The sequence below is a fragment of the Tachyglossus aculeatus genome, chromosome 26 (assembly GCF_015852505.1).
Source record: "Tachyglossus aculeatus isolate mTacAcu1 chromosome 26, mTacAcu1.pri, whole genome shotgun sequence".
Lineage (NCBI taxonomy): Eukaryota > Metazoa > Chordata > Mammalia > Monotremata > Tachyglossidae > Tachyglossus > Tachyglossus aculeatus.
Genome location: NC_052091.1, coordinates 21,518,931 through 21,590,268, shown reverse-complemented (window position 1 = coordinate 21,590,268; position 71,338 = coordinate 21,518,931). Strand labels below are relative to the sequence as shown.

The window sequence follows — 71,338 nt, the reverse complement described above, 5'->3', positions numbered from 1 at the left end:
GCTGAGGAGGTGGGCCAGGACCAGGCATAGGAGGAACTGTATCATGAGGAGGAAGAGGGTTAAGACCAGGCTGAAGGCGAGAACCAAGACAAAGCAGATGATGAGGGCCTGGGTCAGGTGGAGGAGCCAGATGGGGTAGGAGGTCCAGGACCAGGCAGTGGAGAATGGCCAAGTCCAGGTGGGTGAGGAGGGTCAGAACCATGTGGTGGAGGAGGGCGAGGCCCAGGCCAAGAAGCAGAGAGTAAAGATTAGACAGAGGAGGTCGGGAAAAGATCATTGGGAGGAGGAGAGCCAGGAGCAGGTGGAGGAGGAGGCCCAGAACCAGACGGAAGAGGGTGGGCCAGGACCAGGCAGAAGAAGAAGAGGATCAGCAGAAGTCGGAGTTCCACGATCTGGAGCAGAAGGAAGGCCAGGATAAGGCAGACGAAGAGGACCTGGATGGAGGGAGGAGGAGGGCCAAAACTAGGAAGAGGAGGAGGCGAGATAGATTTACGAAGGCGGCAATTACCAGGTGGAGGTCCCAGGAGATCCAGGATCTGGCCGAGGATGAAGGCCAGGACAAGGCGGAGCTGGAGGTCCAGTGTTTGGTGGAGGAGGATTACCAGTACCAGGAAGAGTTGGAGGGCCAGGAAAAGAACGAGAAGGAGACCAAGACAAAGAGAAGGAGGAGGCGCAGGATCTAGCTGAGGAGGAGGGCGAGGACCAGGCAGAGGAGGAACTGGATCATGAGGAGGAAGAAGGTTAAGTCCACGCTGAAGGCTGGAAACAAGACCATGCAGACGATGAGGGCAAGTGCCCGGTGGAAGGGCCAGATGGGGCAGGGGGCCAGGACCAGGCAGAGGAGGAAGGTCAAGACCAAGTGGATGAGGAGGGTCAGGACCATGTGGAGGAGGAGTGCCAGGCCCAGGCGAAGGAGGGGAATGAAGATCAGACTGAAAAGGTGGGAAAAAGATCATTGGGAGGAGGAAAGCCAGGAGCTGGTGGAGGAGGAGGCCCAGGACCGGACAGATGGGGGTGGGCCAGGACCAGGCAGAAGAAGAAGAAGAGGATCAGCAGAAGGAGGAGGGATAGGATATGGGGGAGAAGGAAGGCCAGGGTGAGGTAGAGGAAAAGGACGTGGAACGAAGGAGGAGGAGGGCCAAAACTAGAAGGAGGAGGAGGTGACCTAGATGGAGGAGGAAGGCAAGTACTAGGTGGAGGTCCCAGGAGAGCCAGGCTCTGGCCGAGCATGAAGGGCAGGACAATGCGGAGCAGAAGGGCCAGTGTTTTCTTCAGGAGGATTACTAGTACCAGGAAGAGTTGGAGGGCCATGAAAAGAATAAGAAGGAGGCCAAGACCAAGACAAGGAGGAGGCGCAGGATCTAGCAGAGGAGGAGGGCTAGGACCAGGCAGAGGACAACTGGATCATGAAGAGGAAGAGGGTTAAAACCAGGCTGAAGGCGAGAACAAAGACCAAGCAGATCATGAGCGCCAGGGCCAGGTGGAGGAGCCAGATGGGGTAGGAGGGCCAGGACCAGGCAGTGGAGGATGGCCAACGCCAGGGGGGTGAGGAAGGTCAGGACCATGTGGAGGAAGAGTGCCAGGCCCAGGCGACGGAGGAGAGTAAAGATGAGAGAGAGGAGGTGGGAAAAATGTCAATGGGAGGAGGAGGGCCAGGACTAGCCGGAGAAGGAAGGCCAGTGTTTGGTGGAGGGGGATTACCAATACCAGGAAGAGTTGGAGGGCCAGGAAGAGAAAGAGAAGGACAGCCAAGACCTAGAGAAAGAGGAGGCGCAGGATCTAGCTGAGGAGGATGGCCAAGACCTGGCAGAGGAGGAACTGTATCATGAGGAGGAAGAGGGCTAAGACAAGGCTGAAGGCAAGAACCAAGACCAAGAAGAGGATGAGGGCCAGTGTCAGGGGGAGGAGCCAGATGGAGTAGGAGGGCCAGGACCAGGCAGTGGAGAATGGCCAAGACCAGGTGGGTGAGGAGGTGCAGGACCATGTAGTTGAGGAGGGCCAGGCCCAGGCGAAGGAGGAGAGTAAAGATGAGACAGAGGAGGTGGGGAAAAGATCATTGGGAGGAGGAGCGCCAGGAGCAGGTGGAGGAGGAGGCCTAGGACCAGACGGAATAGGGTGGGCCAGGACCAGGCAGAAGAAGAAGAAGAAGAGGATCAGCAGAAGTAGGAGGTCCACGATCTGGAGGAGAAGGAAGGCCAGGATGAGGCAGATGAAGAGGACCAGGATCGAGGGAGGAGGAGGGCCAAAACTAGGAGGAGGAGGAGGTAAGGTAGATTTACGAGGAAGGCAAGTACCAGGTGGAGGTCCCTGGAGATCCAGGATCTGGCCGAGGACGAAGGCCAGGACAAGGCGAAGCTGGTGGGCCATTGTTTGTTGTAGGAGGATTACCAGTACTAGGAAGAGTTACAGGGCCAGGAAAATAGTTAGAAGGAGGCCATGACCAAGAGAAGGCGGCGGCGCAGGATCTAGCTGAGGAGGTGGGAAAGGACCAGGCAGAGGAGGAACAGGATCATGAAGAGGAAGAAGGTGAAGACCAGGCTGAAGGTGAGAACCAAGACCAAGCAGAGGATGAGGGCCACTGCCCGGTGGAGGAGCCAGATGGGGTAGGAGGGCCAGGACCAGGCAGTGGAGAATGGTCAAGACCAGGTGGGTGAGGACGTTCAGAACGATGTGGAGGAGGTGTGCCAGGCCCAGGCGAAGGAGGGGAGTGAAGGTCAGACAGAGGAGGAGGGAAAAAGATCGTTTGGAGGAGGAGAGCTAGGAGCAGGTGGAGGAGGAGGCCCAGGACCAGACAGAATAGGGTGGGCCAGGACCAGGTAGAAGAAGAGGACGAGCATCAGCAGATGGAGGAGGGCCAGGATCTGGAGGAGGAGGAAGGCCAGGATGAGGCAGAGGAAGAGGACCTGGATCGAGGGAGGAGGATGGCCAAGACTAGAAGGAGGAGGAGGCGACCTAGATGGACGAGGAAGGCAAGTACCAGTTGGAGGTCCCAGGAGATCCAGGATCTGGCCGAGGATGAAGACCAGGAGTAACCGGAGTAGGAGGGTCAGTGTTTGGTAGAGAAGGATTACTAGTACCAGGAAGAGTTGGAGGGCCTGGAAAAGAACGAGAAGGATGGCCAAGACCAAGAGAAAGAGGAGGCGAGGACCTAGCAAAGGAGGAGGGCCAGGACCAGGCAGAGGAGGAAGAGGGTTAAGACCAGGATAAAGGCGAGAACCAAACCAAGCAGAGGATGAGGGCCAGGGTCAGGTGGAGGAGCCAGATGGGGTAGGAGGGCCAGGACCAGGCATTGGAGAATGGCCAAGCCCAGGTCTGTGAGGAGGGTCATGACCAGGTGGTAGAGGGGGGCCAGGCCCTAGCGACGAAGGAGAGTAAAGATGAGACAGAGGAGGTGTGGAAAAGATCATTGGGAGAAGGAGATCCAGGAGCAAGTGGAGGAGGAGGCCCAGGACCAGATGGAAGAGGATGAGCCAGGACCAGGCAGAAGAAAAAGAAGAGGATCAGCAGAAGTAGGAGGTCCACAATCTGGAGGAGAAGGAAGGCCAGGTTAAGGCAGACAAAGATTACCTGGATCAAGGGAGGAGGAGTGCCAAAACTAGGAGGAGGAGAAGGCGAGCTAGATGGACGAGGAAGGTAAGACCCAGGTGGAGGTCCCAGGAGATCCAGGATCAGGCCGAGGACAAAGGCCAGGACAAAGCGGAGCTGGAGGGCCAGTGTTTGGTGGAGGAGGATTACCAGTACGAGGAAGGGTTGGAGGGCAAGGAAAAGAACAAGAAGGAGGCCAAGAACAAGAGAAGGAGGAGGAGCAGGATTTAGCTGAGGAGGAGGGCCAGGACCAGGCAGAGGAAGAACTGGATCATGAGGAGGATGAAGGGTAAGACCAGGCTGAAGGTGAGAACCAAGACCAAGCAGAGGATGAGGGCCAGTGCGCGATGGAAGAGCCAGATGGGGTAGGAGGGTCAGGACCAGGCAGTGGGGGATGGCCAAGACCAGGTGGGTGAGGAGGGTCAGGAACATGTGGAGGAACAGTGCCAGGTCCAGGAGAAGGAGGAGAGTAAACATGAGACAGAGGAGGAGGCAAAAAGATCATTTGGAGGATTAGAGCTAGGAGCAGGTGGAGGAGGAGGCCGAGGACCAGACGGAAGGGGATGGGCCAGGACCAGGCAGAAGAAGAAGAGGATCAGCAGAAGGAGTGATAGGATATGGGGAGCAGGAATGCCAGGATGAGGCAGAGGCAGAGGACCAAGACCGAGGGAGGAGGAGGGCCAAGACTAGTTGGAAGAGGAGGCGGCCTAGATGGATGAGGAAGGCAAGTACCAGGTGGAGGTCAAAGGTGAGCCAGGATCTGGCCGAGGACAAAGGTCAGGACTAGCTGGAGAAGGAGGGCCAGTGTTTGGTGAAGGAGGATTACCAGTACCAGGAAGAGTTGAAGGGCCAGGAAAAAAACTAGAAGGAGGCCAAGACCAAGAGAAGGAGGAGGTGCAGGATCTAGCTGAGGAGGAGTGCCAGGACCAGGCAGAGAAGGAAAGGGATCATGAGGAGCAGGAGGGTTAAGACTAGGCTAAAGGCGAGAACCAAGACCAAGCAGACCATGAGGGCCAGTGCCAGGTGGAGGAGCCAGATGGGATAGGAGGACCAGGACCAGGCAAAGGAGCATGGCCAAGACCAGGTGGGTTTAGGAGGGTCAGGACCATGGGCAGGAGGGGTGCCAGGCTCAGGCAAAGGAGGAGAGTAAAGATGAGACAGCAGAGGTGGGAAAAATATCAATGGGAGGAGGAGGGCCAGGAGCAGGTGGAGGAGGATACCCAGGACCAGACAGATGGGGTGGGCCAGGACAAGGCAGAAGAAGAAGAAGAGGACCAGAAGAAGGAGGAGGGCCAGGATCTGGAGGAGAAGGAAGGCCAGGATGACGCAGAGGAAGAGGACCTGGATCGAGGGAGGAGGAGGGCAAAGACTAGGACGAAGAGGAGGCGGCCTAGATGGACGAGGAAGGCAAGTACCAGGTGGAGGTCAAAGATGAGCCAGGATCTGGCCAAGGACAAAGGCCAGGACTAGCCGGAGAAGGACGGCCGGTATTTGGTAGAGGAGGATTACCAGCACCAGGAAGAGTTGGAGGTTCTGAAAAGAACAAGAAGGAACTCAAGACCAATATAAGGAGGTGGCGCAGGATCTAGCAGAGGAGGGCCAGGACAAGGCAGAGGAGGAAATGGATCATGAGGAGGAAGAGGGTTAAGACCGGGCTGAAGGCGAGAACCAAGACCAAGCAGAGGATGAGGGCCAGTGACAGGTGGAGGGGCCAGATGTTGTAGGAGGGCCAGGACCAGGCAGCGGAGGATGGCCAAGACCAGGAGGGTGACGAGGGTCAGGACCATGCGGAGGATGAGTGCCAGGCACAGGCAAAAGAGGAGAGTGATGTTCAGACATTGGAGGAGGGAAACGGATCATTGGGAGGAGGAGAGCCAAGAGCAGGTGGAGGAGGAGGCCCAGGACCAGACGGAAGGGGCTGGGCCAGGACCAGGCAGAAGAAGAGGATCAGCTGAAGGGGGAGGGCCAGGATCTGGAGGAGATGGAATGCTATGATGAGGCAGAGGAAGAGGAACTGGACCGAGGGAGGAGGGGGGCCAAAACTAGGAGGAGAAAGAGGCGACCTAGATGGACAAGGAAGGCATGTAGCAGGTGGAGGTCCCAGGAGAGCCAGGATCTGGTCGAGGATGAAGGCCAGGAGTAGCCGGAGTAGGGGGGCCAGTGTTTGGTCGAGGAGGGTTACCAGTAACAGGAAGAGTTGGAGGGCCAAGAAAAGAACGAGAAGGAGGGCCAGGCAGAGGAGGAACTGGATCATGAGGAGGAAGAGGGTTCAGAACAGGCTGAAGGCGAGAACCAAGACCAAGCAGAGGATGAGGGACAGGGTCAAGTGGAGGAGGCAGATGGGGTAGGAGGGCTAGGACCAGGCAAATGAGAATGGCCAAGACCAGGTGGGTGAGGAGGGTCAGGACCATGTGGAGAAGGGGTGCCAGGCCTGGGCGAAGGAGGGGAGTGAAGATCAGACAGAGGAGGTGGGAAAAAGATCATTGGGAGGACGGGAGCCAGGAGCAGGTGGAAGAGGAGGCCCAGGACCAGACGGAAGGGGCTGGGCAAGGACCAGGTAGAAGAAGAAGAAGAAGAGGATCAGCAGAAGGAGGAGGGCCAGGATGAGGCGGAGGAAGAGGACCTGGATCGAGGGAGGAGGAGGGCAAAGACTAGGAGGAAGAGGAGGCCACGTAGATGGATGGGGAAGGCAAGAATCAGGTGGAGATCCCAGGAGAGCCATGATCTGGCCTAGGACAAAAGCCGGACTAGCCGGAGAAGGAAAGCCAGTGTTTGGTGGAGGAAGATTACCAGTACGAGGAAGAGTTGGAGGGCCGGGAATAGAACGAGAAGGAGGGCCAAGACCATCCTAAAAAAACCCTCGCTTGACCCCACCTCACCTTCTAGTTATAGTCCCTCCTACCATTCCTTTCCAAACTCCTGGAACGAGTTGTCTACACTTGCTGCCTAGAATTCCTCAATAACAACTCTCTCCTCGACCCCCTCCAGTCTGGCTTCCGTCCCCTACATTCCACGGAAACTGCCCTCTCAAAGGTCACCAATGACCTCCAGCTTGCCAAATCCAACGGCTCCTACTCTGTCCTAATCCTCCTCGACCTCTCAGCTGCCTTCGACACTGTGGACCACCCCCTTCTTCTCAACACGCTATCTGACGTTGGCTTCACAGACTCCGTCCTCTCCTGGTTCTCCTCTTACCTCTCCGGTCGTTCTTTCTCAGTCTCTTTTGCAGGCTCCTCCTCCCCCTCCCATTCTCTCACTGTGGGGGTTCCCCAAGGTTCAGTGTTTGGTCCCCTTCTGTTCTCGATCTACACGCACTCCCTTGGTGACCTCATTCGCTCCCACGGCTTCAACTATCATCTCTACGCTGATGACACCCAGATCTACATCTCTGCCCCTGCTCTCTCCCCCTCTCTCCAGGCTCGCATTTCCTCCTGCCTTCAGGACATCTCCATCTGGATGTCTGCCCGCCATCTCAAACTCAACATGTCCAAGACTGAACTCCTTGTCTTCCCTCCCAAACCCTGCCCTCTCCCTGACTTTCCCATCTCTGTTGACGGCACTACCATCCTTCCTGTCTCACAAGCCCGCAACCTTGGTGTCATCCTCGACTCCGCTCTCTCATTCACCCCTCACATCCAAGCCGTCACCAAAACCTGCCGGTCTCAGCTCCACAACATTGCCAAGATCCGCCTTTTCTTCTCCATCCCAACCGCTACCCTGCTCATTCAAGCTCTCATCCTATCCCGTTTGGACTACTGCATCAGCCTTCTCTCTGATCTCCCATCCTCGTGTCTCTCTCCACTTCAATCCATACTTCATGCTGCTGCCCAGATTATCTTTGTCCAGAAACGCTCTGGGCATGTTACTCCCCTCCTCAAAAATCTCCAGTGGCTACCAATCAATCTGCACATCAGGCAGAAACTCCTCACCCTCGGCTTCAAGGCTCTCCATCACCTCGCCCCCTCCTACCTCACCTCCCTTCTCTCCTTCTACAGCCCAGTCCACACCCTCCGTTCCTCCACCGCTCACCTCCTCACTGTACCTCGCTCTCGCCTGTCCCGCCATCGACCCCCGGCCCATGTCATCCCCCGGGCCTGGAATGCCCTCCCTCTGCCCATCTGCCAAGCAAGCTCTCTTCCTCCCTTCAAGGCCCTGCTGAGAGCTCACCTCTTCCAGGAGGCCTTCCCAGACTGAGCCCCTTCCTTCCTCCCCCCCTCGTCCCCCTCTCCATCCCCCCCATCTTACCTCCTTCCCTTCCCCACAGCACCTGTATATATGTATATATGTTTGTACATATTTTTTTACTCTATTTATTTATTTTATTTGTACATATCTATTCTATTTATTTTATTTTGTTAGTATGTTTGGTTTTGTTCTCTGTCTCCCCCTTTTAGACTGTGAGCCCACTGTTGGGTAGGGACTGTCTCTATATGTTGCCAATTTGTACTTCCCAAGCGCTTAGTACAGTGCTCTGCACATAGTAAGTGCTCAATAAATACGATTGATGATGATGATGAAGAGAAGGAGGAGGCGCAGGATCTAGCAGAGGAGGAGGGCCAGGACCAGGCATAGAAGGAACTGGATCATGAGGAATAAGAGTGCTCAATCAAGGCTGAAGGCGAGAACCAAAACCAAGCAGAGGATGAGGGCCAATGCCAGGTGAAGGTGCCAGATGGGATAGGAGGACCAGGACCAAGCAGTGGAGAATGGCAAAGACCAGGTGGGTGAGGAGGGTCAGGACCATGTGGAGGAGGAGGGCCAGGCCCAGGCAAAGGAGGGGAGTGAAGATCAGACAGAGGAGGTGGGAAAAGGTTCATTGCGAGGAGGAGAGCTAGGAGCAGTTGGAGCAGGAGGCCCAGGACCAGACGGAAGGGGCTGGGCCAGGAGTAGGCAGAAGAAGAAGAAGAGGATCAGCAGAAGGAGGAGGGCCAGGATCTGGAGGAGAAGGAAGGCCACGATTAGGCAGAGGAAGAGGACCTGGATCGAGGGAGGAGGAGTGAAAAGACTAGGAGGAAGTGTAGGCCATCTAGATGGACGAGGAATGCAAGTAGCAGGTGGAGGTCTCAGGAGAGCCAGGATCTGGCCGAGGATGAAGGCCAGGACAAGACGGAGCTGGAGGGCCAGTGTTTGGTTCAGGAGGATTACCAGTACAAGGAAGAGTTGGAGGGCCAGAACGAGAAGGAGGCCAAGACCAAGGGAAGAAGGAGGCGCCTGATCCAGCTGAGGAGGAGGGCCAGGACCAGGTAGAGCAGGCACTGGATCATGAGGAGGAAGAGGGTTGCGACTGGGCTGAAGGTGAGAACCAAGACCAAGCAGAAGATGAGGGCCAGGGTCAAGTGGAGGAGCCAGATGGGGTAGGAGGTCCAGGACCAGGCAGTGGAGGATGGGGAAAGACCAGGTGGGTGAGGAGAGTCAGTACCATGTGAAGGAGGAATGCCCGGCCTAGGCAAAGGCGTGGAGTGAAGATCAGACAGAGGAGGAGACAAAAAGGCCATTTGGAGGGGGAGATCTAGGAGCAGGTGGAGGAGGAGGCCCAGGACCAGATGGAAGGGGGTGGGCCAGGACCCGGTAGAAGAAGTAGAAGAGGATCAGGAGAATGAGGAGGGCCAGGATCTGGAGGGGGAGGAAGGCCAGGATGAGGCAGAGGAAGAGAACCTGGACATAAGGAGGAGGAGGAGGCGACCTAGATGGATGATGTAGGCAAGTACCAGGTGCAGGTCCCAGGAGAGTCAGGATCTGGGCGAAGACGAAGACCAGGACAAGGCGGAGCTGGAGGGCCAGTGTTTGTTTCCGGAGGATTACCAGTACTAGGAAGAGTTGGAGGTCCAGGAAAGGAACGGAAAGGAGGCCGAGACCAAGAGAAGGAGGTGGCGCAGGCTTTGGCTGAGGAGAAGGGCCAGGACCAGGCAGAGGAGGAACTGGACCATTAGGAGGAAGAGGGTTCAGATGGAGATGAAGGCGAGAACCAGGTCCAAGCAGAGGATGAGGGCCAGGGTCAGGTGGAGGAGCCAGATGGGGTAGGAGGGCCAGGACCAGGCAGTGGAGGATTGCCACGTCCAGGTGGGTGAGGAGGGTCAGGACCATGTGGAGGAGGTGTTCCAGACCCAGGTGAGGGAGGGGAGTGAAAGTCAGACAAAGGAGGTGGGAAAAAGATCATTGGGAGGAGGAGAGCCAGGAGCAGGTGGAGGAGGAGGCCCAGGACAAGACGGATGGGGGTAGGCCAGGACCAAGCAGAAGAAGAAGAGGTACAGCAGAAGGAGGAGGGCCAGGATCTGCAGGAGAACGAAGGCCAGGATGAGGCAGGGGAAGAGAACCTGGATCGAGGGAGGAGGAGGGCAAAGACTAGGAGGTAGAGCATGCCACCTAGATGGACGAGGAAGGCAATTATCAGGTGGAGGTCCCAGGAGAGCCAGGATCTGGCCGAGGACGAAGGCCAGGAGTAGCCGGTGTAGGAGGGCCAGTGTTTGGTGGAGGAGGATTACCAGTACCAGGAAGAGTTGGAGGGCAAGGACAAGAATGAGAAGGAGGGACAAGACCTAGAGAAGGAGGAGGCGCAGGACCTAGCAGAGGAGTAGGGCCAGCACCAGGCAGAGGAGGAATTGGATCATGAGAAGGAAGAGGGTTAAAACCAGGCTGAAGGCTAGAATCAAGACCAAGGCTGAGGATGAGGGCCACGGACAGGTGGAGGAGCCAGATGGGGTAGGAGGGCCAGGACCAGGCAGTGGAGAATGGCCATGACCAGGTGGGTGAGGAGTGTCAGGCCCATGTGGAGAAGGGGTGCCAGGCCCAGGCGAAGGAGGGGAGTGATCAGACAGAGGAGGTGGGAAAAAGTTCACTGGGAGGAGGGGAGCCAGGAGCAGGTGGAGGAGGAGGCCCAGGACCAGATGGAAGGGGGTGGGCAAGGACCAGGCCCACAAAGAAGAAGAAGAGGATCAGCAGAAGGAGGAGGGCCAGGATCTGGAGGAGAAGGAAGGCCAGGATGAGGCAGAGGAAGAGGGCCAAAACTAGGAGGAGAAAGAGGCGATTTAGATTGACGATCAAGGCATGTAGCAGGTGGAGGTCCCAGGAGAGCCAGGATCTGGCCAAGGACGAAGGCCAGGAGTAGCCGGAGTAGGAGGGCCAGTGTTTGGTCGAGGAGGATTACCAGTACCAGGAAGAGCTGGAGGTTGTGAAAAGAATGATAAGGAGGTCAGGAGAAAGGAGTTCAGAGAAATCCCTCTCTCTGATCATAATCTTCTCACCTGCCTCCTCTCACACTCCTTTCCCCTGTAAATCCATATGACTCCCTCACAGAGATTTCCGGTCTCTTGACCCCATCCATCTTTCTGAGCGCCTAATACCCCACCTCGCCACCCTCTCCTCTCTACCCAGTCTTGATGATCAGATTACTGCTCTCGACTCTACCCGTTCTACTCAGCTAGACTCACTCGCTCCCCTTTCCCTTCGCCACTCTCGTACAACTAACCCACAGCCCTGGATCACTGCCACTGCCCGCCTCCTTGGCTCTTATGCTCGAGCTGCCGAACGCTGCTGGCGAAAGTCTAAACACCATGCCAACCTCGTTCACTTTAAGTTTATCCTCTCCTGCCTTAACTCAGCCCTCTCCTCTGCCAGACAAAACTATTTCTCCTCCCTTATTGACAGCCATGCCCATCATCCCCGTCAGCTCTTCAGTACATTCCTCTTCCTTCGCAGGCACCCGGTTCCTCCCCCTCCTCCTTCTCTCACCCCCAACGATCTGGCCTCCTACTTCATTAATAAAATTAAATTAATAAGGTCCGACCTCCCCAAAGTCACTCCCCGCCCCCCTTCTCCAACCCCCCGGCTCTCAACACTCTCTGCTACTCTCCCATCTTTCCCAGCAGTATCCTCAGAGAAGCTCTCCTTCCTCCTCTCAAGGGCTACTCCGGCCACCTGTGCTTCTGACCCCATTCCCTCTCATCTCATGAAATCTCTCGTTCCGTCCCTTCTCCCCTCCTTAACTTCCATCTTCAACTGCTCAATCTCCACTGGTTTCTTCCCCTCTGCCTTCAAACATGCCCATGTCTCTCCCATCCTAAAAAAACCCTCTCTTGACCCCACCTCACCTTCTAGTTATCGCCCCATCTCCCTCCTACCATTCCTTTCCAAACTGCTTGAACGAGTCGTCTACACGCGCTGCCTCGAATTACTCAATACCAACTCTCTCCTTGACCCCCTGCAGTCTGGCTTCCGACCCCTACATACCATGGAAACCGCACTCTCAAAGGTCACCAATGACCTCCTGCTTGACAAACCCAACGGCTCATACTCTATCCTAATCGTCCTCGACCTCTCAGCTGCCTTCGACAATGTGGACCACCCCCTTCTGCACAACACGCTATCCAACCTTGGCTTCACAGACTCTGGCCTCTTCTGGTTCTCATATTATCTCTCTGGTCGTTCATTCTCAGTCTCTTTTGCAGGATCCTCCTCCGCCTCCCATCCCCTTACTGTGGGGGTACCCCAAGTTTCAGTTCTTGGTCCCCTTCTGTTCTCGATCTACACTCACTCCCTTGGTGACCTCATTCGCTCCCATGGCTTCAACTATCATCTCTACGCTGATGACACCCAGATCGACATCTCTGCCCCTGCTCTCTCCCCCTCCCTCCAGGCTCGCATCTCATCCTGTCTTCAGGACATCTCCATCTGGATGTCTGTCCGCCACCTCAAACTCAACATGTCCAAGACTGAACTCCTTGTCTTCCCTCCCAAACCCTGCCCTCTCCCTGACTTTCCCATCACTATTGACAGCACTACCATTCCTCCCCACTCACAAGCCCGCAACCTTGGTGTCATCCTCGACTCCGCTCTCTCATTCACCCCTCAAATCCAAGCCGTCACCAAAACCTGCCGGTCTCAGCCCCGCAACATTGCCAAGATCCGCCCTTTCCTTTCCATCCAAACCACTGCCCTGCTCGTTCAAGCTCTCATCCTAGCCTGTCTGGACTACTGCATCAGCCTCCTCTCTGATCTCCCAACATCGTGTCTCTCCCTACTTCAATCCATACTTCATGCTGCTGCCCAGATTGTCTTTGTCCAGAAACACTCTTGGCATGCTACTCCCCTCCTCAAAAATCTCCAGTGGCTACCAATCAATCTGCGCATCAGGCAGAAACTCCTCTCCCTCGGCTTCAAGGCTGTCCATCACCGCGCCCCCTCCTACCTCACCTCTCTTCTCACCTCCTACAGCCCAGCCTGCACCCTCCACTCCTCTGCCGCTAATCTCCTCCCCGTGCCTCGTTCTCATCTGTCCCGCTGTCGACCCCCGGCCCATGTCATCCCTCTGGCCTGGAATGCCCTCCCTCCCAACATTCGCCAAGCTAGCGCTCTTCCTCCCTTCAAGGCCCTACTGAGAGCTCACCTCTTCCAGGAGGCCTTCCCAGACCGAGCCCCCTCCTTCCTCTCCCCCTTGTCCCACTCTCCATCCCCGTCTTACCTCCTTCCCTCGCCACAGCACCTGTATATATGTATATATGTTTGAACATATTTATTACTCTATTTATTTTACTTGTACATATCTATTCTATTTATTTTAGTTTGTTAATATGTTTGGTTTTGTTCTCTGTCTCCCCCTTCTAAACTGTGAGAGCACTGTTGGGTTGGACTGTCTCTATATGTTGCCGACTTGTACTTCCCAACTGCTTAGTACAGTGCTCTGTAAATGGTAAGCGCTCAATACATAGGATTGATTGATTGATTGATTGATTCAAGATAAGGAGGCGACGCAGAATCTTGCAGAGGAGGAGGGCCAGGACCAGGCAGAGGAGGAATTGGATCATGAGGAGGAAGAGGGCTGAGACCAGGCTGAAGGCCAGAACCAAGACAAAGCAGAGGATGAGGGCCCGTGCCAGGTGGAGGGGCCAAATGGGGTAGGAGGGACAGGAACAGGCAGTGTTGGATGGCCAAGACTAGGTGGGTGAGGAGGGTCAGGACCATGTAGAGAAGGAGTGCGAGGCCCAGGTGAAGGAGGGGAGTGAAGATCAGATAGAGGAGGTGGGAAAAAGATCATTGGGAGGAGGGGAGCCAGGAGCAGGTGGAGGAGGAGGCCCAGGACCAGAAAGAAGGGCCTGGGCCAGGACCAGTCAAAAGAAGAAGACGAGGGTCAGCAGAAGGAGGAGGTCAATGATCTGGAGGAGGAGGAAGGCCAGGATGACGCAGAGGAAGAAGATCAGGACTGAGGGAGGAGGAGGGCCAAGACTAGGAGGAGGAGGAGGCGACCTAGATGGATGAGGAAGGCAAGTACCAGGTGGAGGTCCCAGGAGAGCCAGGATCTGGCCGAGGACAACGGCCAGGACTAGCCAGAGAAGGAGGGCCAGTGTTTGGTGGAGGAGGATTACCAGTACCAGGAAGAGTTGTAGGGCCTGGAAAAGAATGAGAAGGAGGGCCAGGAACAAGAGAAGGAGGAGGCGCAGGATCTAGCAGAGGAGGAGGGCCAGGACCAGGCAGAGGAGGAACTGGATCATGACGAGGAAGAGGGTTAGGACCAGGCTGAAGGCAAAAACCAAGACCAAGCAGAGGATGAGGGCCAGTGGAGGAGGCAGATGGGATAGGAGGGCCAGGACCACACAGTGGAGAATGTCCAAGGCCAGGTGGGTGAGGAGGGTCAGGACCATGTGGAGAAGGACTGCCAGACCCAGGCGAAGGAGGTGACTGAAGATCAGACAGAGGAGGTGAGAAAAAGATCATTGGGAGGAGGGGAGCCAGGAGCAGGTGGAGGAGGAGGCCCAGGACCAGACGGAAGGGGCTGGGCCAGGAGTAGGCAGAAGAAGAAGAAGAGGATCAGCAGAAGGAGGAGGGCCAGGATCTGGAGGAGAAGGAAGGCCACGATTAGGCAGAGGAAGAGGACCTGGATCGAGGGAGGAGGAGTGAAAAGACTAGGAGGAAGTGTAGGCCATCTAGATGGACGAGGAAGGCAAGTACCAGGTGGAGGTCCCAGGAGAGCCAGGATCTGGCTGAGGACGAAGGCCAGGACAAGACGGAGCTGGAGGGCCAGTGTTTGGTTCAGGAGGATTACCAGTACCAGGAAGAGATGGAGGGCCAGGAAAAGAACGAGAAGGAGGCCAAGACCAAGGGAAGAAGGAGGCACCCGATCCGGCTGAGGAGGAGGGCCAGGACCAGGTAGAGCAGGCACTGGATCATGAGGAGGAAGAGGGTTGAGACTGGGCTGAAGGCGAGAACCAAGACCAAGCAGAGGATGAGGGCCAGGGTCAAGTGGAGGATCCAGATGGAGTAGGAGGGCCAGGACCAAGCAGTGGAGGATGGGGCAAGACCAGGTGGGTGAGGAGTGTCAGTACCATGTGGAGGAGGAATGCCCGGCCTAGGCGAAGGCGTGGAGTGAAGATCAGAAAGAGGAGGAGACAAAAAGGCCATTTGGAGGGGGAGATCTAGGAGCAGGTGGAGAAGGAGGCCCAGGATCAGACGGAAGGGGGTCGGCCAGGACCCGGTAGAAGAAGAAGAAGAAGAGGATCAGGAGAAGGAGGAGGGTCAGGATCTGGAGGAGGAGGAAGGCCAGGATGAGGCAGAGGAAGAAAACCAGGACATAAGGAGGAGGAGGGCCAAGACTACGAGGAGGAGGAGGTGACCTAGATGGACGAGGTAGGCAAGTACCAGGTGTAGGTCCCAGGAGAGCCAGGATCTGGCCGAGGACGAAGGTCAGGAGTAGCCAGAGTAGGAGGGCCGGTGTTTGGTCGAGGAGGATTACCAGTACCAGGAAGAGTTGAAGGTTCTGAAAAGAATGATAAGGAGGTCAGGAGAAAGGAGTTCAGAGAAACCCCTCTCTCTGATCATCATCTTCTCACCTGCCTCCTCACTCACACTCCTTTCCCCTGTAAATCCATATTACTCCCTCACAGAGATCTCCGGTCTCTTGACCCCATCCATCTTTCTGAGCGCCTCACACCCTACCTCGCCACCCTCTCCTCTCTACCCAGTCTTGATGATCAGATTACTGCTCTCAACTCTACCCGTTCTACTCAGACTCACTCGCTCCCCTTTCCCTTCGCCGCTCTAGTACCACTAACCCACAGCCCTGGATCACTGCCACTGCCCGCCTCCTTCGCTCTTATGCTCAAGCTGCCGAACGTTGCTGGCGAAAGTCTAAACTCCATGCCAACCTCGTTCACTTTAAGTTTATCCTCTCCTGCCTTAACAGCCCTCTCCTCTGCCAGACAAAACTATTTCTCCTCTCTTATTGACAGCCATGCCCATCATCCCCGTCAGCTCTTCGGTACATTCCTCTCCCTTCGCAGGCCCCCGGTTCCTCCCCCCCCTCCTTCTCTCACCCCCAACGATCTGGCCTCCTACTTCATTAATAAAATTAAATTAATAAGGTCCGACCTCCCCAAAGTCACTCCCCGCCCCCCTTCTCCAACCCCTCAGCTCTCAACACTCTCTGCTACTCTCCCATCCTTCCCAGCAGTGTCCTCAGAGGAGCTCTTCTTCCTCCTCTCAAGGGCTACTCCGGCCACCTGTGCTTCTGACCCCATTCCCTCTCATCTCATGATATCTCTCACTCCGTCCCTTCTCCCCTCCTTAACTTCCATCTTCAACCGCTCACTCTCCACTGGTTCCTTCCCCTCTGCCTTCAAAGATGCCCATGTCTCTCCCATCCTAAAAAAACCCTCTCTTGACCCCACCTCACCTTCTAGTTATCACCCCATCTCCCTCCTACCATTCCTTTCCAAACTGCTTGAACGAGTCGTCTACACACGCTGCCTCGAATTCCTCAACACCAACTCTCTCCTCGACCCCCTGCAGTCTGCCTTCCGACCCCCACATTCCACGGAAATCGCCTTCTCAAAGGTCACCAATGACCTCCTGCTTGACAAATCCAACGGCTCATACTCTATCCTAATCCTCCTTGACCTCTCAGCTGCCTTCGACACTGTGGACCACCCCCTTCTCCTCAACACGCTATCCAACCTTGGCTTCACAGACTCTGTCCTCTCCTGGTTCTCCTCATCACTCTGGTCGTTCATTCTCAGTCTCTTTTGCAGGCTCCTCCGCCGCCTCCCATCCCCTTACTGTGGGGGTACCCCAAGGTTCAGTTCTTGGTCCCCTTCTGTTCTCGATCTACACTCACTCCCTTGGTGACCTCATTCGCTCCCACGGCTTCAACTATCATCTCTACGCTGATGACACCCAGATCTACATCTCTGCCCCTGCTCTCTCCCCCTCCCTCCAGGCTCACATCTCATCCTGCCTTCAGGACATCTCCATCTGGATGTCTGCCCGCCACCTAAAGCTCAACATGTCCAAGACTGAACTCCTTGTCTTCCCTCCCAAACCCTGCCCTCTCCCTGACTTTCCCATCACGGTTGACGGCACTACCATCCTTCCCGTCTCACAAGCCCACAAACTTGGTGTCATCCTCGACTCCGCTCTCTCATTCACCCTTCAAATCCAAGCCGTCACCAAAACCTGCCGGTTTAAGCTCCGCAACATTGCCAAGATCCGCCCTTTCCTCTCCATCCAAACCGCTGCCCTGGCTCGTTCAAGCTCTCATCCTAGCCCGTCTGGACTATTGCATCAGCCTCCTCTCTGATCTCCCATCATCGTGTCTCTCCCTTCTTCAATCCATACTTCATGCTGCTGCCCGGATTGTCTTTGTCCAGAAACGCTCTTGGCATTCTACTCCCCTCCTCAAAAATCTCCAGTGGCTACCAATCAATCTGTGCATCAGGCAGAAACTCCTCACCCTCGGCTTCAAGGCTCTCCATCACCTTGCCCCCTCCTACCTCACCTGCCCTTCTCACCTTCTACAGCCCAGCCCGCACCCTCCGCTCCTCTGCCGCTAATCTCCTCCCCGTGCCTCGTACTCGTCTGTCTCGCAGTCGACCCCCGGCCCACGTCATCCCCCTGGCCTGGAATGCCCTCCCTCCCAACATTCGCCAAGCTAGCTCTCTTCTTCCCTTCAAGGCCCTACTGAGAGCTCACCTCCTCCAGGAGGCCTTCCCACACCGAGCTCCCTCCTTCCTCCCCCACTTCACCACCTCTGCATCCCCCATCTTACCTCCTTCCCTTCGCCACAGCACCTGTATGTATATATATAAAATGTTTCATCGTGTTTATTACTCTATTTTACTTGTACATATCTATTCTATTTATTTTATTTTGTTAATATGTTTGGTTTTGTTCTCTGTCTCCCCCTTCTAAACTGTGAGAGCACTGTTGGGTTGGACTGTGTCTATATGTTGCCAACTTGTACTTCCCAACCGCTTAGTACAATGCTCTGCACATAGTAAGTGCTCAATAGGATTGATTGATTGACTGATTCAAGACCAAGATAAGGAGGAGGCGCAGAATCTTGCAGAGGAGAAGGTGCAGAATCTTGCAGAGGAGGCGGGCCAGGACGAGGCAGAGGAGGAATTGGATCATGAGGATGAAGGGGGCTGAGACCAGGCTGAAGACCAGAACCAAGACAAAGCAGAGGATAAGGGCCTGTGCCAGGTGGAGGGGCCAGATGGGGTAGGAGGGACAGGAACAGGCAGTGGAGGATGGCCAAGACTAGGTGGGTGAGGAAGGTCAGGACCATGTAGAGAAGGAGTTCGAGGCCCAGGAGAAGGAGGGGAGTGAAGATCAGATAGAGGAGGTGGGAAAAAGATCACTGGGAGGAGGGGAGCCAGGAGCAGGTGGAGGAGGAGGCCCAGGACCAGACGGAAGGGACTGGGCCAGGACCAGTCAAAAGAAGAAGACGAGGATCAGCAGAAGGAGGCGGTCAATGATCTGGAGGAGGAGGAAGGCCAGAATGAAGGAGAGGAAGAGGACCTGGACCGAGGGAGGAGGAGGGCCAAGACTAGGAGGAGGAGGAGGCGACCTAGATAGATGAGGAAGGCAAGTACCAGGTGGAGGTGCCAGGAGAGCCAGGATCTGGCCGAGGACAACGGCCAGGACTAGCCGGAGAAGGAGGGCCAGTGTTTGGTGGAGGAGGATTACCAGTACCAGGAAGAGTTGTAGGGCCTGGAAAAGAACGAGAAGGAGGGCCAGGAACAAGAGAAGGAGGAGGCGCAGGATCTAGCAGAGGAGGAGGGCCAGGACCAGGCAGAGGAGGAACTGGATCATGACAAGGAAGAGGGTTAGGACCAGGCTGAAGGCGAAAACCAAGACCAAGCAGAGGATGAGGGCCAGTGGAGGAGGCAGATGGGGTAGAAGGGTTAGGACCAGGCAGTGGAGAATGTCCAAGACCAGGTGGGTGAGGAGGGTCAGGACCATGTGGAGGAGGAGTGCCAGGCCTAGTCGAAGGAGGCGAGTGAAGATCAGACAGAGGAGGAGGCAAAAAGATCATTTGGAGGTGGAGAGCTAGGAGCAGGTGGAGGAGGAGGCCCAGGACCAGACAGAAGCGGGTGGGCCAGGAGCAGGCAGAAAAAGACGAAGAGGATCAGCAGAAGGTGGAGGGGCAGGATGTGGAGGCGAAGGAAGGCCAGGATGAGGCAGAGGAAGAGGACTGAGAGCTCACCTCCTCTAGGAGACCTTCCCAGACTGAGCCCCTGCCTTCCTCTCCCCCTCCTCCCCCTCTCCATCCCCTCCGCCTTACCTCCTTCCCTTCCCCACAGCACCTGTATATATGTATGTTTGTACGTATTTATTTATTTTACTTGTACATATTTTATTCTGTTAATATGTTTTGTTTTGTTCTCTCTCTCCCCCTTCTAGACTGTGAGTTCACTGTTGGGTAGGCACCGTCTCTATATGTAGCCACCTTGTACTTCCCAAGCACTTAGTACCGTGCTCTGCACACAGTAAGCACTCAATAAATACGATTGAATGAATGAATGAATGAAAGAGGACCTGGATCAAGGGAGGAGGAGGTCAAAGACTAGTAGGAAGAGGAGGTGACCTAGATGAATGAGGAAGGCAAGTACCAGGTGGAGGTCCCAGGAGAGGCAGGATCTGGCCGAGGACTAAGGCCCATACTAGCCGGAGAAGGAGGGCCAGTGTTTGGTGGAGGAGGATTACCAGTACCAGGAAGAGTTGTAGGGCCTGGAAAAGTACGAGAAGGAGGGCCAAGACCAAGAGAAGGAGGAGGCACAGGCTCTAACAGAGGAGGAAGGCCAGGACCAGGCAGAGGAGGAACTGGATCATGGGGAGGAAGAGGAGTATGACCAGGCTGAAGGCAAGAACCAAGACCAAGAAGAGGATGAGTACCATCATCATCATCAATCGTATTTATTGAGCACTTACTGTGTGCGGAGCACTGTACTAAGCGCTTGGGAAGTACAAGTTGGTAACATATAGAGACAATCCCTACCCAGCAGTGGGCTCACAGTCTAAAAAGGGGGAGACAGAGAACAAAACCAAACATACTAACAAAATAAAATAGAATAGATATGTACAAGTAAAATAAATAAATAAATACCAGTACCAGTGCCAGGTGGAGGAGCCGGATGGGGTAGGAGGGCCAGGACTAGGCAGTGGAGAATGGGAAAGACCAGGTGGGTGAGGAGGTTCAGGACCATGTGGAGGAGGCGTGCCAGGCCCAGGCGAAGGAGGGGAGTGAAGATCAGACAGAGGAGGTGGGAAAAAGATCATTGTGAGGAGGAGAGCCAGGAGCAGGTGGAGGAGGAGGCCCAGGACCAGACAGAAGGGGGTGGGCCAGGACCAGGTAGAAGAAGAAGAAAAGGATAGGCAGAAGGAGGAGGGCCAGGATCTGGAGGAGAAGGAAGGCCAGGATGAGGCAGAGGTAGAGGACCTGGATCGAGGGAGGAGGAGGGCCAAAACTAGGAGGAGGAGGAGGCGACCTAGATGGACGAGGAAGGCAAGTACCAGGTGGAGGTCCCAGGAGAGCCAGGATCTGGCCGAGGAGGAAGGCCAGGACAAGGCGGAGATGGAGGGCCAGTGTTTGGTTCAGGAGGATTATCAGTACCAGGAAGAGTTGGAGGGCCAGGAAAAGAACGAGAAGGAGGCCAAGACCAAGAGAAGGAGGAGGCACAGGTTCTAGCTGAGGAGGAGGGCCAGGACCAGGCAGAGGAGGAACTGGATCATGATAGCACTAGGTGGGGTGGGGGGCAACAGCCCTAGTCGGGGCAGGGGGGATAGCACTAGGCAGAGCAGGGTGGGAAATAGCTCTAGGCAGAGCCAGGTGGATAGCACTAGGCGGAGCTGGGGGGCAACAACACTAGGCGGAGCTGGGGAGGATAGCACTAGGCGGAGCTGGGGAGGATAGCACTAGGCGGAGCTGGGGAGGATAGCACTAGGCGGAGCTGGGGAGGATAGCACTAGGCGGAGCTGGGGAGGATAGCACTAGGAGCTGGGGAGGATAGCACTAGGCGGAGCTGGGGAGGATAGCACTAGGCGGAGCTGGGGAGGATAGCACTAGGCGGAGCTGGGGAGGATAGCACTAGGCGGAGCTGGGGAGGATAGCACTAGGCGGAGCTGGGGAGGATAGCACTAGGCGGAGCTGGGAATAGCCCCAGGCAGGGCCGGGGGCGGCGACGGCCCCAGGCGGGGCCAGGGAGGGCGACAGCACTAGGTGCGGTTGAGGGGCGACAGCACTAGGCAGAGCTGGGGGGGGGGGATAGTGCTAGGTGGAGCGGGGGGGGATAGCGCTAGATGGGAGGCAACAGCACTAGGTGCGGTTGAGGGGCAACAGCACTAGGCGGGGCGGGGGCGACATCACTAGGCAGAGCTGGGGGGGGATAGTGCTAGGTGGAGCGGGGGGGGGATAGTGCTAGGTGGAGCAGGGGGGACAGCGCTAGATGGGGGCGACAGCACTAGGCAGAGCCGGGGGGGGAAAGCACTAGGCAGAGCCGGGTGGGAAAGCACTAGGCAGAGCCGGGTGGGAAAGCACTAGGCACAGCCGGGTGGGAAAGCACTAGGCAGAGCAGGGGGAGATAGCACTAGGCAGAGCCGGGTGGGAAAGCACTAGGCAGAGCCGGGGGGGGATAGCACTAGGCAGAGCCGGGGGGGGATAGCACTAGGCAGAGCCGGGGGGGGGATAGCACTAGGCAGAGCCGGGGGGGGATAGCACTAGGCAGAGCCGGGGGGGGGATAGCACTAGGCAGAGCCGGGGGGGGATAGCACTAGGCAGAGCCGGGAGGAAAGCACTAGGCAGAGCCGGGGGGGGATAGCACTAGGCAGAGCCGGGAGGATAGCACTAGGCAGAGCCGGGAGGGGATAGCACTAGGCAGAGCCGGGGGGGGATAGCACTAGGCAGAGCCGGGAGGGGATAGCACTAGGCAGAGCCGGGGGGGGATAGCACTAGGCAGAGCCGGGGGGGGATAGCACTAGGCAGAGCCGGGGGGGGATAGCACTAGGCAGAGCCGGGGGGGGATAGCACTAGGCAGAGCCGGGGGGGGATAGCACTAGGCAGAGCCGGGGGGGGATAGCACTAGGCAGAGCCGGGGGGGGATAGCACTAGGCAGAGCCGGGGGGGGGATAGCACTAGGCAGAGCCGGGGGGGGATAGCACTAGGCAGAGCCGGGGGGGGATAGCACTAGGCAGAGCCGGGGGGGGATAGCACTAGGCAGAGCCGGGGGGGGATAGCACTAGGCAGAGCCGGGGGGGGATAGCACTAGGCAGAGCCGGGGGGGGATAGCACTAGGCAGAGCGGGGCGGGGGGGGGATAGCACTAGCAGAGCGGGGGGGGGATAGCACTAGGCAGAGCCGGGGGGGGAGATAGCACTAGGCAGAGCGGGGGGGATAGCACTAGGCAGAGCCGGGGGGGGATAGCACTAGGCAGAGCCGGGGGGGGATAGCACTAGGCAGAGCCGGGGGGGGGATAGCACTAGGCAGAGCCGGGGGGGGGATAGCACTAGGCAGAGCCGGGGGGGGATAGCACTAGGCAGAGCCGGGGGGGGATAGCACTAGGCAGAGCCGGGGGGGGATAGCACTAGGCAGAGCCGGGGGGGGATAGCACTAGGCAGAGCCGGGGGGGGATAGCACTAGGCAGAGCCGGGGGGGGATAGCACTAGGCAGAGCCGGGGGGGGATAGCACTAGGCAGAGCCGGGGGGGGATAGCACTAGGCAGAGCCGGGGGGGGATAGCACTAGGCAGAGCCGGGGGGGGATAGCACTAGGCAGAGCCGGGGGGGGATAGCACTAGGCAGAGCCGGGGGGGGATAGCACTAGGCAGAGCCGGGGGGGGATAGCACTAGGCAGAGCCGGGGGGGGATAGCACTAGGCAGAGCCGGGGGGGGATAGCACTAGGCAGAGCCGGGGGGGGATAGCACTAGGCAGAGCCGGGGGGGGATAGCACTAGGCAGAGCCGGGGGGGGATAGCACTAGGCAGAGCCGTGGGGGGATAGCACTAGGCAGAGCCGAGGAGGATAGCACTAGGCAGAGCCGGGGGGGGATAGCACTAGGCAGAGCTAGGGGGATAGCACTAGGCAGAGCTGGGGGGGGGATAGCACTAGGCAGAGCTGGGGGGGGATAGCACTAGGCAGAGCTGGCGGGGGATAGCACTAGGCAGAGCTGGCGGGGGATAGCACTAGGCAGAGCTGGCGGGGGATAGCACTAGGCAGAGCTGGCGGGGGATAGCACTAGGCAGAGCTGGCGGGGGATAGCACTAGGCAGAGCTGGCGGGGGATAGCACTAGGCAGAGCTGGCGGGGGATAGCACTAGGCAGAGCTGGCGGGGGATAGCACTAGGCAGAGCTGGCGGGGGGATAGCACTAGGCAGAGCTGGGGGGGGATAGCACTAGGCAGAGCTGGGGGGGGATAGCACTAGGCAGAGCTGGGGTGGATAGCACTAGGCAGAGCTGGGGTGGATAGTACTAGGCAGAGCTGGGGTGGATAGCACTAGGCAGAGCTGGGGTGGATAGCACTAGGCAGAGCTGGGGTGGATAGCACTAGGCAGAGCTGGGGTGGATAGCACTAGGCAGAGCTGGGGTGGATAGCACTAGGCAGAAAAGTGGGAGATAGGACTAGACGGAGCAGGGGAATAGCAATAAAAGGAACGCGGGGGGGCAGGGCCGACAGCCCTAGGCGGGGCAGGGGGATAGCACTAGACGGAGCCGGGTATAGCACTAGATAGAGCGGGGGTAATAGCACCAGGCGGAGCGGGGGGGCCGACAGCACCAGGCGGAGCGGTGGGGCCGACAGCACCAGGCGGAGCGGGGGGGCCGACAGCACCAGGCGGAGCGGGGGGGCCGACAGCACCAGGCGGAGCAGGGGTGGGTCGACAGCACCAGGCGGAGCAGGGGTGGGTCGACAGCACCAGGCGGAGCGGGGGGGGGGTCGACAGCACCAGGCGGAGCGGGGGGGGGTCGACAGCACCAGGCGGAGCGGGGGGGGGGTCGACAGCACCAGGCGGAGCGGGGGGGGGGGTCGACAGCACCAGGCGGAGCGGGGGGGGGGTCGACAGCACCAGGCGGAGCGGGGGGGGGGGTCGACAGCACCAGGCGGAGCGGGGGGGGGGGGGTCCGACAGCACCAGGAGGAGCGGGGGGGGGGGGGTCGACAGCACCAGGAGGAGCGGGGGGACAGCACCAGGAGGAGCGGGGGGACAGCACCAGGAGGAGCGGGGGGACAGCACCAGGAGGAGCGGGGGGACAGCACCAGGAGGAGCGGGGGGACAGCACCAGGAGGAGCGGGGGGACAGCACCAGGAGGAGCGGGGGGACAGCACCAGGAGGAGCGGGGGGGGGGGGTCGACAGCACCAGGAGGAGCGGGGGGGGGGTCGACAGCACCAGGAGGAGCGGGGGGGGGGGTCGACAGCACCAGGAGGAGCGGGGGGGGGGTCGACAGCACCAGGCGGAGCGGGAGGGGGGGTCGACAGCCGCAGGCGGAGCGGGAGGGGGGGTCGACAGCACCAGGCGGAGCGGGAGGGGGGGTCGACAGCACCAGGCGGAGCGGGAGGGGGGGTCGACAGCACCAGGCGGAGCGGGAGGGGGGGGTCGACAGCGCCAGGCGGAGCGGGGGGGGGGGTTGACACCACCAGGCGGAGCGGGGGGGGGGTCCACAGCACCAGGCGGAGCGGGGGGGGGGTCCACAGCACCAGGCGGAGCGGGGGGGGGGGGGGGTCGACAGCACCAGGCGGAGCGGGGGGGGGGTCGACAGCACCAGGCGGAGCGGGGGGGGGGTCGACAGCACCAGGCGGAGCGGGGGGGGGTCGACAGCACCAGGCGGAGCGGGGGGGGGGGGTCGACAGCACCAGGCGGAGCGGGGGGGGGGTGGTCGACAGCACCAGGCGGAGCGGGGGGGGTCGACAGCACCAGGCGGAGCGGGGGGGGGGTCGACAGCACCAGGCGGAGCAGGGGGCGACAGCAGTAGACGGAGCGGGGGGCGACAGAACTAAGCGGGGCTGGGGGCAACAGCAGTAGGCTGGGCAGGGGGCGACAGCAGTAGGCAGGGCAGGGGGATAGCATGAGGCGGGGAGGATAGCACGAGGCAGGGCAGCGGAGTGACAGCATTGGGGGGCGGGGGGATAGCACTCGGAGGAGCGGGGGGTACAGCCCTAGGCGGGACGGTGGGCGACAGTAGTAGGTGGGGGAGGGTTAACACTAGACAGGGAGAATAGCACGAGGCGGGGCATGGGGGTGACAGCACTAGGCGGGGCGGGGGGGTTGACAGCACTGGGGGGCGGGGTGATAGCACTCGGTGGAGAGGGGGGACGGCACTAGGCGGGGGGGGTGAGCGGAGGGCGACAGCCCTAGGCGGGATGTTGGGGGTGACAGCACTAGGTACGGTGGAGGGGTGACAGCACTAGGCAGAGCGGGGGGGACAGCACTAGGCAGAGCTGGGGGGGTGAACAACACTAGGCAGAGCTCGGGGCGGGGGATAGCACTTGGCAGAGTGGGGGGATAGCACTAGACGGAGCTGGGGGGCGACAGCCCTAGGCGGGGACGGGGGGCCGACAGCCCTAGGCGGGGACGGGGGGCCGACAGCCCTAGGCGGGGACGGGGGGCCGACAGCCCTAGGCGGGGACGGGGGGCCGACAGCCCTAGGCGGGGACGGGGGGCCGACAGCCCTAGGCAGAGCTGGTGGGAATAACACTAGGCAGAGCAGGGGGGATAGCACTAGACAGAGCGGGGGGGGGGGGGGCGACAACCCTAAGCGGGATGGGGGGCAACAGCCCTAGGCGGGACGGGGGGGCAACAGCAGTAGGCAGAGCTGGTGGAAATAACACCAGGCAGAGTAGGGGGGATAGCACTAGGCAGAGCGGGGGAAATAGCACTAGGCGGGTCGGGGGGGGCGACAACCATAGGTGGGGTGGGGGGGGTCACAGCCCCAGGCGGGGTGGGGGGGCGACAGCACTAGGCAGAGCTGGGGGCGAAAACCCTAGGCAGAGCAGGGGGGATAGCACTAGACAGAGCGCGGGGATAGTACTAGACGGAGCGGGGGGATAGTACTAGACGGAGCGGGGGGGTCGTAGCCCCAGGCGGGGTGGGGGGCGACAACCCCAGGCGGGGCGTGGAGGGGGGCGATATCCCCAGGTGGGACGGGGGGGGACGACATCCCCAGGCAGGACGGAGGGGTGGCGACATCCCCAGGCTGGGCAGGGGAGGGCGACATCCCCAGGCTGGGCAGGGGAGGGCGACATCCCCAGGCTGGGCAGGGGAGGGCGACATCCCCAGGCTGGGCAGGGGAGGGCGACATCCCCAGGCTGGGCAGGGGAGGGCGACATCCCCAGGCTGGGCAGGGGGGGCAACAGCACTAGGCAGAGCTGGGGGGGGGGGGGGGATAGCACTAGGCAGAGTGAGAGGATAGCACTAGACGGAGCTGGGGGGCGACAGGCCTAGACGGGGTGGGGGGATAGCACTAGGCGGAGCTGGGGGATAGCACAAGGCGGAGCTGGGGGATAGCACTAGGCGGAGCAGGGGGGGCGACAACCCTAGGCGGGGCGGGGGGCGGCAGCCCTAGGCAGAGCAGGGGGATAGTGCTAGGCGGGGTGGGTGGGCGACAGCCATAGGCGGGGTGTGGGGCAACAGCGCCAGGCGGGGCAGGTGGGCGACAGCCCCGGGGGGGGGTGGGGGCAACAGCCCCAGGAGGGGCGACAGCACGACAGCCCTAGGCGGGGTGGGGGGGCAACAGAATTAGGTGGGGGGGGCACAGGGGAGGGCTGGCACTAGGGGGAGAGCTAGCACTAGGGGGAGGGCTGGCACTGGGGGGGAGCGGGAGGGCTGGCACTTGGGGGGCAGGGGATGACAGCACTAGGTGGAGCGGGGGGGCAACAGCAGTAGGCGGAGCGGGGGCCGACAGCACCAGGCGGGGCGGGGGGCCACAACACGAGGCCGGGCAGGGGGGCACAGCACTAGGGAGAACTTGGGGGATAGCACTATGTGGGGGACACAGCACTAGGCGGGGGGGGGGGCATAGCACTAGGTGGTGCGGGGGGGAATAGCACTAGACAGAGTGGGGGGATCATCATCATCATCAATTGTATTTGAGTGCTTACTGTGTGTAGAGCACTGTACTAAGCGCTTGGGAAGTACAAGTTGGCAACATATAGAGACAGTCCCTACCCAACAGTGGGCTCACAGTCTAAAAGGGGGAGACAGAACAAAACCAAACATACTAACAAAATAAAATAGAATGGATATGTACAAGTAAAATAAATGGAGTAATAAATATGTACAAACATATATACATATATACAGGTGCTGTGGGGAAGGGAAGGAGGTAAGATGGGGGCATGGAGAGGGGGACGAGGGGAAGAGGAAGGAAGGGGCTCAGTCTGGGAAGGCCTCCTGGAGGAGGTGAGCTCTCAGTAGGGCCTTGAAGGGAGGAAGAGAGCTAGCTTGGCGGATGGGCAGAGGGAGGGCATTCCAGGCGAATGGGCAGAGGGAGGGCATTCCAGGCCCGGGGGATGACGTGGGCCGGGGGTCGATGGTGGGACAGGCGAGAACGAGGTACGGTGAGGAGATTAGCAGAAGAGGATCGGAGGGTGCGGGGTGGGCTGTAGAAGGAGAGAAGGGAGGTGAGGTAGGAGGGGGCGAGATGATGGAGAGCCTTGAAGCCCAGGGTGAGAAGTTTCTGCCTGATGCGCAGATTGATTGGTAGCCACTGGAGATTTTTGAGGAAGGGAGTAATATGCCCAGAGCGTTTCTGGACAAAGATAACCCGGGCAGCAGCATGCAGTATGGATTGAAGTGGGGAGAGACATGAGGATGGGAGATCAGAGAGAAGGCTGATGCAGTAGTCCAGACGGGATAGGATGAGAGCTTGAATGAGCGGGGTAGTGGTACGGATGGAGAGGTAAGGGTGGATCTTGGGGATAGCACTAGGGGGTGCGTGGGTGGGTGGGGGGAATAGCCCTAGACAGAGCTGGGGGGTATAGCACTAGGGGGAGCGGGGGGGGGGGGGGTAGTACTAGGTGGGGTGGGGGGGCCACAACCACAGGCAGGGTGGGGGGAAAAGTACAAGATGGAGCCGGGGGGATAGCACTAGGCGGGGCGGGGGGGCGACAGCAGTAGGCGACGCGGGGGGGCGACAGCAGTAGGCGGGGCGTGCATATAGCACTAGGCGGAGCCGGGGTGGGGGGATAGCACTAGGCGGAGCCGGGGTGGGGGGATAGCACTAGACGAAGCAGGGGGGCGACAGCACTAGGCGGGGCGGGGGGGGGGGGAAATAGCGCTAGGGGGAGCGGGGGGGGAGCGTTACCAGCAGTCTTATCCATGGAGGGGTGCGGGGGTGGGGGGGGGGAGTTATAGGACCAGTCCGAGCAGTAGGGAAAGGACCAGATGGTGTATGGGGGATAGATTTAGACAAAGCAGTGGGGGGATAAAGTTTGACAGATGTGGGGTTTGGAACTAGACGGAGCGGGGGTGGGGCAGCACTAGGCCGAGCCGGGGGGCACAGTACTAGGCCGAGCCGGGGGGATTGAACTAGACGGAGCCGGGGGGAGGGCGCTTGACGGAGCCGGGGGGAGGGCGCTTGACGGAGCCGGGGGATAGAACTTGAAGGAGTGGGGAGGATAGAAACAGGCCTGGGGGGCGGGGTGTGCTAGGACCAGTCGGAGCAGTGGGGAAAGGACCTGATGGAGCACGGGAGATAGATTTAGACGAGGGTGGGGGTAAAATTTGACAGTACGGGGGGGGGGGGAATAACACTCGATGGAGTGGGGGGGGACAGCACAAGACCGAGTGGTGGGGACAGAAACTGATGGAGCAGGGAGGATAGAAAGAGCGGGGGTGGGGGGGGGGGTAGGACCAGTCGGAGCAGTGGGGAAAGGACCTGACGGAGCATGGGAGATAGATTTGGATGGGGGTGGGGGGGTAAAATTTGACAGTGCGGGGGGGACGACAGCACTAGACGATAGGACGGGGGGGGCGGCAACACGATAGCGGGGGCAATAGGACCAGTCAGAGCCCCGGGGGGGGAATAGGATCAGAAGGAGGGTGGGGGATAGAACCAGTCGAAGCTGGGGGTGATAGGACAAGTGGGAGCAGGAGGGTGGCGGTAAGACCAGTCGGAGCGGGGGGGATAGATCTCGACTGAGCAGCAGGGATAGACCTTGACAAGTGGGGGGCGGGGGAAACAGAACTAGAATGAGCAGAGAGGATAGAACCAGACCAGGGGCAATAAGACCAGTCGGAGCTGTGGGGGGGAGGCAGAACCAGTCCAAGCAAGGGGGGGGGGGGGCACGATAGGACCAGTCAGAGCCAGTGGGAATAGAACTAGATAGAGCAGAGGTGGCAGGGGGGCGATGGGCCCTGACAGAGCAACGGGGAAAAGGACTAGACAGAGCACAGGGAATACATCTAGATGGAATAGGGAAGATAAAAAGAACCAGACCGGCTTGGTGGGGGGGGGGGGGGGGGGGGGAATGGGATCAATCAATCGTATTTATTGAGCACTTACAGTGTGCAGAGCACTATACTAAGTGCTTGGGAAGTACAAGTTGGCAACATATAGAGACAGTCCCTACCCAACAGTGGGCTCACAGTCTAGAAGAGAGAGCAGGGGGGTGCTACAGGACCAGATGGAGCCAGGGGGTGGTAGTCATTGGACAAGATGGAGCGGAGTGGGGGGGGGGGGGGGCGCATAGGACCAGTCAGATAGTAGTGAAAGTATTGATTGTACAGAATAAATTAAGCCCCGGAAGTTGCCTCCTTTAAATCTAGAACAGACGGTCACAGAAATAGGCATTAGAGTCAGTGAGAGAAGGGAATTATTGTTGCGGAGCAGATGACAGACCAAGTTAAATTACTTCTCAACAGCTATGATACCGTTGAGGTGGTTCTATTTCCAAGATTTCCCCCAGCACACTGCGTGGAGTGATTGGTCTGATAGTGCTCCTGCAAGTTGAGAAGAAACTCAAATGATGCAGTTTCTCCAGAGACATTTCTCCAACATCTGGCAAATCAGCCTGCTTTTCAATAGGCATGAGAGAACAGCCACAGAAGCCTGGATTCTCCACTCTTCCCTACCCCTGCCATTGCATCCCCACACTTCCAGGATGGGAGAGGCCTGGACCTAAGCAAGTCTCCAGTACAAAGGCAGACTAAACAAGAGGAGTGGTAAGACTTGCAGTACTCCATACCAAAGCCTTCTATGCTCCCTACAAAGATACAAGTTGGAGGCTACAGAACTCCACAGGAGAATAGGATGGGTGGGACACACACACACACACACACACACACACACACACACAATTTTCCCTTCCAACTCACCCATGCATTTAGTCCCACCCGCCAAGCAATGAAGCATTCACCCCACAGAAATTAGGTACATATACTCAGCTCTTTCTCTCATTTGTATTGTCAGCTGGGACTCTTCAGTAAAGTGATGCTGGACCTAGAATGTTGAAAAGGAATTGTTACAATATGTAAGACATACCTAACAAAGTCTCAGGAAAGGAAACACCATAATGAGGAGACAAGTGTGCTGTGGTGGTGAGTCAAGGCTACAGGGAACACACTTTGTAATTCCCCTGCACTGTACTACCCCCAAACACTTAAGTTAGTGCTCTGCATGTAGTACACATTCCAGTATCATTCAATCGTATTTGAGTGCTTACTGTGTGCAGAGCACTGTACTAAACACTTGGGAAGTACAAGTTGGCAACATATAGAGACAGTCCCTACCCAACAGCGGGCTCATGTCAATTGACTGCAGGAGCGCAGTGTCTATTAGAACTAATGTAGCCACAGCAAGAAGCTGAAGAACGGAGAGGTGGCCAGGAAGCCTTCCGATATGGAGTGCTAGGCCCGTCACCCCTCTACCCACCCCTGACCCCCAACACAGGCATGAATGAGATCAGTATAGGTGAGGGATGATATTCTCCATAAACAGCCCTGGGGAAAATTGGGGAAATTTCCTGGCCTAGAAGAGCTCACGGCTAGCAAGCCAGAAAGCACCTAGCCAGCTACACTCTTAAACACTATACTCTCCCCTCCTCCCATCCCCCACCCCTCGACATCCCCCCAACTCCCTCAGAGGCATTCACTGTCATGCACAGAGGGGTTCCAAATCTGAAAGGACTGAGGATGTGGCAGGGTTACCCTGTGGACAGGGCTGTGGGTTCAGGTAGGATTCATTGACCCATATAAAGAATTAAGGACACTGGGTCTCCTCAGCTCCACCATCACCTTCCCTTAGCGATGGAAACTCAGCTCATTCTTCCTCACCATGGAAATCAGCTCATCTGGGTCCTCACTGAAGGGGACACTTGGCTCCATCCATCCACAATCCACACATCCTCCCCCCTGGAACTCCCACCCCCTACCCACACAGTGGACACATCAGCACTCCCAAATCTTTACAAGCCCTACTGAAATTGTTTCTTCTCCAACAAGCCTTCCCTGACTAAGGCTCTCATCTCTCCACCCCCGAGACACAAAACACACACTTGATTTTCCCTTCCAGCTCACCTGTGCAATTACTCTCACCCACTAAGCCCTGAAGCATTAACTCCCCCCGCCCCCATTAAGTACATATCCTTTTTCTCAAATCCTTCCCTTACCTGTATTATATTGTCTGGAAACACCCCCAACCTTCCCCCACTGGACCTATAAAATTGAAAGGGAAAACTCTTAGAATTGCAGACAAGTGGGGACAGGTGTGCTGAGGTGGGTGAGGGAGGGTGGCAACAGGTGTGATAGTTCTGTTGCATTGTATTCCCCCCAAACACTTAGTACAGTGCTCTGCATATACTTAGCACTCACAGACCATTGATGGATTGCAGGAGCCAAGTGTCCTTTAGAACTTCCCCAGCCACAGCAAGAAGCTGGAGAACAAAGAAAGAGCAAGTTTGAGTGCACAGGAAGCCTTAGGCCCTTCAACCTACTACCCACCCTCCACCCCCAGCGAGAGAATGAGTAAGGTCAACACCCATGAGAATGAAACCCCCAGATAATAGTTCTGCAGGGAGGGCCTTGGGGACATTTTCAAGCCTGGAAGAGCTCACATCTAGCAAGCCAAAAAACACCTGGTCAGCTTTACTGTTAACACTAGGCTTTCCCCCCATGCCCCCATTCCCCCACACCCTCCTAACTCCCTCAGAGGCAGTCACTGTCAAGCACACAGGGGTTCCACCTCTAGAGGAGCTGAGGATTTGCAGGGTGACCCTGTAGACAGGACTGTGGGTTCAGGGAGAAATGACCCTTCTATAGTATTAAGGACACTGGATTTTCTCAGTCCCACAGTCAAGTCACCCTGCAGTTCCCTATGCAGAGCCTTAGCCCCAGTTGGTAGAACCAGCCACAGTACTGAAAGTAACACACCCCTCTGTACACCTTGCCCTCCTCTTGCAGTAACCCCTAGTCATGCCCCCCCCCCCCCCCCCCCATCACCTTCCCTTAGGGATGGAAGCTCAGCTCTTGATTCCTCATCTCCAAGGGGATCAGCTGCTCTGGGTCCTCACTGAAGGGGCAATAGTCCTCATGACCAGAAAGGGTGGTGAGGAGCTTCTGGGAGAAGAAATAAGTTTGTCCTTCTCATCTGCTCATCAGGACTTCTGACATCCACCTGGGATTATGAAAAGCCTGAAAGCTCCAGCCAGCTCCTTATGCCTCACCTGGACCACATCCACCCTCAACCCATCCCAAACATCCTTCCAGCAGGCACTCCCACCGCCCCCCCCACACCTACCCTATTGACACACAAGGAGTCTTCCACCTCTATGAAAGGCCTTCTGAAATTGTTTCTTCTCTAACAGGCCTTCTCTAAATTTCTCATCTCCCCATCCCCTCCCTAAAAAACACACTTAATCTTCCCTTCCAGCTCACCAATGCACTTAATCCCACTCTCTAAGCACTGAAGCATTCACCCCACATCAGTTAAGTACCCAGAATCTCCCCTTACCTGTATTGTATCATCTGGATCCAAATCACCTCATTATTCCAATACTGGACCTATAAATTTAAAAGGTAACTATGTCAACATGCACAAGAGAGGCCTATCTGAAGGTTTAAGGGACAGCAACACCATAATGAGAGCAAAGAGACAGGTGTGTTGAGGTGGTGAGGCAGGGCTGTAAGAAACATGTCTGCTTAATCTGTTCTATTAGACTCCCCCAAACAGTTAGTACAGTGTTCCTCCTGAAGGAAGCTCTCAAATGCTGTTGATTGATTGCAGTAACAAATTGTCCCTTAGAACTTCTACAGCCATGGAGAGAAGTGGGAGAACAAAGAGGCAGTTTGAGTGATCAGGAAGCCTGCTAAGATGGGGTAGTAAGCCCCTTAGCCCACTAACCACCCCTGCCCCCCAATGCAGGAATGAATGAGATCAGAATAGCATAAAAATACCCTCTCAGTCCAGCCCTACAGACCAGATCTTGGGGTAACTAAGTAACCTCAAAAAACCCCCAGCTATTAAGCCAGTAAGCAGATCAAAGCCTCCTTCCAAAATCCACCCTTAGTTTCCCAATCCCAGCCATTACCATGATTCAAAGACAGCCACCCTTAAAGGATGTGGGGCCCTGCGGGCTTATATAGGGCAGGGAGAGTGTGGGGGCGGGGCATGCGTGCCTTAGTCACTAATTCCCCTGATTGGAAGCAGCTGGGGTAGAGATCAGTTGTCCCTGAGGGAAGGCCCAGCTGCATCATTGGATTAGGGTATGGCTGCCAAAAAGATAGAGTAGGATAGGTAGGCCTTTCCTGACTGAGCCCCCCTTTTCCTCTGTTCCTCCTCTTCTCCCCATCGCCCCTACTCCCTCCCTCTGTGCTACCCTGCCCACTTCCCTGCCCCACAGCTCTTGTGTATATCTGTACATAGTTATTATTCTATTTATTTTATTAACGATGTGTATATATCTATAATTCTATTTATCTATTCTGATGCTAGTGATGCCTGTCTGGTTGTTTTGTTTTGTTGTCTGTCTCCCCTTCTAGACTGTGAGCCCATTGTTGGGTAGGGATTGTCTCTATCTGTTGCCAAATTGTACTTTCCAAGTGCTTAGTACTGTGCTCTGCACATAGTAAGTGCTCAATAAATACAATTGAATGAATGATTAGGATAGGATGAAAGGGTCTGTCCAGAGAAACACTAATTCCAAAAACCTCTCCAGTCAGTCTTATCTCCGGCCCGACCCCCACCCCCTTTCCTGTCCCATCTCAGTTCCCTCCTCACAACCCCCATGTCCAGGCTGCTGACACCGGACCCAAGGAATGGCCAGAAAAGCCTGGCCCTTCAAATCAAACAGCCAGCCACTTTCCCCACCTTCGGAGCCCTCTTAAAATCACATTTACACAGCATGGATTAGTGGAGAGAGCACAGGCTTGGGAGGCTGAGGACATGGGTTCTAATCCCGGCTCCTCCACTTGTCTGCTGTGTGACCTTGGGGAAGCCACTTAATTTCTCTGTGCATCAGTTACCTCATCAATAAAGTGGGGATTGAGGTTAAGATTGTGAGCCCCATGTGGGACAACCCTCATACCTTGTATCTACCCCAGCGCTTAGAACAGTGACTGACACATAGTAAGTATTTAACAAATGCCAGAATTATTATCATTATTATTATATCCTCCAAAAGGTCTTCCACAACTAAGTTCTCATTTCCCCCAATTGTTCTCCCTTCTACGTGGCCTGTGCACTTGGATGGTATCCCTCTAAGCACTTGCCAGTCCCATGTGGCCGTTTCCTCTCTTTCTAATTTATTTCAGTGTCTGTCTTCCCCTGTAGACTGCAGGCTCCTTAGGGATTGGGATTATGTCCATCAACTCTATTGCACTGTACTTTCCCAAGTACTCAATACAGTGCTCTGCACAGAATAAATGCTCAATAGATACGATCGACCGATAACCGATCAACGGTGGCTTGGGCTGCAGGAGGCCAGCGGGGCGACCCCCATATTGCGATGGGCTCCGGTGGCTCAGTCTAGGGTGTGGCAGGGGGTTAGCAAAGGAAACCCCAGGCCTATGGTCTAGACTCAGCCTTCCTGCTCCTGCCTGCCACCCCTCCTTTCTGGCCTCGAATCGGGGGAGTGTCATCGTCACAGTCCCGTAACAGTGAAATGTTTTTCCATGAAAAACAAAGACCCAGGTCCGGGAGTCAGAAGGTCATGGGTTCTAATCCCAGCTCTGCCACTTGTCTTCTGTGTGACCTTGGGCAAGTCACTTCACTTCTATGGGCCTCAGTTCCCTCATCCATAAAATGGGGATGAAGACTGTGGGCCCCAAGTGGAACAGGGACTGTGTCCAATGTGATCAGCTAGTTTCTGCCCGAGCAATTGGTACAGGGCCTGGCGCATAATAAGGACAAAAAATTCCTATGAGTCACAGTGTCTGACCAGGTGCGCTGGAATCCCGGATAGGTGGGCTGAACACAGTCTGACACAGTTCTCATCTGCCCATCAATGGTCTCGGAGACTATATGTGGAAAGGCTTAGTGGATAGAGCCCAGGCCTACGAGTCAGAAGGACCTGTGTTCTAATCCTTGTTCCGCTACTTGTCAGCTATGTGTTCTCGGGCAAGTTGCTTCACTCCTCTGGGCCTCAGTGACCTTGCTTGTAAAATGGCGATTAAGACTGTGAGCCCCATGGGGGACAGGGACTCTGTCCAACCCGATTATCTCGTATCAACCCTAGCACTTAGAACAGTGCCTCGCACATAGTAAGGCCTTCCCAGACTGAGCCCCTTCCTTCCTCTCCCCCTCGTCCCCCTCTCCATCCCCCCATCTTACCTCCTTCCCTTCCCCACAGCACCTGTATATATGTATATATGGTTGTACATATTTATTACTCTATTTATTTATTTATTTATTTTACTTGTACATTTCTATACTATTTATTTTATTTTGTTGGTATGTTTGGTTCTGTTCTCTGCCTCCCCCTTTTAGACTGTGAGCCCACTGTTGGGTAGGGACTGTCTCTATGTGTTGCCAATTTGTACTTCCCAAGCGCTTAGTACAGTGCTCTGCACATAGTAAGCGCTCAATAAATACGATTGATTGATTGATTGATTGATTGAAATACCGTTCAAAAAACAAAGTCAAGAAAAAGTCTTTCACCAGTTCCTCTTCTCCCCCCATCCCTTACCCTGTGTGGATCGCTTGAGGGTCTCTTCTGAGACCCTTTCTGTCTGACTTTACACTCACTCCCTCGGGGAGCTCATTCACTTCCATGGCTTTTAACTATTGCTGTTCCAGGTGAGATTTTTGGAAAATACCCTGGGCGATAGAGAGACCGGAGGCAGAGGGACCAGCGAGGAGACCGATACAGTAGTCGAAATGGGACGGGACAATATTCACCAGACTTTGTGGGCTGTCAGGAGATAACATTTGCAAAATGTTTTGAGCTTCTCATCAGAGGGCCATAAAATACAGCCAAAGCTTGAATACCCATATTAATGGTGAGAAGCAGAGTAACCAAGAGGATAGAGTCTGGGCCTGAGAGTCAGAAGGACCTGGGTTCTAATCCCAGCTCTGTCACCTGTCTGCTGTGGGTCCTTGGACAAGTCACTTCCTTCTCTGGGCTTAGGTTTCATCTTCTGGAAAATGGGGATTAAGGCCATTAGCCCCATGTGGGACATGGACTGCATCCAACCGGATTAGATTCTATCTACCCCAGCACTTAGTACAGTGCCTGGCACATAAGCACTTAACAAACACCATAACAAAAAAAAAAAGACAAGGCTATCCTAAATTTTGTAAGCTCGTTGTGGAGAGTGAATGTGTCTGATTGTTGTTGTTTTGTACTGTCCCAAGTGCTCAGTGCAGTGCTCTACACACAGTAAGCACTCAATAAATTTGACTGAATAAATGACTGAATAAATGAACATGAATCAATAATCCCATTAGGTTCCATTCCTTCTCCCTCTGTCTCCTAAAATCGTTCTAACCAATGGAAACATGGATTAATTTGATTTTCCCTACCTCTACCTACCCCAGGGCACTTTATCCTTCTAGAGATCCTGCACTGTTAGGCCATAAGCTCCTAAATGACCAGGAGGTGTCAGGTCTTATAAATTTTTTATGCTCCCAGCCATCTAGTAGAGGGCTCTTGCAAAAAGCAGGCATTTATTAAATGCTGCTGAGGATGATGATGGATAATCCTAACTTTTTGTTATCTCCCACTCCCTTCTGCATCACCCTAACTTGCTCCCTTTGCTCTTCCCTGCCCACCCCCTCCCCCACAGCAGTTATGTATATACCTGTAATTTTATCAATTTATATTGATGCCTGTCTACCCTCCACACCACACCAGACTTTGAGCTCATTGTGGGCAGGGATTGTCGCGTTGATTGTTGCATTGTTCCTACCCAAGCACTTAATACAAATGCTCTGCACACAGTAAGCGCTTAATAAATACGATTGAATGAATGAACTGCTCAAAGGCATTTAATCATCAATCGTATTTATTGAGCGCTTACTATGTGCAGAGCACTGTACTAAGCGCTTGGGAAGTACAAATTGGCAACATATAGAGACAGTCCCTACCCAACAGTGGGCTCACAGTCTAAAAGGGGAAGACAGAGAACAGAACCAAACACACTAACAAAATAAAATAAACAGAATAGATATGTACAATTAAGATAAATAAATAAATAAATAGAGTAGTAAATATGTACAAACATATATACATATATACAGGTGCTGTGGGGTAGGGAAGGAGGTAAGAAGGGGAGGATGGAGGGGGGACGAGGGGGAGAGGAAGGAAGGGGCTCAGTCTGGGAAGGCCTCCTGGAGGAGGTGAGCTCTCAATAGGGCCTTGAAGGGAGGAAGAGAGCTAGCTTGGCGGATGGGCAGAGGGAGGGCATTCCAGGCCCGGGGGATGACGTGGGACGGGGGTCGATGGTGGGACAGGCGAGAACGAGGTACGGTGAGGAGATTAGCGGTGGAGGAGTGGAGGGTGCGGGCTGGGCTGTAGAAGGAGAGAAGGAGATAAGGGAGGCCCTTATCCTCTGCTTTGTCTTGGTTCTGGTCTTCAGCCTGGTCTCAGCCCCCTTCATCCTCATGATCCAATTCCTCCTCTGCCTCGTCCTGGCCCTCCTCCTCTGCAAGATTCTGCACCTTCTCCTCTGCAAGATTCTGCGCCTCCTCCTTATCTTGGTCTTGAATCAGACAATCAATCAATCAATCCTATTGAGCACTTACTGTGTGCAGAGCATTGTACTAAGCGGTTGGGAAGTACAAGTTGGCAACATATAGACACAGTCCAACCCAACAGTGCTCTCACAGTTTAGAAGGGGGAGACAGAGAACAAAACCAAACATATTAACAAAATAAAATAAATAGAATAGATATGTACAAGTAAAATAGAGTAATAAACACGTTCAAACATTTTATATATATACATATATATATACATACACATACATACAGGTGCTGTGGCGAAGGGAAGGAGGTAAGATGGGGGGATGCAGAGGTGGTGAAGGGGGGGAGGAAGGAGGGGGCTCGGTGTGGGAAGGCCTCCTGGAGGAGGTGAGCTCTCAGTAGGGCCTTGAAGGGAAGAAGAGAGCTAGCTTGGCGAATGTTGGGAGGGAGGGCATTCCAGACCAGTGGGATGACGTGGGCCGGGGGTCGACTGCGGGACAGACGAGTACGAGGCACGGGGAGGAGATTAGCGGCAGAGGAGCGGAGGGTGCGGGCTGGGCTGTAGAAGGTGAGAAGGGCAGGTGAGGTAGGAGGGGGTGAGGTGATGGAGAGCCTTGAAGCCGAGGGTGAGGAGTTTCTGCCTGATGTGCAGATTGATTGGTAGCCACTGGAGATTTCTGAGGAGGGGAGTAGCATGCCAAGAGCATTTCTGGACAAAGACAATCCGGGCAGCAGGATGAAGTATGGATTGAAGGAGGGAGAGACACGATGATGGGAGATCAGAGAGGAGGCTGATGCAGTAGTCCAGACGGGCTAGGATGAGAGCTTGAACGAGCCAGGGCAGCGGTTTGGATGGAGAGGAAAGGGCGGATCTTGGCAATGTTGCGGAGCTTAAACCGGCAGGTTTTGGTGACGGCTTGGATTTGAAGGGTGAATGAGAGAGCGGAGTCGAGGATGACACCAAGGTTGCGGGCTTGTGAGACAGGAAGGATGGTAGTGCCGTCAACACAGATGGGAAAGTCAGGGAGAGGGTAAGGTTTGCGAGGGAAAACAAGGAGTTCAGTCTTCGACATGTTGAGCTTTAGGTGGCGGGCAGACATCCAAATGGAGACGTCCTGAAGGCAGGAGGAGATGCGAGCCTGGAGAGAGGGGGAGAGAGCAGGGGCAGGGATGTAGATCTGGGTGTCATCAGCGTAGAGATGATAGTTGAAGCCGTGGGAAAGAATGAGTTCACCAAGGGAGTGCGTGTAGATCGAGAACAGAAGGGGACCAAGCACTGAACCTTGAGGAACCCCCACAGTAAGAGGATGGGAGGGGGAGGAGGAGCCTGCAAAAGAGACTGAGAATGAATGACCGGAGAGGTAAGAGGAGAACCAGGAGAGGACGGAGTCTGTGAAGCCAAGGTCAGATAGCGTGTTGAGGAGAAGGGGGTGGTCCACAGTGTCGAAGGCAGCTGAGAGGTCGAGGAGGATTAGGACAGAGTAGGAGCCGTTGGATTTGGCAAGCAGGAGGTCATTGGTGACCTTTGAGAGGGCAGTTTCCGTGGAATGTAGGGGACGGAAGCCAGACTGGAGGGGGTCGAGGAGAGAGTTGTTGTTGAGGAATTCTAGGCAGCGCATATAGACAACCCGTTTAATGAGTGCTTACTGTGCATGCAGGGCACTGGACTAAAAACCTGGGAAAGCACAGTAAAGCAGAGTTGGCAGACATGTTCCCTGTCCACAAGGAGTGTACAGTCTACAGGTAAAAAAACCAACAAACTCTGCAATATTTACTAGTGAGTACTTGACACTGTTCTCAGTATTTCAAGCAGGAGAAGCAGCATGGCCTAGTGGGTATGGCAGGAGCCTGGTAGGTAGAAGGGCCTGAGTTCTAATCCTGTCTCTACAACTTGTCTGCTGTGTGACCTTGAGCAAGTCACTTCACTTCTCTGGACCTTATCTGTAAAATGGGGATTAAGACTTTACAGGGACTGTGTCCAATCTGACCTGCATCTACCCCAATGCTTAGTACAGTGTCTGGCACATAGTAGGTGCTTAACGAATTCCATTAAAAAAAGTAAGAAAATGGTTTGAATGCAGGTAGCCAGGAGGAAACCGATGAGCTACCAGGTGACAGGGATAAAAATGGAGGTAAAACAATCCCCTTTCCGCAGTTCTTATCTTACAGTATAATTACTATGGTATACCATTCGATTTGCAGTGTCGTGAACATCGCAAGTATTGAGAATACACAGGTGCAGATAGGGTCACCAATCTTGTATTCTGGTTTAAAGGAAACAAATCAAGTTTTTTATTATTTTTTTTAATGGGACAGAAACAGAGCTTTTGCTCAAGACAAACACTTAAAACACATGAAAAACGAATACAAAATTCCCTCCCTGGTATCTCCAGGGAGCTGTAAATAAGGGAATATATCTATATTGAGTTGGATATACCCATACCCAAATTTGCCGTATGGTCCAAACGGAGGCCTGGAGGGAACTTTGAGAGGTTATCTAGAATATTCCCCTTCCTCCTGGCAAGGTTAATTTTAAACCATCCCAGACAAACAACATTGAACCTTTCTTTAAAAGATCTCTAAAGGCTCCTCCACTGGGTTCTTTGCTGAGGCTTCAATAATTATTGTGGCATTTGCTAAGCCCTTACTATGTGCCAGGCGTTGTACTAAATGCTGGGGTAGATACAAGCTAATCTGGTTGGACAGAGTCCCTGTACCCAACATGGGACACACAATCTTAATCCCCATTTTCCAGTTGAGGTCACAGGGGTCCAGAGAAGTGAAGTGACTTGCCCAAGGTCAGGGAAGTAGCATGGGAGTCAGAGATCATGGGTTCTAATCCTGGCTCCACCACTTGTCAGCTATGTGACTTTGGGCAAGTCACTTAACTTCTCTGGGCCTCAGTTACCTCATCTGGAAAATGAGGATTAAGACTGTGAGCACCATGTGGGACAACCTGATTACTTTATATCTACCCCAGTGCTTAGAACAGTGCTTGGCACATAGTAAGCGCTTAACAAAAAACAAAAAAAAAGTCACACCTTGGACAAGCAGCCGAGCCGGGATCGGAACCCAGGTAATTTGATTCCTAAGCCCGTATACTTTCTGCTAGGTCATGCGCTTCATTGTATCTCTACCCAGCCCAAAATCTTCCTAATGGCTTCAGTTTTGAACAGTGTTTGACACATAAGAAGTGCTGAACAAATACCACAATTATTAATTTTTTCACTTTCAATCAAATACTGACTATGAAATGCTCCCGATCATTGTTGCGGTTTTTTGGTTCATTTTTCTTTTTTTTCAATAGTATTTGTTAAGCACTTATTATGTGTTCTAAGCATTGAGAGTTATCAGGTTGGACCAATCCTTGTCCCACGTGGGGCTCAAAGTCTAAGTAGGAGGGAGTAGGGTTCAATTCCCATTTTACAGCTGAGGAAACTCAGAAGTGAAGTGACTTGCACAAGGTCACACAGCCAGCAATGGACAGAGCAACTGACTGACAAAACTGGAGGAGATGGTTATCAGTTGTCTAGAACAATGGCTTACCATCACTCATATGATATTCATTCATTCCATCATATTTATTGAGCACTTACTGTGTGCAGAGCACTGTACTAAGCGCTTAGGAAGTACAATTCAGCAACAGATAGAGACAATCCCTACCCAACAGCAGGCTCGCAATCTAGAAGATATGCTATTCCTTCACACCCTTAGGTTCCGTGATTAAGGCCTCTCACATTCTCCAAGCAGGGAAACCCATTTTTAATCTTGCTTCTAATCTTTCTTTCATTTAACCTAACAGTGCTATTTTAAACATTTCTATCATTCTCTTTTGGTTCCTCCAAATGGTCCATATCGCGCTTCAGCTTTGGGGTTCCTCAGAGAACTACATTCCCAGATAGAGGTATGATCGATGCCAATTATAAAGGGGAAAGGAAGATTAGCAGGAGAAGCAATGTGGCTAGTCGATAGAATGTGGGCCTGGGAGTCTGAAGGACCTGGGTTCTAAACTGGGCTCCACTGTTTGTCTGCTGGATGACCTTAGGCAAATCACTTCAATTCTCTGGGTCTCAGTGACCTCATCTGTAAAATGGGGATTAAAACTGTGAGCTGTGGAAGCACAGTGTTCAAGGTCACGCTTTGGTCCACCCTTCTCTCTGACCTTCCCCTCTGCCTAGACCTGCTTCACCACGCCGGGTGTGGCTGATGGTTGATTGACACGAGGCTTGGTTAATTGAGTCAATCCAGTCAAGCCCAGTAGTTTGCTTAAGTCAAACTACCTGGTTACTTGATTTACTCAAAGCCACGCCCAATCATTTGATTGACTCAAATAACTTGGCTATTTGATTGACTCAAATACACTGGTTTCATGATTTACTCAAACTGAGGAGCCAAGCTTGATCTGAGTCAAGCACATTACATTACTAGATAAGGGAACTGAGGCAGGTTGGCCTAGTGGATAGACTAGCACGAGCCTGGGAATCAGAAGAACCTGGGTTCCAATCCCAACTTTGCCACTTGTCTGCTGTGTGAGCTTGGGAGAGTCACTTCACTTCTCTGGGCTTCAGTTCCCTCATCTGGAAAATGGGGATGAAGACTGAGTGCCCCATGTGGGACGAGGAACTGTGTCCAACCTGACAACAGTGCATCTATTCCAGCATAAGCTCTTTACAAATACTATTATTATTATTATTATTATTGCAGTGCCTGGCACATAAGTACTTTAACAAATACCATTTAAAAAAGGGAAGTGACTTGCCCAATTTCCCCTAAGAGTTGGTATTAGAATCCAGCTCTTTCTGACTCCCAGGCCCGGGCTCTAACTACTAGGCCATGCTGACTCCTCCAACTCTCTCCAAGCACTCCTTGAATGGAAGTGAGAGGATCAGCTGCACCCAGTTCATTCCCACCTCTCCCCCCACCTCCTCCACACTCAGGAAAATGGCCTCTCCCCTCACTGCCACCAGGGAGCCAGGGACTGCCAGTGGCTTGAGGGCACGTCCATTACTGCAGGCAGAGGAGGAGAGATACAATTTTGGTCACCTTAAGACTCCCACGGGCTTTCGATCTGGAGCATGGAGCAAGAGAAGTGGCCACCGTCCTGGAATATGTTTTTTTATGGTGTTTGTTAATCAGTATGTGTTAAACATAATTCTAAGCACTGGGTTGGCACAGGTCAATTAGGTCGGACACAGTGCCTGTCCCTCATGGGTCTCATGGTCTAAGTAAGAGGGAGACCAGTTATCGAATTCCCGTTTTGCTATTTAAGAAACTGAGGTCCAGAGAAGTCAAGCCATTACCCAAGGTCACAAAGCAAGCGAGTGGCAGAACCGGAATGAAAACCCAGGGCCTCTGACTCCACAGCTCAGGTTCTTTCCACTGGATTTTTTGAGATCGCTGGAAATTTCACAGTGCTTGAAGATCAATCTGCCAATATTTGGGGAATCCGTGTGAGTCGACCTCAGTGTGGCCAGCTGAGGAAGTGTCTAACCAACTGGTCTTTCGTGGTCTGGCCTGAACTTCCAGGTCGGACCCAACCCACCCCGAATGTCCTCGCTCTGGCCAGATTCCTCATCATCTGGGAAGGCTCGTGGGCTCAGGTTTTGATGACCCTTGTCTCATTGTCTCCCCCTTTAGTTTCAGGCCCTTAATGTATGAGCCCTTCTCTGGGGATTGTCTCTCCTTTCAATTCAAGTGCTCAAGGTAGCACCCTGTCAAAGGGGAATTGTCTCCCCTTTAGTTTGAGGCGCTCAGAAACAAGTTCAAAAGTGAAACCAAGCCACCACAATATGCAGCAGAACAGTGTATCCCATGCTTGGCCTAATTAAAAGGGGGGTAGATGCCTACAGACACTCACACATACACAATTATGGCAAAAAAATAGCTACCAATCTGACTGGCTTCCCCAAGTTTTTTGAAGATAGTCCCATGTCAGAGGAGTTTCAAGGAAGCCAGAGGTAGGATGTGAGGGATAGGTCGGCGGTGAGATAGACGCAATCGAGGTACAGTGAGATGGTGAGCACCAGAGGAGCCAAGCATGTGGACTGGGTTACAGTAGGAGAACAGCGAGGTGAGGTAGGAGGGGGCAAGGTAGTTAAATGGTTTAAAGCGAATGGTGAGGAGTGTTTGCTATAGTCACAGGCAAGATTGACCCATCTGTCGAATTAAGGGCCCTGGGGCTTCTCAGTCCCAATCAAGTCAGACAGAACTAACTTCCTGCACAGAGCCCCAGCCCTTGTTCTGCTATGAGTGGCAACCACCTCAACACCCTTCCTCCCCACTATTATTCACACACAAACACACACAGACACCCACACAGACACCCACACACACACGCACACACGCGCGCACACACACCCACACACACCCCCCCCCACACCCCCCCCCCCCCCACACACACACATTTCCACTCAGTAATGGGGTAAATCTAGGAGTTGAATGTGCCCACAGTGTAAGAGGCCAAGGAGAAGCACTGAGCAGCACCTTTGGAGAAGATTCCTCTGGCCCCTGGAACCAGAACCATCCTCAGTTCTGAGAGCGACAGCCTGCCCCCTGGTGGCACCCAATCGTTATTCTGGGAGGCCGTACCTCTCTGTTATCCCTGGTGATACCAGGCTTGTTCAGAGAGGCTGTGCCTGGTGACAGTGTAGTATGGAATAGCACAGTACAGCAGGAGGCTTGTTCTGGGAGGCTGCTTCTCTCTACCACCCCATGGTTGTTCTCTATCTACACTTACTCCCTTGGTAAACTCACGGCTTCAACTATCCTCTCTACGCTGATGACACCCAAATCTACATCTCTGCCCCTGCTCTCTCTCCCTCCCTTCAGGCTCGGGTCTCCTCCTACCTTCAGGACATCTCCATCTGGATGTCTGCCCGCCATCTAAAACTCAATGTGTCCAAGACAACTCCTTATCTTCCCTCCCAAACCCTGCCCTCTCCCTGACTTTCGTGTCACTGTAGACGGCACTACCAACCATCCCATCTCAAAAGCCCACAACCTTGGCATCATCCTCGACTCCTCTCTCTCGTTCACCCCTCACATCCAGTCCATCATCAAAACCTGTCGGTCTCACCTCCGCAACATCGTCAAGATCTGCCCTTTCCTCTCCATCCAAACCACTACCTTGCCGGTTCAGTCTCTCATCCTATCCCGACTGGATTACTGCATCAGCCTCTTCTCTGATCTCCCATCCTCCTGTCTCTCCCCACTTCAGTCTATACTTCACGCCGCTGCCCGGATCATCTTTGTGCAGAAATGCTCTGGGCATGTTCCTCCCCTCCTCAAAAATCTCCAGTGGCTACCAGTCAATGTACACATCAGGCAAAAGCTCCTCACTCTCAGCTTCAAGGCTGTCCATCACCTCGCCCCCTCCTACCTCACCTCCTTTCTGTCCTACAGCCCAGCCCGCACCCTCCACTCCACTGCCACTAACCTCCTCACTGTACCTCGTTCTCACATTTCCTGCCATTGACCCCCGGCCCATGTCCTTCCCCTGGCCGGGAATGCCCTCCCTCCGCACATCTGCCAAGCTAGCTCTCTTCCTCCCTTCAAAGCCCTACTGAGAGCTCACCTCCTCCAGGAGGCCTTCCCAGACTGAGCCCACCATTTTCCTCTCCTCCTCCCCATCCCCCCTGCCCTACCTCCTTCCCCTCCCCACAGCACCTGTATATATGTTTGTACAGATTTATTACTCTATTTATTTTACTTGTACCTATTTTCTATTCTATATATTTTGTTAATGACATGCATCTAGCCTTATTTCTATTTATTCTGATGACTTGACACATATCTACATGCTTTGTTTTGTTGCCTGTCTCCCCCTTCTAGACTATGAGCCCGTTGTTGGGTAGGGACCGTCTCTTTATGTTGCCAACTTGTACTTCCCAAGCGCTTAGTACAGTGCTCTGCATACAGTAAGTGCTTAATAAATACGATTGAATAAATGAACGAATGAACGAATGAGTGAATGAATGGGAGGATGCCCTCCTCTATCACCCCAAGGAGGTAGTAGGGCATGGTTCGGTGAGGCTGCGTCTCTCTATCACCCTCCAGTAGCATGACCTTTTTTTTCTCCTCTGTATTTGTCAAGCACTTCCTATGTACCAGGTACTGAACTAAGTGCTGGGATAGAGATAATAATAATAATAATAATGATGGCATTTGCTAAGCGCTTACTACGTGCACATCACTGTTCTAAGCACTGGGGAGGTTACAAAGGTGATCGGGTTGTCCCATGGTGGGCTCACAGCCTTCATCCTGGGCTCACAGTCTTCATCCCCATTTTACAGATGAGGTAACTGAGGCACAGAGAAGTTAAGTGACTTGCCCAAAGTCACACAGCTGACAATTGGCAGAGCTGGGATTTGAACCTATGACCTCTGACTCCAAAGCCTGGGCTCTTGCCACTGAGCCACTGCTGCTTCTCTAATAAGCTCATCAGGTTGGACACAGTCCAGATCCCACAAGGGGCTCATAATCTTAATCTCCATTTTAAGATTAAAGGGGAGTTGTAGCATGGCCTAGTGGAAAGAGCAAGGACCTGGAAGTCAGAGGACATGGGTTTCAATTCCAGCTCCGCCATGTCACTTCACTTCCCTGCGTCTCAGTTACTTCATCTGTAAAATGGGGATTAAGACTGTGAGCCCCATGGGGGACAGGGACTGTGTCTGACCTGTTACCAGGTTTCTACCCCAGTGATTAGAACAGTGACTGGCACACAGTAAGGGTTCAGTTATCACAAATACCTCAATTATCATCATCATCATTATCATTATTATTCTGAGTTTAAAGACCAGAACAGGCTGAGCCTGCGGGACATCACGGAAGAGGGAAGCCGCTGCCATGGCGATGCCCCCACACTACGAGAACCGCCACTGCTGCCGAGAACTGCCGCCGTCGCCGAGCCTGCCGGGTCCCGACCTGCACACCTGGAGGAGACGCTCACCAAAGCAGCATGGCTTAGTGGAAAGAGCCCGGGCCTAGAAGTCAGAAGGTTCATGGGTTCTAATCTCGACTCCACCACTTGTCTGCTGTGTGACCTTGGGCAAGTCACTTCATTTCTCTGTGCTTCACTTCCCTCATCTGTAAAATGGGAATTGAGACTGGGAGCTCCACATGGGACAGTGCCTGGGTCCAACCCAATTTGCTTGTACCCACCACACATAGTAAGCACTTAACAAATGCCATCATTATTATTACTATTATTATTACCACCATAAACAGCGGCACACTTTATCCCATGCTTAGTCTAATTAAAAGGGGGGTAGATGTGGACACACTCACACACCCACACACAATTATGACCAAAGACACCCAATAACATGTCTCAGCGCAGGTCTTAGATATTTGTTTTCTTTGTTCTGCGGCCCCAGAGGGACCAGTTCTTTCCCCCTTTTATCGGTTGTGTTTTTTGGGGGGGAGTCAGGAAGGGGGAGTTGTGGCAGAAGTTCCTTTTGCTGGTCCAATTCCCTGCTGCCTGCAGCTCAGGTAGTTCATTACCAGGAGAAGCCAGGGAGGACCGCGACCCTGATTTCCCCATGCTTACTTACCCCTTGGGCTCGAACCCATCCGGCAGCCTTTATAGTAAGTGCTTGACAAATACCATCATCATTGTTATTATCATTATTATCTTGTATCTACCTAAGCATTTAGTATAGTAGTATCAAGTAAGCACTTAACAAATATCAAAATTATTATTATTACGTAGACCATGGACCTGGGAGTCAGCAGGACCCGGGTTCTTATCCCAGCTCCAGTACTTGTCTGCTGCTTAACTTTGGGTAAGTCACCTACCTTCTCCATGCCACAGTCACCTCAAGTAAAATGGGTACTAAGACAGTGAGCCTCATGTGGGACAGGGACTGTGTCCATCCCAATTTGCTTTTAGTACAATGCCTGCCACACTGTACTGAGAAGGAGCATGGCTTAGTGGAAAGAACACGGGCTTGGGAGTCAGAGATTGTAGGTTCTAATCCCGGATCTGTCCCTTGTCAGCTGTCTGACTTTGGACAAGTCACATTAATTCTCTGTGCCTCAATTAGCTCATCTGTAAAATGGGGACAAAGACTGTGAGCGCTTAACAAGTACCATCATTATTGTTATCTTAGTACGCGCTTAACAAACACCACTAAGATGATGATGATGATTATTATTACCCACAATGCTTTCCCACTCTGGTGCCCCCAGTGGCTCTGGGCTTTCAAAACATGTATGTTTTAATCCCGGCCCTTCTGAATCCCGTTTTTGGTCTTACCCTGCTTGACCAGTCACCTCAGTTACTTCCTCAGGGTGCAGTTTCTGCTGCTTTCACGATATTCCAAAAGCACCTCGCCCCTGCTGCCCGCTGTTAAACAACAGGTGAACCAGCCAAACGTAAATGTACATTCTTTCCTTCCAGAAAGAAGGAATTCCTTCTTCAACTAGTTGCTCCCACATGTGCACAAACATGGTACTCAGTCCTATATACAAGATGATGATTGTGGAATTTTAAGTTCTTACCGTGGACCAAACACTGAACTAAGCAATGGGAATTAGACCTAGCTGAGCACCCTAACTGAGGCCCAGAGAAGCAAAGTGACTTCCCCAATTCATTTTATTCATGATGAGTATCTATCTATAATTCTATTTATTTATATTGATGCTATTGATGCCTGTCTACTTGTTTTGTTTTGTTGTCTCCACCCCTCTAGACTGTGAACCCGTTGTTGGGTGGGGATTGTCTCTGTTGACAAATTGTACTTTCCAAGTGCTTAGTACAGTGCTTTGCACACAGTAAGCCCTCAATAAATATGATTGAATGAATGAATGAATGAACGGTCACAGAGCTGACATGTGGTGGAGGTAGGATTAGAACCCAGGTCCTTCTGACTCCCAGGCCCGGGCTCTGTCCATTAGGGCCATGCTACTTCTACCCCTCCCTCCGCTCCTCAGAATGCCAGGTGCTGGCTACACAGATGGCCACAAGCCACCCTATGTGACTTGCTACCCTCTGGTGGCATGGCCACCCTTGTTGGGATCAACCATTAATCGATGGTACTTATTGAGTGCTTAAACTGAGCAGAGTCCACTAGTAAGTGTTTGGGAGAGGACAATAGAACAATAGAGCACGGGCCTGGGAGTCAGAAGTATCTAGGCTCTAATTCTGGCTCTGCCACTTACCTGCTGTGTGATTTCCCTTCTCTGGGCCTCAGTTCCCTCATCTGTAAAATGGGGATTCAACACATGGACTTGTATCCAACTTGATCTTAATTTACAAAATTAAATCCATCAGGTCCGACCTCCCCAAAGTCTCTTCCCCCCTTTCTCCAACCCCCCGGCTCTCAACACTCTCTGCTACTCTCCCATCCTTCCCAGCGGTATCCTCAGAGGAACTCTCCTCCCTCCTCTCAAGTGCTACTCCGGCCACCTGTGCTTCTGACCCCATTCCCTCTCATCTTATGAAATCTCTCGCTCCATCCCTTCTCCCCTCCTTAACTTCCATCTTCAACCGCTCACTCTCCACTGGTTCCTTCCCCTCTGCCTTCAAACATGCCCATGTCTCTCCCATCCTAAAAAAACCCTCTCTCGACCCCACCTCACCTTCTAGTTATCGTCCCATATACCTCCTACCATTCCTTTCCAAACTCCTTGAACGAGTTGTCTACACGCGCCGCCTAGAATTCCTCAACAACAACTCTCTCCTCGACCCCCTACAGTCTGGCTTCCATCCCCTTCATTCCACGGAAACTGCGCTCTCAAAGGTCACCAATGACCTCCTGCTTGCCAAATCCAACGGCTCATATTCTGTCCTAATCCTCCTCGACCTCTCAGCTGCCTTTGACACTGTGGACCACCCCCTTCTCCTCAACACATTATCTGACCTTGGCTTCACAGACTCCGTCCTCTCCTGGTTCTCCTCTTATCTCTCCGGTCGTTCTTTCTCAGTCTCTTTTGCAGGCTCCTCCTCCCCCTCCCATCCTCTTACTGTGAGGGTTCCCCAAGGTTCAGTGCTTGGTCCCCTTCTGTTCTCAATCTACACTCACTCCCTTGGTGACCTCATTCGCTCCCACGGCTTCAACTATCATCTCTACACTGATGACACCCAAATCTACATCTCTGCCCCTGCTCTCTCCCCCTCCCTCCAGGCTCGCATCTCCTCCTGCCTTCAGGACATCTCCATCTGGATGTCTGCCCGCCACCTAAAGCTCAACATGTCGAAGACTGAGCTCCTTGTCTTCCCTCCCAAACCTTGTCCTCTCCCGGACTTTCCCATCTCTGTTGACGGCACTACCATCCTTCCCGTCTCACAAGCCCGCAACCTTGGTGTCATCCTCGACTCCGCTCTCTCATTCACCCCTCACATCCAAGCCGTCACCAAAACCTGCCGGTCTCAGCTCCGCAACATTGCCAAGATCCGCCCTTTCCTCTCCATCCCAACCGCTACCCTGCTCATTCAAGTTCTCATCGTATCCCGTCTGGACTACTGCACCAGCCTTCTCTCTGATCTCCCATCCTCGTGTCTCTCTCCACTTCAATCCATACTTCATGCTGCTGCCCGGATTATCTTTGTCCAGAAACGCTCTGGACATATTACTCCCCTCCTCAAAAACCTCCAATGGCTACCGATCAATCTGCGCATCAAGCAGAAACTCCTCACCCTGGGCTTCAAGGCTCTCCATCACCTCGCCCCCTCCTACCTCACCTCCCTTCTCTCCTTCTACTGCCCAGCCCGCACCCTCCGCTCCTCCACCACTAATCTCCTCACTGTACCTCGCTCTCGCCTGTCCCGCCATCGACCCCCGGCCCACGTCATCCCCCGGGCCTGGAATGCCCTCCCTCTGCCCATCCGCCAAGCTAGCTCTCTTCCTCCCTTCAAGGCCCTGCTGAGAGCTCACCTCCTCCAGAAGGCCTTCCCAGACTGAGCCCCTTCTTTCCTCTCCCCCTCTCCATCCCCCCGTCTTACCTCCTTCCCGTCCCCACAGCACCTGTATATATGTATATATGGTTGTACATATTTATTACTCTATTTATTTATTTATTTATTTTACTTGTACATTTCTATCCTACTTATTCTATTTTGTTGGTATGTTTGGTTCCGTTCTCTGTCTCCCCCTTTTAGACTGTGAGCCCACTGTTGGGTAGGGACTGTCTCTATGTGATGCCAATTTGTACTTCCCAAGCGCTTAGTACAGTGCTCTGCACATAGTAAGCGCTCAATAAATACGATTGATTGATTGATTGATTGAATTATCTACACTAGCGTTAAGAACAGTGCCTGATACAGTGCTTATAAATACCAGTTAAAAACTCATATAATCAAAAAGAGAGAAACTGATGATGATGATGGAATGTGTTAAGCACTTACTATGTGCCAGGCACAGAACTAACTGCTAGGATGGATACAAGCAAACCCAGTTGGACACAGTCACCGTCCCATGTGGGGCTCCCAGTTTCAATCCCCATTTTACAGATGAGGTGAGGCAGAGAAATGTGAAGTGACTTGCCCAGGGTCACACGGCAGACAAGCAGTAGAGCTGGGATAAAAACCCATGACCTTCCAACTCCTAGGCCGGTTGCTCTATCCACTATGTCATGCTGCTTCCCCAGCATGCTGGACCTCTAATCCCAGTCACTGGCCTGCTCTGTGTGACTTTGGACAACTCTTCTCATTGCCTCAGTTTCTTCCTCTGTAAAATGGTGATTAAATACCTTTTCTTCTTCCCTATTAATTAATGAATGCGGCTTTAATTATGGTGCTTGTTAAGCACTTACTATGTGCCAAGCATTGTTCTAAGCATTGTGGTAGATATGAGGTCATAAGAAGAAGAAGAAGAATAGTATTTGTTAAGCACGTACCATGTGCCAAGCACTGTTCTAAGCGCTGGGGGGGATACAAGGTAATCAGGTTGTCCCATATGTGGCTCACAGTCTTAATTCCCATTTTACAGATAACAGGCCCAGATAAGTTAAGTGACTTGCCCAAAGTCACACAGCTGACAAGTGGCGGAGCCAGAATTAGAACTCATGACCTCTGACTCTCAAGCACCTGCTCTTTCCATTCATTCATTCATTCATTCAACCATATTTACTGAGCACTTATTGTGTGCAAAGCACTGTACTAAGCGCTTGGGAAGTACAAGTTGGCAACATATAGAGATGGTCCCAACCCAACAACGGGCTCACAGTCTAGAAGGGGGAAATGTATCAAGCACTGTTCTAAGCCCTGGGGGAGATACAAGTTAATCAGTCCAGCTACAGTCTCAGTCCCACACGGGGCTCACAGTCAAGTAGGAGGGAGAACAAGCATTGACTCCCCATTCTGCACCATGGACTAGGGAACAGAGCACGGGCCTGGGACTCAGAAGGTCTGGATTCTAATCTTAGCTCTGCCACCTTCATTCATTTATTCAATCATATTTATTCAGTGCTTACTGTGTGCAGAGCCTTGTGCTAAGCGCTTGGGAAGTACGAGTCGGCAACATATAGAGACGGTCCCTACCCAACAACGGGCTCACAGTCTAGAAGGGGGAGAAAGGCAATAAAACAAAACATGTAGACAGGTGTCAAAACCGTCAGGATTAATAGAGTTACAGCTACATGCACATCATGAATTAAATAGAATAGCGAATATGTACAAGTAAAATAAATAGAGTAATAAATATGTACAAATACATAGAAATGCTGCAGGGAGGGGAAGGAGGTAGGGCAGAGGGAGGGGAGAAGAGGAATAAGGGGGCTCAGTCTGGGAAGGCCTCCTGGAAGAGGTGAGCTCTCAGTAGGGCTTTGAAGGGAGGAAGAGAGCTAGTTTGGCGGATGTGTGGAGGGTGGGCATTCCAGGCCAGGGGAAGGACGTGGGCCAAGGGTCGACGGCGACACAGGCGAGAACGAGGCACAGTGAGGAGGTTAGTGGCAGAAGAGTGGAGGGTGTGGGCTGGGCTGTAGAAGGAGGGTAGGAGGCGACGAGGTGCTGGAGAGCCTTGAAGTCGAGAATGAGGAGTTTTTGCTTGATGTCACCCAGCCACTAGTCTGCTGGATGACCCCGGGCAAGTCACTTGACTTCTCTTGGCCTCAGTTCCCTCATCTGTAAAACAGGGATTAAGACCGTGAGCCCCACGAGAGGGGCACGGACTGTGTCCAGCCCTATTTGCCTGAAGTAGATGCAGGGATAACTGCTGCAGCGCTTAGGTACAGGGCCTGGCACATAGTAAGCACTTCACAAATGCCACAATTATTGTGGTTATTATTATTATTATTATTATTTCACAGCTGAGGAAACTGAGGCTCAGTTACCTGCTCAAGGTCACACAGCAGGCTAATGGTGAAACTGGGATTATAGCCCAGGTCTGTGCTCTATCCATTGGGTCACACTGGGAAGCAGCATGGCCTAGTGGCTAGAGCCCAGGCCTGGGAATCAGAAGGACCTGGGTTCCACTTGCCTGCTGGGTGACCTTGGGCAAGTCACTTCACTTATCTGGGCCTCAGGGACCTCATCTGTAAAATGGGAATTGAGACTGTGAGTCACATGTGGGACAGGGACTGTGTCCAACCCCCAGTTAGCTTGCACCTACCCCAGTGTTTAGTACAGTGCCTGACACATGGTAAGCGCTGAACAGATACACAGTTATCATTAGTATTATCACCAAGGCTTGACACCCTCCAGACGACGCTGCCTGCCCTGCTGCCCTCCCCCAAGGGGGCCTCATCTATTTCCACTGACCCCGTCTCCCAGGAAAATTGAGAGGTCAGAAGTGCTCCACCCCCGCCCAGTTAGGATATAGTAAGCACTTAATAAATGCCATCATTATTATTATTATCTCTTTCTCACCTTCGAAGGTTGGACATGGTCCCCATCCCACATGGGGCTCACAGTCTTGATCCCCATAACAATAATAATAATGATGATGGTGCTATTTGCTAAACACTTACAATGGGCCAGGCACCGTACTCAGTTCTGGGTGGATACAGGCAAATCAGGTTGGACACAGTCCCTGTCCCACTTGGGGCTCCTGATCTTAATCCCCATTTTACAGATGAGGGAACTGAGGCCCAGCGTAGTGAAGTGACTTGCCCAGGGTAAAACAGCCAACAAGTGGCCAAGATGGTATTAGAACACAGGTTCTTCTGACTCCCAGGCCTGTGAGCTTGCTTACTGTGTGACCTTGGGCAAGTCACTACATTTCTCTGCCTCGGTTCCCTCACCTATCAAATGGGGATGACCTGAGATGAGGAGGAGGCAGGAGAGGGCAGGGGACAGGGTGAGGATGAAGGACAGGGGTGCCCATGATGGAGTGGGGGGCTGCATGGGTCACAGCAACATGGAAGCTTTTGAGAGGAAGGCATTGGATGGCTGGGAGACAGGTCAGCTTTTTTTAATGGTATTTGTTAAGCGCTTACTATGTGCAAAGCACTGTTCTAAGCGCTGGGGAGGTTACAAAGTGACCAGTTTGTCCCACGTGGGGCTCACAGTCTTAAACCCCATTTTACAGATGAGGCAACTGGGGCACAGAGAAATTAAGTGACCTGCCCAAAGTCACCCAGCTGACAACTGGCGGAGTCGGGATTTGAACCCATGACCTCTGACTCCAAAGCCCATGCTCTTTCCGCTGAGCCACGCTGTGGCAGGCAGCAATCAGAAAGTGGGTAACTGTATTTGGGCAACGACTTTGGGGAGATCAGTTGGTCAAGAAGGAGGAGAGAGAACAACCCGCCTCTCTATGGGCAAAAAATTCCCCAAGGTCACATGAGATGAGATCTCTATAGTCCCACTCATGCATACTGCTCTTTTTAGCTGGGCTCCTGGGCACCAGTAAAATCTCTCCATCAGTAGCAGCGTGGCCTAGTAGGAAGAGAAGCAGCATAGTCTAGTGGATAGAGCACAGGCTTGTGAGTCGGAAGGACCTGGCACTGGGGTGGATTCAAACTACCAGGTTGGTCATGGTACATGTCCCACATGGGGTTCACAGTCCCCAAATTACAGATGAGGTAACTGAGGCTCAGAGAAGGTAAGTGACTTCCCCAAGGTCCCGCAGCAGACCAGTGGCAGAGCTGGGACTAGAACCCAGGTCCTTCTGACTCCCAGGCCCGTGTTCCATCCACTAGGCCAGGAAGCTGCTTAGAACAGTGCTTGGCACATAGTAACAGCTTAATAAATACCATCAGTATTATTACTAGTTGAGCAGATAATATTAGTTACTATTAATGCCACCTCTGATTTTAGATTGTAAGCTCGTACACTAGACTGTGAGCTCGTTATGGGCAGAGAACGTGTCTGCTGATTCTGTTGGATTGTACTTTCCCAAGTGGTTAGTACACTTCTCTGCACATAGAAAGTGCTCAATACATTCCATTGACTGACTGATTGACAGTACGATTTAAACACCTCCCCCACGACCTCGGAGAGGAGGATTCTGCACAGAATAACCTTTTGCCAGGAGACCCCTGGTTTGGGTCAGATCAAGCCACTGGCAACAGTTCTTGTCCTCGGGCGCCGGGTGGAGATTCACGTGGTAGAACCAGGACCTACCAGCAGGTGGCGCCCGAGGCTCGGGAAAGGCCGGCAAGGTTCAATCTCAGCCAGTTCCTCCAGAATCCAACAAGGATCGATCAACCGATCCATCCATCAGTTGTATTCATTGAACGCTTCAGTGTGCATAGCACTATGCTAAGCGCTTGGGAGAGTACACTACAACAGAGATGGTCAATTCGTTCCCTGCCCATAACCACCTTAGAGTCAGTCCATCAGTCAATGGTATTTATTGAGAACTTACTGAGTGCCGAGCACTGTCCCAAGCGCTTGGGAGAGTACACTATACCAGAATTGGTAGACATGTTCCCTGCCCACAATGAGCTTACAGTCTAGAGAGGGAGTCAGTCAGCCAACTGTATTTATTGAGCGCTTACTGTGCAGAACATTGTACTAAGCTCTAGGGAGAGGACGGGCTAGTAGACACATTCCCTGCCCACAGGGAGCTTACAATCCAGAGGGGCAAGCAGACATTAAAGTAAATTACACATATACACATAATCAATCAATCCATCAATGGAATTCACTGAGTGCTTACCCTGTGCTGAGCACCATACTAAGCCCTTGGGAGCGGACCATACAACAGCATCAGCGGACACGTTCCCCTCCCAAGGCGCCTCCAGTCTAGAGGGGGAGATGGAAATCAATGTAAATAAATAATTACTAATATTCAATTTTTAAAAGTGCAGTGGGGCTGGGGGTGGTGGTGGCGAATAAAGTCCTCTAGACTGTAAGCTGGATCGTGAATTTCTGAATCGCGGTTTTGCCCGAATTTCAACTTGGCGCTCCAAATGGATGAGTCAAAGCTTGAGGAGCCGGAGACGGGGGATGGCAAATGAGTCTCTCTCCTTCCTCCTCCCCGCTGGGGTTTTGGGAATCAAAAAGTCCGGCTTGTCGGGACGATGCTGGTTTAGAAATGCCCAGATGCAAAGAGTGTCATTCCAAATGGAGTCACCAAGGGGCTGAGAGTCAAAAGGACCCGGGTTCTAATCCTAGCACTGCCACTTGTCTGCTGCCATTTGACATTGGGCAAGTCACTTCACTTCTCTGGCCCTCACTTCCCTAATCTGGAAAATGGGGATGAAGACTGTGAGCCCCATGGAGGGCGGGGACTGTGTCCAACCTGATTAGCTTGGATCTAATCATAGTATCATAGTTACATGGCATAGTAAGCGATCAGCTTTGGATCTACCTCAGTGCCTAGTACAGTGCCTGGGCTCAGAGCAAGTTGGTGTCATCCTCGACTCCGCTCTCTCATTCACCCCTCACATCCAATCTGTCACCAAAACCAGCCGGTCTCACCTCCGCAACATCGCCAAGATCCGCCCTTCCCTCTCCATCCAAACCGCTACCTTGCTGGTTCAATCTCTCATCTTATCCCAACTGGATTACTGCATCAGCTTCCTCTCTGATCTCCCATCCTCCTGTCTCTCCCCACTTCAGTCTGTAATTCACGCTGCTGCCCAGATCATCTTTGTAGTAAGCGCTTAACAAGTACCATCATGATGACTGCATGTAGAGCTCTGTACTAAGCACTTGGGAGTGGACAATAGAACAGAATTGGTAGAGATGTTCCCGGGCCCCAGATCATATGGCTCCGGGGGTCCCTGTCCCCCAGGCCATCCCACCATTCCAAGTAACTGGGACTCTGAGCAGCCACTGCTGTGTGGGGAAAAGCTTCTGCCCTTGACGCTCTCTCTTCCCCGCTCCTTGCTCCAGATCAAAAGTCCGTGGGAGTCTCAGGGCGAACAGAATTGTGCCACCCCTGCTCTGCCTGCAGGAATGGATGCTCCCTCAAGTCACTGGCACTCCCTGGCTCCAGCATGTCCCCGGACCCTGCCTCTTCATCCTCCACTGGTAGGGCTGAGGGAAGAGGGCATTTTCCTTTGGGGGGAGGGGTTGGGGGGAATGAAGCGGGTGGAGCTGATCCACTCACTTTTGCTCAAGAAGGGCTTGGAGAGAGTTGAAGGGGGCAGCACAGCCTAGCACATACAGCCTGAGCCTGGGAGTTGGAAAGAGCTGGATTCTAATGCCAGCTTTGCCACTTAGGGGGCCTTGGGCAAGTCACTTCCATTTTTTGAATGGAAAAGCGCTTAAAGTGCTTATCATGTACCAGGCACTATACTAAATGCTGGGGTAGATGCACCATTGTCAGGTTGGACACAGGCCCCCGTCCCACATGGGGCTGACAGTCTTCATCCTCGTTTTCCAGATGAGGGAACTAAAGCCCAGAGAAGTAAACTGACCCACCCAAGCTCACAGAGCGGACAAGTGGCAAAGTTAGGATTCAAATCCAGGTCCTTCTGACTCCTAGGCTCGTGCTCTATTCACTAAGCCAACCTGCTTCACTTCCTTTGTCTAGAAAATGGGGATTAAGACTGTGAAACCCATGTGGGACAGGGACTGTGTCCCACCCGATTTGCTTGTCTCCACCCCAACGCTTAGTACACTGCCTGGCACATAGGAAGCACTTAACAAATGCCATCATTATTATTATTATTAATGGAGAACCTATACAGCCCCAGACAGATACATCTTCATGAGGTACTGGAGCGTGAGAGCACGAGGGCCTGGAATCGCCTCCCTTTTGATAACTGAAAGACTATTACTCTCCCCACCTTCACAGCCTTATTGATGGCACATCTCCGTCTCCAAGAGGCCTTCCCTTACTAAGCCCTCATTTCCTCCTCTCCCACTCCCTTCTGGGGCACCCTGACTTGTTCCCTTTATTCACCACCCCCACCCCCAGTCCCACAGCGCTTATGTACATAGCTCTAATTTCATTTATTTCTATGAATGTCTGTCTCCTTCTCTAGACTCTTCCCACAGTGAAGGTAACGTGTCTGTTATATTGTTATATAGTACTCTCCCAAGCACTTAGTACCGTGCCCTGCACATAGTAAGGACTCAATAGATAGGATTGATTGATCGATTATCACAATGAAGAAATGTGTCCACTAATGCATCTGAGGCTTAAGCACAAAATTTTGCTATTTTGCTATTAGGGTTATTTGGCCTTAGGTCCCAAAGCCTTCCTAATGCAAAATCTTGAAATTCTGTTATTAGGGTTAGTTAGTTCTTAGGTCCCAAAGCCTTCTTTGGGCTTAGGGACCAAGATACACAAGATACACAATATCTTGGTATTAGTCAAAAGAGCACGGGCCTGGGAGTCAGAGGAACTGGGTTCTGACCCCGGCTCCTCCACTTGTCTTCTGTGGGACCTTGGGTGAGCCACTTCACTTCTCGGGGCCTCAGTTCCCTCATCACCAAAGTGGGGATTCAAAACCCATTCTCCCTCAATCAATCGATCAGTCATATTTATTGAGCGCTGACTGCATGCAGAGCACTGTACTAAGCGCTTGGGAGAGTACAGTATAACAAGCACATTCACCACCCACAACACCTACATAGAAGGTGAGCTCCATGTGGATCCTGATGATCTTGGTTCTACCCCAGTGCTTAGTACAGGTAGGTGCTAGGTGACCTTGGGCAAGTCACTTCACTTCTCTGGGCCTCAGTTTCCTCATCCATGAAATGGCGATGAAGACAGTGGGCCCCAGATGGGACAGGGGCTGAGTCCAATGTGATTAGCTGGTTTCTACCCCAGCAATTAGTACAGTGCCTGGCACAGAGTAAGCACAAAAAATTCCTACAGGTAACAGTGCCTTACCAGGTGTGCTGAAATCCCGGACAGGTGGGCTGAACACAGTTCGACAAAGTTCTCTGCTGCCCATCGACGGTCTATATGTGGCGAGACCTAGTAGATAGAGCCCGGGCTTGGGAGTCAGAAGGAAATCTGTTCTGTTCAGAACCGCCTTGGTTCTGCCACTTGTCAGCTGTGTGTCCTTGGGCAAGTCGCTTCACTTCTCTGTGCCTCAGAGACCTCGTCTGTAAAATGGGGATTAAGATTGTGAGCTCCATGTGGTAAAGGGACTGTGTCAAACCTGATTATCTTGTATCGACCCCAGAGCTCAGAAGACTACCTCGCACAAAGTAAACACTTAACAAATAGCATTTAAAAAAAGCCAATGAAAAAGTCTCTCAGTAGTTCCTCTTCTCCCTCCATCCCTTAACTTGTGTGGGTTCCTTGAGGTTCTCTTTTGAAACCCTTTCCATCTTACTGTACACTCACTCCCTCAGGGAGCTCATTCAATTCCATGGCTTTAATTATCGCTGTTCCGGGTGAGATTTTTGGAAAATACCCTGGGTGGTGGAGAGACCAGAGGCAGAGAGGCCAGTGAGGAGACAGATAGGGTAGTCAAGCCAGGAAGGGACAATATTTGCAGGACTCGGTGGGCTGTCAGGAGATGGATTTTGTAAAATACCTTGGGCTTCTTGGTAGAGAGCCACAGAATGCAGCCAAACATTGAATACCCATATTGTTGGCCAGAAGCAGCACAGCTTAGTGGATAGAATCCGGGTCTGAGAGTCAGAAGGACCTGGATTCTAATCCCTGCTCTGCCACTTGCCTGCTGGGGAACCTTGGGCAAATCACTTCATTTCTCTAGGTATTAATTCCATCTCCTGGAAAATGGGGCTTAAGGCTGTGTGGGACGTGGCCTGTGTCCAACCTGATTAGCTTGTATCTACCCCAGTGCTTAGTACAGTGCCTGGCACATAAGTGCTTAACAAATGCCATAAAAAAGACAAGGGTATCCACAATTTTGTAAGCTCATTGCTGATAGGAAATGTATCCATTTGTTGTTGTTTTGTAGTGTCCCAAGTGTTTAGTGTGGTACAGTGCACCCAGTAAGTGCCCAATAAATACAATTGAATGAATGACTTAATGAACATCAGTGGATAAGTCCATTTGGTCCTATTCCTCCTCCTGTGCCTCCTAAAATCCTTCTAAATCAATGGAAACATGGACTAATTTGAATATCCCCACCTCTCCCTGCCTGAGTGCACTTTATCTTTTGAGAGATCCTGCCTCCTTAGTCCAGAAGCTCCTCAAAGACCAGGAGGTGTCTTTTTAAAAAAAGATCAGTTTTTTTTTAATGTTCCCAGCCACCTAGTAGAATGCTCTGCATAAAGCAGACATTCAATCAATGCTGCTGGGGATGATGATGGGATAAACCCCAATTTTCTTAATCTCTAGCTCCCTTCTGCATGGATCTAACCTGCTTCCTTTACTCTTCCCTTCCCCCGACCCACTCCTACAGCAGTTATGCAGATATTTGTATTGATGTCTGCCTCCCACCCTCTAGACTTTGTGCTCACTGTGGGCAGGGATTGTCACTGTTTATTGCTGTATTGTTTATTCCCAAGCACTTAGTACAAGTGCTCCTTACCTTCCCTCCCAAACCCTGTCCTCTCCCGGACTTTCCCATCACTGTAGAGGGCACAACCATCCTTCCCATAATCTTGGGCGTCATCCTTGACTCCGCTCTCTCATTCACCCCACATAGCCAATCTGTTACCAAATCCTGTCTGTCTCACCTTTGCAACATCGCCAGGATCTGCCCTTTCCATCCAAACCGCTACCACATTAGTACAGTCACTCATTCTATCCCACCAAGATTACTGCATCAGCCTCCTTTCTGATCTCCCAACCTCCTGCCTCTTCCCACTTCAGTCCATACTTCACTCCACTGCCTGGATTACCTTTCTTACAGAAATGTTCAGGACATGTCACCTTCCTCCTCAAAAATCTCCAGTGGTTGCCTATCAACCTCTATATCCAACAAAAACTCCTCACTATTGGCTTCAAAGCTCTATCTCCTTGCCCCTTCTTACCTCACTTCCCTTCTCTCCTTCTGCAGCCCAGCCTGCATACTCCATTCTCTGGTGCTAACCTTCTCACTGTGCCTCCATCTCAGCTGTCTCGCCGCGAACCCCTGGCCTACATCCTACCTCTGGCCTGGAATGCCCTCCCTCCTCAAATCTGCCAAACAATCACTCTTCCCCCGTTCAAAGCCCTACTGAAGGCTCACCTCCTCCAAGAGGCCTTCCCAGACTAAGCCCCCTTCTCCTCAGCTCCCCTCCCTTCCACGTCACCGAGTCACTCCCTTTGCTTTTCCCCCTTTCCCCCCTTCCCACAGCACTTGTGCATATATGTATGTATCTATAATTCTATTTACTTATATGGCTGACTCTTTACTTGTTTTGATGTCTGGCTCTCCATCTGTTGTTGCAGGGATTGTCTCTATTGCTGTATTGTCTCTATTGCTGTATTTTCATTTCCAAGAGCTTAGTGCAGAGCTTAGTGGAGGCACTCAATAAATACTATTGAATGAATGAACGAATGAAGTGATCCGCACACAATAAGCACTTAATAAAGAGGATTGAATCAATGAATGAATGAATCATTCAATCAAAGGCATTTATTTATTCATTCATTCATTCAATCATATTTATTGAGCGCTTACTGTGTGCAGAGCACTGTACTAAGTGCTTGGGAAGTACAAGTTGGCAAAATATAGAGATGGTCCCTACCCAACAGTGGGCTCACAGTCTAGAAGGGGGAGACAGACAACAAGACAAAACACATTAACAAAATAAAATAAATAGAATATGTACAAATAAAATAAAGTAATAAATACATACAAGCATACATACAGGTGGTGTGGGGAGGGGAAGGAGGTAAGGCGGGGGGGATGGAGAAGGGCAGGAGGGGGAGAGGAAGGAGGGGGCTCAGTCTGGGAAGGCATCCTGGAGGAGGTGAGCTCTCAGTAGGGCCTTGAATGGAGGAAGAGAGCTAGCTTGGAGGGAGGCCATTCCAGGCCAGGGGGATGACGTGGGCCGGGGGTCGATGGTGGGACAGGTGAGAATGAGGCATGGCGAGGAGATTAGTGGCAGAGGAGCAGAGGGTGCGGGCTGGGCTGTAGAAGGAGAGAAGGGAGGTGAGGTAGGAGGTGTTGAGGTGATGGAGAGCCTTGAAGCCGAGGGTGAGGAGTTTTTACCTGATGCGTAGGTTGATTGGTAGCCACTGGAGATTTTTGAGGAGCGGAGTAACATGCCCAGACCGTTTCTTCACAAAGACGATCTGGGCCGCGGCGTGAAGTATGGATTGAAGTGGGGAGAGACAGGAGGATGGGAGATCGGAGATGAGGCTGATGCTGAGGCTGATGCTGATGATTTAATGAGTGATTACTGTGCATGTGGGTCACTGGACTAAGACCTTGGGAAAGTACAGTACAGCAGAGTTGGTAGACATATTTCTGGCCCACCGGGAGTGTACAGTCTACAGACAAGAGAATAACAAACACTTTGCGATATTTACTGGTGAGTACATGGCACTATTCTCAATATTTCAAGCAGGAGAAGGAGCATGCCAAGTGGATATAGCACAGGCCTGGGAGTCAGAAGTGCCTGAGTTGTAATTCTGGCTCTACAGCTTGTCTGCTGGGTGACCTTGAGCTAGTCACTTCACTTCTCTGGGCCTCAGTGACCTCATCCGTAAAATGGGGATGAAGACTGTGAGCCCCATGTGGGACAGGGACTGTGTCCAATCTGATTGACTTGTATCTACACCAGTCCTCAGTACAGTGCCTGGCACATAGTAGATACTTAATGAATTCCATTTGAAAAAAAAAAGTAAGAAAATGGCTTGGATGCAGGCAGCCAGAAGGAGACCGATGAGCTCCCAGGTGACAGAGATAAAAATGGAGGTAAAACAATCCTCTTTCTACAGTTCTTATCTTCCAGTATAATTACTACAGTATCCCATTTGATTGGCAGTGTTGTAAACACCACAAGATTGAGAATACATATGTGCAAACAGGATAGGCGATCTTGTATTCTGGCTAAAAGGAAACAAAGTTTTTTGATTTTTTAATGGGACAGAAACAGAATTTTGGGTCGACAAACACTTAAAAGACACAAAGTATGAATATAAAATTTCCTCCCCGTTATCTCCAGGGAGCTGTAATTAAGGGAATATATCTATACTGAGTTGGATATATCCTTACCCAAATCTGCCCGGAGGGAACTTTCAGAGGTCATCTAGGATATTCTACTGCCTCCAGGCAAGGCTACTTTTAAACCATCCCAGACAAACAACATCAAACCCTTCTTTAAAAGATCTCTAAAGGCTCTTCCATTGATTTCTTTGCTGATGCTTCAGTAATTATTGTGGCATTTGTTTAGCCCTTACTATGTGCCAGGCGCTGCACTAAGTGCTGGGGTAGATAAAAGCTAATCTAGTTGGACAGAGTCCCCGTCCCATGTGGGACTCTCAATCTTAATCCACATTTTCCAGATGAGGTCACAGAGACCCAGCGAGATGAAGTGAGGTGCCCAAGGTCACACCGTGGACAAGTGGCGGAGATGGGATTGGAATCCGGTTCCTTTGAGTCCCAAGCCTGTGTACTTTCCTCTAGGCCACTTTCCTCTGGGTCTCCACCCAGCCAAAAATCTTCCTCATGGCTTCAATTTAGAACAGTGCTTGACACATAGTAAGTGCTGAACAAATACCACAATTATTAATTTTTATCATTTTCTATCAAATACTATTTTCTATCAAATATCCTTGATAATTGTTGGGTTTTTTTGGTTCTTTTTTGTTTCTAATAATATTTTTTAAGCACTTACTTTGTGTCAAGCACTGTTCTAAGCACTGGAGTTATCAAGTCAGATACAATCCTTGTCCCACATGGGGTTTAAAGTCTAAGTAGGAGGGACTAGGGTTTAATCCCCAGTTTACAGTTGAGGAAACTGAGGCCCAGAGAAGTGAAGTGACTTGTCCAAGGTCACACAGCAGGCGACCGGCACAGCTGGGTTTAGGATGCAGTACTCTGAATCCCAGGCCCTTACTCAATCCACTAGGCCACACTGCTCCACAACATTGGATGAGATGGTTATCAGATTTCAAGAACAACTGATGACCATCACTCATATAATATTCCTTCACACCTTTGGGTTCCATGATTAAAGCCTCCACATTCTCCAAGCAGTGAAATCCCAGTTTTTAATCTTTCCTCTGAGTTATTTTAAGCAGTTCTATTGTTCTCTTTTGGGTCCTTTAAATTCTGCATACCGCACTTCAGATTTGGGGTCCCTCAGAGAACTATGTTCCCAGAGAAAGGTCTGATTGATGCCGATTATAAAGGGAGAAGGAAGATTGGCAGGAGAAGCAGCATTGCCTAGTCGATAGAGCTTGGGCCTGGGAGCCAGAAGGACCTGGATTCAAAACTTTGCTCTACAGCTTGTCTGCTGGATGACCTTAGGCAAATCACTTCACTTCTCTAGGCCTCAATGTCCTCATCTGTAAAATGGGGATTAAAACTGTGAACTGTGGAAGCACCGTAGTCAAGGTCCTGCTTTGGTCCACCTTTCTTTCTGACCTTTCCCTCTGCCTAGACCTGCTTCACCAAGCTGGATGTGGCTGATAAATTGATTGACTCCAGGCTTGGTGACTTGATTCAATCAAGTCAAGCCCAGTAGTTTGATTAACTCAAACTGCCTGGTTACTTGATTTATTCAAAGCCAAACCCTATCATTTGATTGACTCAAATAACTTCATTTCATGATTTACTCAGATGGAGGAGCCAAGTTGGATCTGAGTCAAGCACATTACATTGCTAGATAAGGGAACTGAGGCAGGTTGGCCTAGTGGATAGAGCATTAGCCTGTAAGTCAGAAGGACATGGGTTCCAATTCCTGCTTTGCCACTTGTCTGCTCTGTGAGCGTGGACAAGGACCTAATAATAATAATAATAATAATTAGGGTATTTGTTAAGCACTTACTATGTGCCAAGCACTGTTTTAAGCACTGGAGGACTGTTCTAAGTGATGGGCTTCAGTTCCCTCATCTGGAAAATGGAGATGAAGACTGTGAGCTCCTTGTGGAACAGGGGGCTGTGTCATTCATTCAATCGTATTTATTGAGCACTTACTGTGTGCAGAGCACTGTACTACCGCTAATAATAATGATGGCTTTTGTTAAGCACTTACTATGTGCCAAGCACTGTTCTAAGCGTTGGAGGGGATATAAGGTAATCAGGTTATCCCACATGGGGCTCACAGTCTTAATCCCCATTTTACAGATGAGGTAACTGAGGGCCAGAGAAGTTAAGTGACTTGCCCAAAGTCACACAGTTGACAAGCGGCAGAGCCGGGATTAGAACCCATGATCTCTGACTCCCAAACCCGTACTCTTTCCACTGAACCACGCTGCTTCCCTAAGCCCTTGGAAAGAACAATTCTGCAACAAATAGAGACAATCCCTTGCCCACAACGGGCTCACAGTCTAGAAGAGGGGAGACAGACATCGAGACAAGTACTGATCAATAGCATCAATATAAATAAACAGAATTATAGATATATACACATCATTAATAGAAATTTGCTTTGGTGTGGGGTCGGGGTAGAGCAAAGGGAGTGAGTTGGGGTGACACGGGAGGGGAGGGGGAGCAGAGGAAAAGGAGGGTTTAGTCTGGGAAGGAGGTGTGCCTTCAGTAGGGCTTTGAAGTGGGGGACGTTTGATTGTTGGGTGGATTTGAAGAGGGAGGGCATTCCAGGCCAAAAGCAGGACGTGGGCCAGGGGTCAACGGCTGGACAGGAGAGAATGAGGCACAGCGAGGAGATTGGCACCAGAGGGGCAGAGTGTGTGGGCTAGGATGTAGAAGGAGGGAACAGAGGTGAAGTAAGAAGGGGCAAGGGGATGGAGAACTTTGAAACCAGTAAGTGAGGAGTTTTTGCTCGATGTAAAGGTTTATAAGCAACCACTGGAGATTTTTGAGGAGGGGGGTGATATGCCCAGAATGTTTCTGTAGAAAGGTAATCCAGGCAGCAGAGTGAAGTATAGACTGTTGTGGGGAGAGGAAGGAGGTTCTGTTTATTATTATATACTGTTTATTATACTATACTCTCCAAAGTGCTGAGTACAATGCTCTGCACACAGTAAGCGTTCAATAAATATGATTGACAGACTGGTTAACAAATACCACTTTTAAAAAAGCCATATTTTTTTTGAGAAGCACTGTGGCTCAGTGGTAAGAGCATGGGCTTTGGACACAGAGGTCATGGGTTCCAATCCTAGCTCTGCCAACTGTCAGCTGTGTGACTTTGGGCAAGTCACTTAACTTCTCTGTGCCTCAGTTACCTCTTCTGGAAAATGGGGATTAAAACTGTCAGCCCCTCGTGGGACAACCTGATCACCTTGTAACCTCCCCAGTGCTTAGAACAGTGTTTTGCAGATAGTTAGTGCTTAACAAATACCATTATTATTATTATTATATTTTTTAATTCTCTGACAATATCAAATTGGACTACCAGATTATACCACCAACTGGGACTGGGAGGGGCCTTATTATTATTATTAATAATAATAACAATTACTGTATTTATTGAGTGCTTACTGTGTGCAAAGCACTGTACTAAGCACTTGGGTCAGTACAATATAGCACCAAATACATTCCCTGCCCACAACAACCTCACAGTCTAGATGGGGAGGCAGACATTAATACAAATGACTAAAAGGAGAAATAAACAAATAAATTACAGATATATACAGATATAAACATATGTGCCATGGGGGAGGGAAAGAGGATGTATGAAGCAGCAAGCATGAGAAGGGCAGAGGGAGTGAGAGAAGAAGAGAGGAGGGCTAGGTCAGGGAAGGCTTCCTGGAGGAATTGTGCCTTCAATAAGGCTGTGAAGTGGGGGAGAGCATTCCCTGTCTGATATGAGGAGGGAGGGCAGCCCATACCAGAGGGAGGATGCGGGCGAGAGGTCGGCAGTGAGACAGAAGAGATCTAGGTACAGTGAGAAGGTGAGCATCAGAGGAGTGAAGCGTGCGGGCTGGGTTGTAGTAGCAGAGCAGTGAGGTGAGGTAGGAGGGGGCAAGGTGTTTAAGTGCTTTAAAGCCAAAGGTGAGGAGGTTTTGCTAGACACAGGAAAGCTTGACCCTTCTATAGAATTAAGGGCCCTGGGTCTTCTCAGTCCCAATCAAGTCAGACGGAACTAGCCTCCTGCACAGCACCCCAGCTCCTGTTCTCCCTTGAGTGGCAGCCACCTCAATACTCTTCTTCCCCTCTACTATTCACATACACACAAATACACAGACTCCCGTTGGGGTAGCAATACAGGCCAATCAGTTATGGGGTAAATCTGGGAGTTGAATGTGCCCATAATGTAAGAGGTCGAGGAGAAGCACTGAGCAGCTGCTATGGAGAGATTCTCCTGGCCCCAGGAACCAGAACCATCTTCTTTTCTGAGAGCGGCAGCCTGTCCCTGGTGGCACTAATTGTTATTCTGGTAGACTGTGCCTCTCCCTCACCCCATGGTGACAACAGGCTTATCAGGGTGGCTGTGCTGGGTGGCAGCATATTATAGTATAGCATGGTACAGCAGGAGGCTTGTCCTAGGGCAAGGCTTCTCTCTACAGCCCCATGTGGCTTCTAGGCATTGTTCTGTGAAACTGTGCCTCTATCACCCTGTCGTCGCTTCAGAGACAAGTTAATCAGATTAGATACAGGCTCTGGCCCACATGGGAATCACAGCTTTAATCCCCATTTCACAGAAGAGGTAGCTGAGGCACAGAAGAGTGAAGTGACTGGCCCTAGGTCATACAGTAGATAAGTGGTGAAGATGAGATTAGAACCCAGGTCCTCTGACTCCCAGGCCTGGGCTCTTTCCACAGGACCACGCTGCTTCTCTGCATCTCTTATCTACACCAGAGCTTAGTAGGATGCTTGGCACATAGTAAGCACTTAAATATTATAAGTAGTTAGTATACTATTCAGCACAGAGGAAGGACTCAATCAATAGCAGTGATTGATTGACTGATTGAATGACAATTGAATAAGAAATACCATTAAAATAATAATTAAAATTAAAAAATAAAAAAGGCAAGTGGCAAGAGAAATGAGAACAGGATCTATGCTCATCAATCCCCCACAGATTGGCCAAATCTAGCCTCCAGGATAATAATAATAACTATGGTCTTTGGTATTATCTGCCAGACACTATATTAACTGCTGGGTAGACACAGGATAATTGGGTTGAACATAGTCCCTGTCCCACACTGGACTCACAGTCTTAATCCCCATTTTCAAATAAGGAAACTGAGGCACAGATATTAATGGAGAAGGGAAGGTCAGGGGTGTAAGATGGTCCCGGATGGGTTACTGAGGGAAAGTCAAGGATGAGGAGGGCAGAGAATCAGGGGTTGGATGGTCACACTGCCAGGCCAGTGGCAGTGTGACCATTTGGTTTGGCATAACCATTCAATTTTTTGCCAGGACAGAAGGGGATTCTGCCCTGCACCCCCACCAACAGGGCCAAGCCCCTGGCTGAGCAGAGTTAGTTAGTCAGCAAATCCTATTTACTGTGAGTTTACTGTGTGCAGAGCACTGTACGAAGCACATGGGAGAGTACAATATAACATGATAACAGATGCATTCCCTGACCACAGTGAGCTTATGGTCTAGAGAAGGAGCCAGCAGTGATATAAAGAAATGCATTACAGATATGGACATAACTGCTGGGGGACGGGGGGGCGGGAGTCAGGGGAGACACATGAAAGGAGCAAGTTATGGCAATGCAGAAAGGAGTGGGAGAAGAGGAAAGGAGGGCATAGCCAGGGAAGGCCTCTTGGAGGAGATGTGCCTTCAGTGAGGTTTGGAAGGGGAATAGAGTCTTTGTCTGTCGAGTATGAGGAGGAAGGGCCTTCCAGGCCAGAGGAAGGAGGTGGGTGAGAGATGGGTAGTGAGATGGTCTAGTTCGAGATATAGTGAGAAGGTTGGAATTAGAGTAGTAGGAATGTAACAAGATTGGGTAGGAGGGTGCAAGGGGCTCGAGTGCGCTAACACCCATGGGGAGGAGTTTCTATTTGAGGCAGAGGTGGATGGGCAACCACTGGAGTCTCTTGAGGAGTGGGGAAACATGTCCTGGATGTTTCTGTAGAAAAATGATGCGGGTGGCAGCATGAAGTATGGACCGGAGTCGGGAGAGAAATAAGGATTGAGGATGTGCAGACAGGGGTGCGGGAGCAAGAAGGTTTGATCCATCTATAGAATTGGCAGCCTCGGGTCTTCTCTGTCCTACAATCAGGTCAGACAAAACCAGTTCCCTGCTCAGAGTCCCAGTCCCCATTTCCAGTACCAGCCCCATTCTCTCGTTCTCTAGAGATGAACTTTTAAGGATGTAAATTCATAAACAAACATTTTCACCAGCCATAAGCAACACCTTCCCTTAGAGATGGCAGCCTAGCTCCTGGCTCCATCTCTTCACCAGGACCAGAACTGGGAAATCCACCGCTCTGTATCCATGCTGTGGTCATGGTGAGGGTCTCCACTCCCACAGGAGCTACCACTATTAGGCATGGAGGGGGTCCTCACCTGAGGACAGGGATGCACAGGGCCCTTGCTCTGCTCAGTTGGCCAACTAAAGTCAGGTCCCAGAACAGAGCTCAAAGTTCCCGAGACCAGAACCTGCCTCCTTGATGACAGTGGCAACTCCTTTTTCATTACTCAACCAAAAAATAAACCCCTCTTTCACGCACACATATGTGTGCACGCACACACCTATGCACGTACACACACACACACACACACACACACACACACACACGACCACCACCACGTTTCCTTTGATTGGGACTGACCTACCAGTCTTTCAATGGTGGGGTGCATTTGAGAATTGACCTGACTACCCAAATTCAGGGGAACAGTCCTCTGGGTCGGGCAGCTGGGATGAGCTGCATCTGCAGAAGGAGAAACAGCCAGTTGGGTTCTCCCCTTGGTCATCCGGCCCCAACCTGCACGTTGCTGGAGGAGGAGGCCTGTGGGGGTTTTCCTCCCAGATCTTAGAGCCAACTGGGCTCACAACGAGGGGATCTTGGGACACACCATCAAAGCCCCCTCTGAGGATGGGGGAAGAGGATTCTTGGCCACATGGGAATGAAGCGGTCCTGGAGATTCTCCACTGGCCCCAGTCGATGGACACGCAGAACTGGGGAACCTGGATTAGTGATGCTGAGGGTCGACGTTCCCCCATCCTGCCTTCTGTCAACAGATGAGGACCACATCTGCTGCCAGGATATAACAGTATTCACAGCTGGAGAGGGAGTATACAGGGTTGGCAGAACACTTGCTTGCTTTAAAAGATGGATTACAAAGAATTCACATTCACGTCTGTCTCCATTCCCCTAGACAAATGGATGGAGACAGTCATTTATTGCCTAGCGGATAGAGCAGGGGATTCAGCAGGTCATGAGTTCTAATTCCAGCTTGGCCACTCATCTGCTGTATGACCTTGGGCAAATCGCTTTACTTCCCTGGGCTTCCATTACCTCATCTGAAAAATGGGGATTGAGACTGTGAGCCCATGTGGGAAAGGGACTTGGTACAACCGGCTCAGCCTGTATCCACCCCAGCACTTAGTACAGGGCCTGGCACACAGTAATCACTTCACAAATACCACAATTATCATCACCCAGAAAACTGCAGCTAAGCTGATTGCTATACTGTGCCAGACTAACACTTGTCCTGCCAGTACTCCTCCGATCCCCAGGAGAGGCTCATTTCACAGAGACTGGAAATCCAGAACTGCAGACCCTACAGACCTGTTTCCAGTACAATACCTACCTACTGCTCTCCCACCTGCACCCCTGGTGACTTGGTTACAGGAGCCCAAACAACTCTGCTTCTCAAAGACAAATGGACTGGAAATACTAATCAACATCTTGTCACTCTGACATAGATCCCCAGAAGCCATCACTATCTGGCACAAAGCTTCTTTGGCTGACAAGTGTTCATTCCCTGGTGGGGCTGAGGACACGCAGGGTGGCCCGGCAGAAAGGACTGGCCACAGGGATGTTGGACCTTTCTACAGAATTAAGCGCCCTGGGTCTTCTCAGTGCTGCAATCAAGTCAAACAGAGCCTGTGCCCTGCACAGAGTTCCAGCCCCTGTACTGGGTGTGGCAGACCCTTTCTTAA

General features: G+C 52.6%; 2 long non-coding RNA genes across 2 annotated transcripts; both read right to left on the bottom strand.

Annotated features, from left to right (window-relative positions):
• Positions 1-30,193: 30,193 nt before the first annotated feature.
• Positions 30,194-31,679, bottom strand: LOC119945781. Its single transcript, XR_005456338.1, has 3 exons — positions 31,647-31,679; positions 31,445-31,490; positions 30,194-30,276 (listed from the first exon to the last, which is right to left on the bottom strand). It is a non-coding gene; the product is annotated as an uncharacterized LOC119945781 (long non-coding RNA).
• Positions 31,680-32,307: 628 nt separating this feature from the next.
• Positions 32,308-59,196, bottom strand: LOC119945764. The gene is made up of 3 exons (XR_005456335.1): positions 59,127-59,196; positions 32,785-32,834; positions 32,308-32,390 (listed from the first exon to the last, which is right to left on the bottom strand). It is a non-coding gene; the product is annotated as an uncharacterized LOC119945764 (long non-coding RNA).
• Positions 59,197-71,338: the final 12,142 nt, after the last annotated feature.